The sequence below is a fragment of the Malaya genurostris genome, chromosome 2, assembly GCF_030247185.1.
Source record: "Malaya genurostris strain Urasoe2022 chromosome 2, Malgen_1.1, whole genome shotgun sequence".
NCBI lineage: Eukaryota > Metazoa > Arthropoda > Insecta > Diptera > Culicidae > Malaya > Malaya genurostris.
In genome coordinates, this window is record NC_080571.1 from 127,639,359 (window position 1) to 127,711,447 (window position 72,089).

General features: G+C 35.2%; 1 protein-coding gene and 1 long non-coding RNA gene across 6 annotated transcripts; one reads left to right on the forward strand and one right to left on the reverse strand.

Annotated features, from left to right (window-relative positions):
* The first annotated feature begins 26,011 nt into the window (after window positions 1–26,011).
* Window positions 26,012–53,569, forward strand: LOC131428484 (uncharacterized). Of its 5 annotated transcripts, XM_058592465.1 has the most exons (5): window positions 26,012–26,412; window positions 26,589–26,808; window positions 41,556–41,638; window positions 46,420–46,600; window positions 50,668–53,569. In XM_058592465.1, the coding sequence occupies exons 4-5, from the start codon at window positions 46,452–46,454 to the stop codon at window positions 51,335–51,337; spliced, it is 819 nt and encodes a 272-aa protein (XP_058448448.1). In that variant the 5' UTR covers window positions 26,012–26,412; window positions 26,589–26,808; window positions 41,556–41,638; window positions 46,420–46,451; the 3' UTR covers window positions 51,338–53,569. The 5 variants fall into 5 exon arrangements, with proteins under 5 accessions (XP_058448448.1, XP_058448447.1, XP_058448449.1 ...); XM_058592464.1 differs by lacking the exon at window positions 41,556–41,638 and having other exon boundaries at window positions 50,668–53,568; XM_058592466.1 differs by lacking the exon at window positions 41,556–41,638 and having other exon boundaries at window positions 26,020–26,078; window positions 50,668–53,568.
* Window positions 53,570–67,696: 14,127 nt separating this feature from the next.
* On the reverse strand, window positions 67,697–68,185 carry LOC131431717 (uncharacterized). The gene is made up of 3 exons (XR_009229718.1): window positions 68,049–68,185; window positions 67,847–67,990; window positions 67,697–67,785 (listed from the first exon to the last, which is right to left on the reverse strand). It is a non-coding gene; the product is annotated as an uncharacterized LOC131431717 (long non-coding RNA).
* Between the last annotated feature and the right edge of the window lie 3,904 nt (window positions 68,186–72,089).

Below are 72,089 nucleotides of genomic sequence, written 5' to 3' on the forward strand. Positions count from 1 at the left end.
GGTTTGCTTTGGTGGTCTAGCCTGATCCAAAAATCAATGTAAGCATCACACTGTTATTATTTATTTCACTAGGATAATAAAACAATAGCATTTATTTCCGTAAGCTTAATAAAAATAAAAATTATCCACAAAACTTAATTTACTGTGGTGTCATTAACGATATCAGTGTTAGTTTGAATTTTGTTTGGCCACCTTTGCTTCTATACGACGAGGCATATTGTCAATGCCATTCTAAAACTTTTTCTTTATCTATCGTTATTTTTCCAGTTTTATTGTATACACGAATCAGATCAGGAGTATGCTTAGAAGCTTCACAATTCATAAAGTCCCAAACATTTTCTATAAGAATAATGTCTGGTAAATCTCCCGAGCAGCCAAGAACGGTGTCTTCTTCATTTTTAAATACGTTAAGGGCATGTTCAGGAGTATTTTGGTTCTAGATGTTCTAGATAATTTATGTCAGTTTTAAAATTTAAATCTAAAAATTATAACAAAATAAACTGGCATCCCCAGTAGCGTTTCATCTGTGTTTCAAATATAGAAAAAATAGAACGACAGCGTATACCAGTTTTAAATTTGACAGTGGAACTGTTCGAATAAATAAAACTAAAACGGCTTGCTGGGGATACGTTTGTTTCAGTTTCAGTTATATTATAGACCACCCATATAAATCTTTCAACTGCTGAATTTGCTCTAATAACCGTTTTAAACGGTGGCATGGTGCATTTTTTCATCGTAGGAGGTAAGAATAATATTCCAGAGAAATATTATTTTTCCACATGGGTCTAATAATATGACCAAAGACTGTAAGAACCGTTCGCTTTTATTTCAAAATTGACAAATAGTAACACGGTCGCACAGCTGGTGCAGCTATTTCATGTGCTGTTTTGATTCAATAGCCATTTTTCTATCTGTGTGTACCAGGCGCGTATACAGGGGGGTGTTTTAGGGGTTCAAACCCCCTCCGAAACTCAAAAAAGTATGATATTATGTAAACTCTTTTTCTCAAATAAGTAAAAAATAAAATGAATAATTTTCAACAAACAACTCCAAAACAAAAAAATTTCAAATAATTATATAAAAAGATCCATTTATATGGAAATTGATCAACATGTTCTGAAACACCCCCCGAAATTTTTTTCTGGGTACGCGCCTGGTGTGTACAATAAACAATCCCACCATAATCAGCCTGCTAAGAAACTCGCGATATAATAATTTATGTGTTCAAAAGGATCTTCAGCTGCTTCAGCCAATTTATCGATAATTAAACCTAGTCAATATAAATGCTGATTGAAGTAAGCGGCAATTATGAGGCAAAGTGAGGGAGTAATATCACATTTTTTTTAATGGATATAATTTTTCATTAAACGGCTTTCACTTTTCTGAATATGTCTAGTACCTAATAAAAAAAATCACTACGGTAAACGAGAACTTCATTGCATGATAAATACACGAAAATGAAAGTTAACTATAGTTTAACCATTTTCCTGCAACACTATCACATTGTTTGATGTGATGCAAGAATTGTGTGGGGTAACTGGCGTCGGCTACTGTAGACTCGTGTAGTAACAGTGGAAGGTATGGGATATTCGCCAGTGGGTGGTGGGTGATCGTCCAGTTCAGCATTCGTGTCACTGGAATGAGCGTGTGTGAACTCGCTAGGCTGTAAAATATCCATAGAGAAGAGATAGCGCGGTTAAGGACACGCGGTAGAAAGACACGATTCAACGATTCAAACGACTTTTGTAGACCAAGACAAAACTAGAATGACATAAAATAGGCAAGTGAAATGTTAACAATCGGACGAAGGGTGGAACTTACATACGAGGCGAGGAAAGCATTTTTCCTTCAGCTCAACTTAGATGGTCTAACCTCACGCTGAAGAAAATCACAGATAAACCAGAATTATATTTATAATGTTAAACTAAGATCTTCTATGCGTGTGGGTGGTTACATTTCCTTCTATAAATCGAAAGTTAGTCTTTAGTTATATATGCATACTGTAGAAACGGCAATTCTAAAGTTCTTATAGCTGTATGTGTACGAATGACACTCGTTCCAGTCACACACTTGTATTAGATGGTGGTGGAGTTTTCGCAGAATAAGAGCCGGAAAATTGTCCTCCCAATTTCTGCTGTCGCTTTTTAGCTTGTAGTATAAACAAAGACATTTTAAATATTGAACCTATAGAATCGTTGTGAATAATTCACGTTTCAATTAGATAGTAATTTCAGCGTTAATTAAAAATTTAGACTCAAAAGACTGCAGTGCTTCCTTGTTTCTGACAGACTTGACAGGTTTGTATAGTTACTAATTAAGATTAACGAAACTTTGTATCCAATTAGAGCGCGTTTGATTAATTTTGAACCTATGATAGGGAGCACTGTTTGCTGTAAACGTCAATTATAATTACCAGGGAGTTAATGATTAACGATTATTCATGAATTAAAGTATAAAATAGTCATATTGACCTGTTTATTGGATATTGGTCATTGCAAGTTGAATCGTCTATCGGACTTGTCGAACGCAAACAATGAATAATATTGTACATCAATGAATACAAATGTTTCTGCCTATCTCGATAGAAATGCAATAGTATTGCTAGAATAAACGGCTTCCGATCGAAGCCTTGGAGACCCATAGTGTTATATACCATTCGACTCAGCTCGACGAGATCGGAAAATGTATGTGCTCTTTTCAAAGTATCTTTTAACCCTTATGCACTCGAATGGGTACCCGGGTACCTTTTCGAATTTCAAAATAAGAAATTTCTGAGTTAGGTTTAAACTAAGATTCTGCAATTCGGTCAATTCCAAGAACTAGTTGGACCATAACTTCTCATGCTTTGACTTTTCATTTTACAGTAAGGGGGGTCGAATGGGGGGGCTCAAATTTTTTTTATTACGTAAACACCCGAATGGGTACCCGGGTACCCACAAATAAAAATGCTTGTAACTAAGGCAAATTCCATCCGATTTGAATTTTTTCAGTACGGGTAAATTCAGAAATTTATCCACTTTTCGATGGCCGTGTATATTGCTGTAGTAGGTTCTTCTGGTTCCCGTTAATCCGGATTTCCGTAGAATGTTCCGACACTTGTGTTTTCCACCATAAATGTCATTTACTAATTTGAAACTTTTCCAAACCAGCTATTTGAGAAAGGCCGTACCAAAATGAACCTTTTGTAGAAAAATGACGTCATCTAAAGGGTAGTTGGCCTATTCTGGACTTACTCTCATAGAACGAAAAAAAGGAAATATAAATGAGAACGAAACTGTTTGGGAAGTAACTTCGTGATGTTTCGAAATGTTTGTTGCCAGAATTAAAAATTGTATTGCGTGCTCCTCGCAATAGGCCTGAAGTACATAATAATTTTCAAACTGAAGATAAGAAAGTGAAGTATATAAGGGAACATACATAAAGTACGTCACGCGTTTAGGGGGGAGAGGTTTCAAAAATACGTGACAATACATGGTGAAAAGATTGAGAAATGCTCGACAAAGGGGGAAAGGAGTGGTAGAAAAATTCAAAATTTTATGTTACGTACATAACGGATGCCCCCTGAAATATATAAACATAACAACTCAGCATAGCACTTGATTTCATATAGCAATTCTTAGATAAGATTACAAAAATACGTGAAATCCGTGTATAAATGCCTCGATGTCGGAACTCATTTAGGATATCCGGGTTCCTGGGAACCAGGAGCACCATGTCCATCTTTATGGGTACCAATCCCAAAGAGCTTAAGTTCCTGAATCCAACAGTGCTAAAATTACTTCAATCGGTTGAAAAATGCTCAACTTACAGCGATTTAAAAAAATGGGTACCCGGGTACCCATTCGGGTGGTTAAAGGTGTTTTTTTTTTCGAGTGCACAACGGTTAATGCTCAATTTTCTACTAGATGACTGAACCGATTTCAACATGCTCAAACTCGTTTAAAAGCTACTATCAAACCATTGATCAAGTTTGAAGATCAAATGGCTGTGATTTCTGGTTCCGATGATGTAATGGAATAAGCGACGTAACCGACAAAACGTGTTATTTTATTCACGCTTAACTTTCTCAGAGATGGATGAGCCGATTTTGACAAAAAAGACAATTTCGTTTGAAAGGTACTATTGAATTATGGATCAAGTTCGAAGATCACATGGTTGTCGTTTCTGGTTCCGGAGATATAATGGTATACAAAACGCGTTGTTTTTTAGGCTGCTATTGAACTTTGGAAAAAGTTCGAAAATGGAATGGTATAAATGACGTAAACGACAAACCGCAAAATTTGAATCGGTTGAATTTTCTCGTAGATGACTCAATGAATTTCGATAAACTTAAGCTTATTTAAAAGCTAACAATGTCAATAAAATTTGGAAGAGTTATGGCGAGCATTTCCGGTTCGAAATATGTAATGTTATATGTGATGTAACTGGCAAATCTCAGTATTTTTCAATTTAAAAAAATTTCTCGGAGATGAAAGAATCGAAGAAGACTTAGACTCATCTGAAGGTTACTATTAGGTTATTTGATAAGTTCACCATACTAATGTCGGAGGGTAGAATCTTACAAATGTTTTCATGAGACTATTCAAATGACACGAAAGGTATTTTCAAACCACTAGGTGGATTAAAAATGGTGTTTTTATTTGAATTACAGTTGCTAATCATAGTTGTATTAATTGAACAGAGTGGATCATTGAAGCGAAGGGGACGAAAGAGGTTTCATGTATGTCTACATAGCTTTATATTGATTGATTAAAACTGCTTAATCAATTAACAGAATCCAACATTTATTCGATTTAAAGATTCACGTAAATACATTTATTCACGCAGAAAATTGATTTAAAATTTTAATATATTACACTTTGAATTCAAAGATATTTTATTTTGAATCAGCGCTTATTTTTATTTTTCTTTGATTTAAATACATTTAATATTTACTTCAAAGCAAATAATTTTTATTTTTACGCGCACAGAAATTAATAAAATGAGCATTAATTCGAATATATTTTCTTTTCACCTGACTTTCATTTCACTTGGAATCAAATACAAAAAAATAGAGAAATCCACCGGAAAAGTGAGAAAGGAATACTAGATCGTTGAAAGAATCTTTTGGCGCGCAACGAGTTGTTTTGTGTGAAGTTTTCACATGCATACTTGATTCATGTGATTCGTCATTCCGAGCCACGTGCTTTACTGGGTATCAACATTATTGCTTGCCAAATGATTTAATGATGGAACGCATATGAGTAAGTAATGATGGAACGCATAGTACTCAGAGAAGAGTAAGGATTTGAAGACAACGTGCGGAAAAATTCGACGTAAAAATGTTCATTTAAGTAAGAAGCTTTTTCGCATCTAAACTTTTATCTTCTATTTATTTTTCTTAGCTATGCGAATCATACGAGTCTATGTCAGAAATTCACTAAATAACCAGAAGTCATAAATTAAAAGTAAAAAAAAAAGTTTTATCGCTAAATTGTTAATCGAAAATTGTTCCTGTGACGCTACGCTACGAACATTTATCAAACAAGACTAAATAATATCACCAGACTATCGAGAAGTGACGAACTACAAGTCGCGAGGACAGCTTTTGTAAATTAGCGGAATCAATTTAAAGTAGTCATCTTAGTTATTTTTGCTTCACTTTTTATCCCATATGTCGAAACCATTAGTTTGAGAGAGATCTACAATCGCTGCTCGATGCACTGACTCAAAAGATGATAATGCGATCGGTGCATTCGCTTAATTTGTCATAATAAAAGCTTTTAACATATTCACAATATTATTGGATGAATTCATAGCAGCCAAGTAATCAGTAAAATAATGGAAAGATACATTAACAGCATAAGACGTTTGACAATTCTACTGTCCGAAAACATAAATTCAAGCAAAAAAATTCGGGCCAGCTAGTAGCACATGTATTTTGAGTATAGATAATAGGTTTAACCAATTCTATGTTTTCACTTCAGTAATCTGGTGCCAATTTTTTGTTTATAAATGTTGAATGCCAAAAACATCAACAAACTTTAGCTTGACACAATCGTGCACTTTTCAGTTTGATTGTTATTTACTTTCAAAGTGTAATGCTAGTGGACGGGTATAGCATGGATGGGATAGTGGAAGCCTTCAACGCAGCCCATCTGGGATCGATTCCCAACCCCGCATATAGGGTCAGAAAGTTTTTCTGGCCCGTAAAGGCAAATGATCTTAAGGTTAAAACCTGTATTATTGATACAAAAACATATGTGATACAAACGAAAGTTTTCGGTACACTTGGCTAAACAGCGATAGTTTTTCTAGAGTTGCTAGAGATATCAAAATTAAAAACATCGACGCAGTATTTCTGACGAGAAAATACGTAGATCCAATTTTAATTTTATTTTTTGAACCGTTCAACTAATGTGTTCAATGTATGAAAAAAATGGTGGTGCTGAGTCTGAGGTTCCCCTTTTAATTAGAATTAACGTAATATCGACTCCATGGGGTAAAAACTTTTCGTTCCAAAAATCAAATCGATTGTTTTGAAGGAAGGGAGAATACTTTCCTAGTTTTTTTTTCTTGAGGATTTCGATAGAATAGAAGAATTTCTGTATTTAAATTTATATTGCCCAGAAATATTATAGATTTATACATCTTACATTTCAGTACAGGTGAGATTGTAGAGATTTGGCATTTTCCGTGATTTTTTCAATGTTTTTTAGAAATCCTTGGGAAAATATCCCTCCCTTCTGCATAGTATGAACCTTCGCACAAGAGCGAAATTAATGGACGATCTAACGCTGTGTTTCACAGCTAGAGGCGTACGTGTGCGAGGATGATGAATGCAAGTTTATCTGTCAAAATGTCAAAATGAAAGAGAAATCAAATTTCTACCTGTAAAATCATTTATAACTTCGTTACAACGTCATTTGTTCAAGCGGTAAATTAGTTTTAGTGTCAGAGAAATCATGTTCTACCTCTGTTTTTTTTGCAGCATCCAAGATTTTGTTTTAAAGAATGAATATTTTCAGTTAAAATTTTTTAAAAAATAAATTATATATATATATATATATATATATATATATATATATATATATATATATATATATATATATATATATATATATATATATATATATATATATATATATATATATATATATATATATATATATATATATATATATATATATATATATATATATATATATATATATATCATCAAAAATGATTACACGAATTATAAGAAAATTTATGAAAAATTTTACTAAATTATTGAGTTCCCCATAAGAGTCTGTGTAAAATTCAATCGTCATCCTAATCCAATTCTAATTTTACTTTTCTTTGCATTACGTCTTAGACACGTCAGTGCCGAACAGTTCAAACTGCATAGTGAAAACTCAAACAGTTCAACTTGAACTGCTAAGCAAACATAAAGTTAATGCTACTTGCAAAACACTTTTTTATTTGAACCGAAGTTCCACATCTTTGTTAACGGGCTCGTTTTGTTCAGCCCGTTACCAAAGATTCGGTCTAAAATGACCGATTCAGGTATGATCATCCAAGGGTTATCCTATGTTTGTGCTTAGAGCACATACGGCATTTATTTTTATTTAAAACATATTTTTTATTCAGGCCTATTTGCGTACTAGCTTTACGTGGCCGATTGAGCTGATTTTTCAAATAATTTTTTTTTGAGTCGGATCTCGTTGTCACCCTTTTTCTAGGGCGAGAGGAGCTTCCATTTCCCTCCTGCGTGGATTGAGAGGCACTTCGTTCGTGGTTCGTCTCGTCATCCATTGCCGCATCGATGGTATTGTTGTCGATTTCCGTGTTGTCGATTTGCTGTAGATGCACCTTGTTGTACATTGGTTGCAATTGCTGGTTGGTTGGAGGGTAAGTTGATAACTGCGGCTGGTGTACTTTGTTCTATATGGGATGATGATGGATTCGTTCAAGGTGATGCTTCATTGTTGTTGGTGGCTGTCACAGGTGTACTGGGGTTGCTTGGGGTTTGTGTGAAGGAAGCACCGTTGTCCTTTGTTGTAGTTATCTCCTTGTCCAGTTTATCACATGGCTTACCGTAGTGAACAAAGCTTTTGTTCGTTTGGTTCTCTCATTTCGAGGTCGTTCTATTGTTCACTACACTATACTGTACTTGGTTTCTTCTGTCCCGAACGTAAGCGGTTTTGTTTTATCGACTAACTTGGATGAGATGTGAAACTGAACTGACATACGGTATTTATTTTTCTTTACGTTTCGTCCTAGACCCTTCAGTGCAGTTAACGCTATGTTGTTCAATTTGAAATAATAGCCCACTATTTCAGGTACTTCCGGAACTAGAAACACGGGAGAGATAATAGCTGGTATAACTAAAGAGAGATTATTTGGATATTTGTCAATACGATCTACAAACTAGAGAAATTTTTGAGCAATTTTCAATGAAATCTCAACTCTTTACATGATCATTTATGAAAAAACATCCTTACACCCAATAATTCAGTAACTAATTCCGGGTTGACGGTACAATGCATAGGGTGCTGCTCTTTCCAAGTAGCAAATGTAACTTATCGAAATTTAAAGATGTTCGACAATTGTCTTAGATTGATTATTTATGTTAGATATGTTCAGAAAGATTTTTAAACATATCAGAATGGGTTGCGCAACTTATCACTGTTAAGTTTCACAATACTACCGAAAAAATTATCGTGTAACAACTTTGAGTACATCTAAAATATTTGTTCAGCAAATCATAAACTTGCTCAAGTTGCATTAGCAGTTCTAGAAGTTCGGCAAAGATGATCACATCGTCATGTGATAAGGAAGTAACTATAACAATTGTGCAACTGTCAAAAATGTTACTAATGAGCAGTGTTGGGAAAAAATCAAAATCTCGAAAATCGCGACTGAAATTTTTAACAAGGATATTTAGACTATAACAGATCGGCTGAAAAGTTCGTATCGTTTCTATGAGAGGGCGCCACTAGAAATAAATCCATACCATTTTCAGTTAGTACCAACCTTCAAAAGAAACGTGTATAAATTTGACAGCTGTCTGATTATTAGTTGGTGAGATATTGCATTTTGAGTGAAGCTACTTTTGTTATTGTGAAAAAAATGGAAAAAAAGGAATTTCGTGTGTTGATGAAACACTACTTTTTGATGAAAAAAGTGCCGCCGATACCAAAAAATGGCTTGATGAGTGTTATCCAGACTCTGCACCGGGCGAAGCAACAATTCGTAAGTGGTTTACAAAATTTCGTACTGGTCATATGAGCACCGAAGACGATGAACGCAGTGGACGTCCAAAAGAGGCTGTTACCGATGAAAACGTGAAAAAAATCCACAAAATGATTTTCAATGACCGTAAAGTGAAGTTGATCGAGATAGCAGACACCCTAAAGATATCAAAGGAACGTGTTGGACATATTATTCACGAATATTTGGATATGAGAAAGCTTTGTGCAAAATGGGTGCTGCGTGAGCTCACAATCGATCAAAAACAACAACGAATTGATGATTCTGAGCAGTGTTTGGAGCTGTTATATCGAAATAAAACCGATGTTTTCGTCGATATATAACAATGGACGAAACATGGCTCCATCACTTCACTCCGGAGTCCAATCGACAGTCAGCTGAGTGGACTGCATGCGATGAACCGAACCCAAAGCGTGGAAAGACTCAACAATCGGCCGGTAAGGTTATGGCGTCTGTATTTTGGGATTCGCATGGTATAATTTTCATCGACTACCTTGAAAAGGGAAAAAACCATCAACAGTGACTATTATATAGCGTTATTAGAGCGTTTGAAGGACGAAATTTCAAAAAAAAATGGCCTCATTTGAAGAAGAAAAAAGTTTTGTTTCGTCAAGACAATGCACCGTGTCACAAGTCGATGAAAACCATGCTGAAATTGAACGAATTGGGCTTCGAATTGCTCCCTCATTCACCGTATTCTTCAGATTTGGCCCCCAGTGACTTTTTCCTGTTGTCAGACCTCAAGAGAATGCTCGCTGGTAAAAAAATTAGAAGCAATGAAGAGGTAATTGCTGAAACTGAGGCCTATTTTGAGGCAAAGGACAAATCGTACTACAAAAATGGTATCGAAAAGTTGGAAGATCGCTATAATCGCTGTATCGCCTTTGATGGCAATTATGTTGAATAATAAAAACGAATTTTGGCAAAAAATGTGTGTTTCTATTAAACGATACGAACTTTTCAGCCGAACTGCAGAAAAATTCAGTTCTGATTTTTTGACAACGCGATTCTCACTGAAACTGATTTCGCATAGCAAAAAATCAGTTGTAAAAAGTACTATAGCGAACATTTTACTAGATGATATTCAAGAAAAAAGTTCGCTCATTGTATATATCTGATATGATCCTCAAAAAGATTTTTGAGCAATGAATTTTCATAGCCGTTGTATCTCAACCCTTTGCAGAATACCTTATGATCAAAAAAGAACCGGAATTTTCATTTTAAAATTCCCGCGCTTGTCCAATCGGTAAACTTATATTCTCTCAACGTTGGCAACACTTTTATACACATTCTGTCAAATTTTGACGCATATCGTACGATTAGTTTTTGTTTGGCGTCTATACAAAGAAGTTGAAAAATTTTCGTGTGGCGATTTTATAATGGATGAAAATTTAGAACAACGTGCGTGCATCAAATTTTGTGTTGCAAATGGATTTAAGTGTTCCGAAACATTGAAAATGTTAGAAAAGGGCTTTGGTGAATCGTGTCTAGGAAAAACACAGGCATACGAGTGGTATAAACGCTTCAAAGGTGGTCGTACAAGCTTGGATCATGATGAGATCCCTGGCCGCCCAACAACATCTGTTACTGAAGAAAACATTGAATCGGCGAAGCAAATCGTGTTGCAAAATCGTTCTGTACCGATTAGAGAGATTGCTGTGTTGTTGGGTATCTCTTATGGATCAGCCGAACACATTTTAACTGATGTTTTGGGTTTGCAACGCGTCGCTTCTCGGCTGGTGCCAAAAAAGCTGAATTTCATTCAAAAACAGCGTCGTGTTGATGTGGCCAAAGAGATGATTTCCAACGCAGATAGTGACCCCACATTCATCGAATGCATCATAACTGGTGATGAGGTGTGGATCTATGAATATGACGTCGAAACCGCACAACAATCGACCGAATGGCGCTTCGAAGGCGAGCCGTTGTTCTAAATTTTCATCCATTATAAAAATCGCCACACGAAAATTTTTCAACTTCTTTGTATAGACGCCAAACAAAAACTAATCGTACGATATGCGTCAAAATTTGACAGAATGTGTATAAAAGTGTTGCCAAGGTTGAGAGAAAAAAAGTTTACTAATTCGACAAGCGCGGGAATTTTAAAATGAAAATTCCGGTTCTTTTTTATCATAATTCGCCGATTAACAGAAACTGAACCTTTCTGAAAATGTTCAGTGTGCGAAGGGTGGTTGATAAGTGGATCAATAGGGGTGATGTATTTGAATTTTATTCGGTACTACAGCAAGTGATTTTAAATTATAATAGTTTTTTCTTGTTTCGATTATAGAGGTTTTAACCTTGAGGTCATTCGCCTCTTCGGATCAGAAAAACTTTCTGACCCTATGTGCGGGGTTGGGAATCGAACCCAGGCGGGCTGCGTGAAAGGCATGGACTTACCCATAACACTATACCCGTCCCCCCATAATAATAGTTTTAATGATAATAAAAACATTAATAAAAACAATCACAAAGCATGTTATGCAGCTGATTAAAAAATATTAACCATGTCATGCCATTTGGCTTGAATATCGTACGCTGAAGTAACAGGAGCGCAGACCACCGCTATGCCAATTCAAACGCGCCATTCAAACACTGCGTCTACTGTGTGTTCGAGACTTGCTGACAATGCTGCGCTCCTGTTACTTTCATGAATCAAATTTATGCTACATAGTGTTTTGTTGGGTTTAATCCAAATAGTACAGTGTAATAAACTTACTGGTACTGGATTATCTCTATAGCGATATTTCTTTGGGAGAAAATTCGTCATCCAGTTTCGCTGACACAAAAAATCACTTGTGATTCAGAGTTTTGTGGATGCTTGTTTCATGCATGAAAATATCTGAAGTGATTTTTCAGTCACTGATTTTTTAGAAAATTACTTGAAATATTTTTTTTACGAGTTTTCTGATCATAATTTTCCCAACACAGTAATGGCTATGTGCCGAAACGACTATAATCTCTTTTGAAAGTAAAATATGTGAGCAAAATAATACTCTAATGTTTAAATTCAAAACTTACAGACATGAGAACAGTATCATAAAAGTAGCAAAAATACAATATTACATACGCTATGAAAACAAACTGAATCAGAAAACTTGTATATGGTTTGCTCTTTGATGAAATTATGAGTAGATCTGACATCACTTTTGAAAGATAGTGAACGAAAAGTTAAGTTTATCAAAGCTTTTTTCACAGGTAGGTACACACTTAAAACCATTTCTTGAGCTCGGCATAACAAAATGCCGAAACTGATCAGCAACACCTAAATTTGCTGATTGCTCAGTAATCAATACGCATGTTTCTGAACTTCGTTAAATGCATTCACCGATATTTCGGTGAAATGCTTCACTTTGCCGAAATTTGACATGATTGCTTGCTGAATTTATCAGTAAACAACAGATATGCCGACATCAGCAGAGACGTTTGCCGAGATATGCGCTAGCTGTTGCCGAGATTCAGCACGACAGCTGTCATTTATTGCCGCGTTACATTTTCGCTTCGCATTGTGCGATTATTTTCTAATGAAATTCTCGAGTGAAAAAATGGATAATCTTCGTAGAAGCGTGGAACCACTTGCAAGGAAAAATATTGAATTAATATAGTGACATGTTTCGCTTTATAAAAAGCGACTTTATCAGAGCACTCCCGATTATAAGGGAAAAACACCCAACACGGGGCTCAAAGCGTCCTCGAGACAAAACTTTAGGGGATATGCGAAAAAATATTCCAATGCATGGAATAATTCAATAGATGAAAATAAGTTTATTTTTTGAACAATACCGTATAATCATCATTAAATATTGAACATTTTTGTAAGCCAAAAATCAATATATATTTTTATTTTCATATTTCCAGCTCGACTCAAGGTGGCCGCATCTGGAAACGCCGCTTTTTTATGCTACATGTTTTCAGGTAGAGGCTGGCAACAAATTTGTAAGCCTCCTTTAAGTTTTAATAAAATGAATTTTTGATCCTGAATGGCGTGTTTATAATGTTAAGAAATTACTAACAAAATTAATTCACTGGATTTTTAATTACTGATGATTCGGTAATTTATTTTTTTCATTTTTTCGTTTTATTGGATTGCCGAATATTCAATGAACGTTTCACTGAGCAAACAGTAAATCTTTTGCTGACGATTTCGGCAATGTTCGACGTTTGTCAAATTTGAGGGTGCCGAGACGCTCAGTAATTTTATTTTTGCCAAGATGATTGCTGATTACTCGGCTGTGCGAATCTCGGCATTTTTTTTGCCGAGACTCAGCTAAAATATTTAATTGTGCCGCTTTTTATTATGCTAAATGTTTTAAGGTAGAGGCTTTAAGCACTACTGGCAACAAATTTGTAAGCCTCCTTTAAGTGTTAATAAAATAAATTTTTGATCCTGAATGGTGTGTTTATAATGTTTAGAAATTACAAACAAAATTAATTGACTAGATTTTTAATTACTGATGATTCGGTAATTTGTTTTTTTTTTCGTTTTATTTTATTGCCGAATATTCAGCGAACGTTTCACTGAGCAAACAGTAAATCTTATGCTGGCGATTTGGGCAATATTTGACGTTTGTCAAATTTGAGGGTGCCGAGACGCTCAGTTATTTTATTTTTGCCGAGATGATTGCTGATTACTCGGTTGTGCGAATCTCGGCATTTTTTGCCGAGACTAAGCTAAAAAATGTAAGTGTGTAAATATTGCCGCTTAAACAACTTGTTTGTGCAACTCCAGCTGTGTTGGCTTACCAAAATATCTACAGTGCATATCACAAAAAATGAGTGGGAAAGATGAATCAATACCCAAGTATCGCACTTTTTCTGTGCAACATATCTTTAAGTTCTTCCGTTGTTCCGTTCCAAATATTTATTCACAATGACTGTGCAACTGGTACAAAATATCATGCATCGATGCTATTACAAATGCAGCAATTAAATCAGCGAAAAAACAATGGTGAAACTCGTGGACACTACTACGTAATGTAAAGAAGAATTGAATTGATGTTTACAAAAACATAGCAAACATAATTTCTAATGAATAAGTTTCACATTGGATTTTCAATACAACTGCTTGTAACACAAACATGGAACTTTAAAAATATTCTGCACATAAATAAACAATATTCTTTTCATTGACAATAACAATATTCTTTTCATTGAGTATGATCGGGATGGTGTTTAAATTATGTATAAGAAAGAATTATGTAAGACGAAAGCCAAACACAAGTTTTCTGATTGAAATTTTTTTCTATGGCGTATGTAATGTTATATTTCCGCAACTTTTATGATAATATTCTCATGTCTGCAAGTTTTGCGTTCATTTCAAGCAGATGAATATGGCACAACTTAAAGCATTTCATTCAATTGCGCTTTTTTAATAACACAACAGTTACCAGAATAGTAATAGAAATTAACTTGAGTTGCACAATCAGTATGGAAACACGGGACAGAACCTTAACGTGCTACTTGGGTTACAAGCCAGTTGTCGTATGTTCGTGCCCCGACTTGAAAGGAATCTTAGGTTGCTGTCAGATTGAAGGCGTACCGCGAAGCGTCTAGGTACGCGTGTGAGCTAGTTGCATTTGATCAAAGCAAACCTGTCAGAGTGAACGCGATGCGATAACAGTACATTGCATAAAACCGCTTCGCTTCGCATCGCGTTCCGCGCTCACTCTGATATCAACCTTAGTGTCAGTAGGATCGTAGCACCAGCTATGCGATGATTCTTTACACTATGAATCGGCTGCGAAGTCTGTTGAAACAGAAAGAATGTAATACCAAGGCTTTGCTTTTTATCCAGTAATTCCGGAATCGGAAATTGGATTCAAATAAAACGTTAAATTTGAATCTAGGTTTTTGAAAATATGCTAAGCCATCACTGATCAAAGTTAGTGTGCATATTTTATATTTTCATTTTTCTGTTCACATTATACTGTAATTCCGCAACCGGAAGTCGGATTTGAATGAAATTTAGGAGCTTTGTATGGGATAATGAGACCTTTTCTTTGAATCGAAGTTCGTGAAAATCGAATCAATCATCTCTGAGGAAAGGTGAGGGCTCAAAAGTGTTACACGCGTCTTTTTGCCTCTTTCTATAGAAATGTAATCGTACTGCATGAGAAACCGACTTTTTTTTCGAAACTTCGGAGAATCCTTGTGTTACACACCATTTGGCTCAGCTCGACGAGATTGGAAAATTTTAACAGCAGAGACACTGAAACTGGAACATCCATCATAGAGTAGGGGTGACCGGGGCTACTTAGTTGGTCGAAGGGGCAGGTTGGCCGAGTGGCTTTTATAAGATGGCTATTATGCGCAAAGGTTACATCTATTGTGATTTTGGTGGAGTAACTTTAAGTTTTTGTACAGTAATATGCGTCACGCAAACCAATTATCTTCCGAATTCCAAAAACATTCTACAGCTGGAAAGGGCATTCAAAACCCCTAAGAAATAGTATGATGGTATCCAGTGTTCTCTTATTTCTGTTAGTGTAAATCGTGATTGTTCTCGGCAACATCCATTGGGGTAGGTTGGCCGAGTTTTGTGCGGGGTTGGTTGACCGAGTTGTAAATTTAATGTATTCGTGAAATGCTAACTTTTTTCTGAGTGAACTTGTATGTACAATTAATTAATATGCATGCACATATTACACCCTTGATATTATTATTCCCTCATAAATATTACATACTATGAATTAATACGTTTTTCTTATGAGAAGTGATATCTAATCTCTCTTGCTTTTTTCTCTCCTCTCATGGTCCCAATTGAGCTCATCTTAGTAAGTCGGTCGCAAACGAAGACGACTCGACCTCTTCTTATTCTGGCTCTTCTCCGAAGGTCGGTCTGGCTACCGACGCTAGATAAAAAATTTAAAACTTCATAATAAGGACCCACGTTAAGTTGTTGTCCTGTATTTTTCCACTGATAGTGCAATTTATCAAATTAGTTTATATTACTATTCTAGTAACTGTTGTGTTATGGAAAAAGAGCAATTTTTCTTTGTTGTGCAACATATCTTTAAGTTCTTCCGCTGTTACGAACACAATTCACAATTATTGTGCAACTGATACAAAAACTCATGCATCAATCCCATTACAAATGCTGCAATTAAATCAGCGAAAAAACGATTGTGAAACTCATGGAAACTACTACGTAATGTAAAGAAGAATTGTATTGATGTTTACAAAAAATAGCAAACATAATCTCTAATTAATAAGTTTCACATTTGATTTTCAAAACAACTGCTCGTAACACAAACATGGAACTTTAAAAATATTCTGCACATAAATAGATGGTAATACTACATATTGTAGAATTGATCTTTCATGTTTTAGTGAAGAGAAAATCAACAACGAACTGCATTTTTATGGTGAAACATGTCTTCGTACGCCTGAAATTTTCAAGCGCCTTTGAATGTACGTGTTTCGATGATTGCACATCAATTTCTATGAAAATAACAATCTATTCTTTTCAATAAATATGATCGGAATAGTGTTCAAAATGTGTATAAGAAAGCTATTAAACATTCGTACACCTTTTCAGACGATTTTAATCATATTGATGTTTCAATTGATCTGAAAAATCTTTCTTCAATGTTTTTCAATATGGCTTCGAGGATAACAGTGTGTTGAAAAGAAAATGGTTCACCCAACGTAATGATTCATTTCACCTAAATAAAAGAAAACATAAACGTTTAAATATTGAAAAGAGAAATTTTTGTTTTTATTTTAATCAAAATAGATGTTTTTATATTTATCAAACTAGTTGATTTAAACAACAATATAATTTAGTCATTCATTTTAGTGAACCCGACTTTTGTGATACACACTGTAGGTGTGCTTTAGTTGCAAAAACAAGTTGCTCAAGTAGTAATATATAACTATGAGACTAACTATGATGACTTAACTTTTCTTTCAATATCTTTGAAAAGTGATGTAATCTCTGTTCATTTTTTTTGCGAGATAAAGTCCGGATACAAATTATCTCATTGTTTTTTGTTTACATTGCATATGTAATGCTGTATTTCTGGAACTTCTATGATAATATTCTCATGTCGGCAAGTTTTGCGTTTATTTCAAGCAGATAACTACAACTTATTTGCAAGTTTCGAACTTATTTGCAAGTTTCGAATTGTTTTTCTAAAAATGAAGAATACTGCACACACTGACCTAAAATTTCATGAGGCAATCAAGACAATGCGGACTCGGAAGCAAAATTGTTTTTACTGCGAGGTTTTCAATTCGGCTTACCATTTTTTACCTTGCGGGAAGCATAATTTCACTATTTTTTTTTTCACAAGAGACAGCCATTTCGGCATATATTGTGCCCGATACAATTATGACAGCCATTTGGAAAATTTTTGATAAGTTGAACAATTGTTTTAGTTACTTCGTTTTTACATGAAGATGTGAAAATTTTGGCAGAGCTTATATAACTGCTAGTGCGACGTGGGCAAGTTGGTCATTTGATGCACAATTGTTTCAGATGTACCGTAAATTGTTCTGTAGTGATTTTTTGGGTAGTATTGTGAAATTTAACAGTGATAAGTTGCACAACCGATTTTAATATATTTGTAAATCTTTCTTAACTTATCTAACATAAAAAAACAATTCTGAAACAATTGTAGAACCTCTTGAAATTTCAATAAGTTTCATTTGCTACTTGGGAATCTTTCTGAACTTATCTAACATAAAAAAAACAATTCTGAAACAATTGTAGAACCTCTTGAAATTTCAATAAGTTTCATTGCTACTTGGGGAATCTATATAAAAATATTTTGTAGTGAAAATTGTCAAATTAAGAAAACGTATAATACATTGTTCTTTGATACACTTTTAAACATATCGTTTTCAGATTGATTTGCGCAGAAAATGAGGACGTACCAACGAAAGTCCACGATAGACAAAACGTTGTTCGGAAAGATGATTGCAGCTGTTTTATTTGAAAAAATTAAAATTGGAACCATTGGAGCCAAACTGGTTTCAGAGTCTCTGGTGTGTGCCCCTTCAATCCTGAAATTTTTCCTCCTGAGAAGTTCCTGGCAGGATTTGTAATCGATCGACCCAACCCCTCATCAAGTTTTTTGCAAATGCAGTTCTCCCTGAAGACGTAAGACTTCTCCGCAAGGCGAGTGCACGATCTGATTCGAAGAAGCAATAAGATCGCAAACGTTGATCAACCCAAATTTTGACAGATTTCCCGATAAAAGCAGAATTAGAGAAGGGACAAAATGAAAGCAAACGTAGGCGAATGCTAGCGGAGAAAAAAAAGACGCGAGAGCTTTAAACAGGTTATCCAAACCAACCAAATCTAAAATAATTTTTAAAAAATAACAAACAAAGAGGAGCTCATACTCGTCCAACCTACCCTCGCGCTGGGGTTAGTTGGCCGATTTTTTTCTCCGCATTTGATTGTTAATAACATTTTCCCTGATTTTTCTACAGTAACGAAAAAAATCACAAATGTGCTCAAAAGATGTATCTACAAGACAGCGTAAACAGTTTCTGAAAAAGTCTAACCAGAATGAGTACAGAATTTCCGAAATCAAAACTCGGCCAACCAGCCTCGGTCTCCCCTATTCAAATGCGATCGAGGACAGTGATTGTACTGCACTTTTGCCTTTCTCTATAGAAAAGTATAAGAATTGCTGTAAAACCGACTTTAGAACGGAGCTTCGGAGATCCATAGTATTATATACCAATCGACTCAGCTCGACGAGATCGTAAAATGTCGGTGTGTGTATGAGCGTGCACCTTTTTACGAATTTTTTTACCGCGCAATTTTCTCGGCTGAACCGATTTTAATAAGCTTAGAATCGTTTGAAAGCTACTGTTGGGCCATTGATCAAGTTCAAAGATGAAATGGCTGGGACTGCGGAGATATGATATGGTATAAGCGACGAAACACGTTGTTTTTACCGCTCCAATATTATATATATATATATATATATATATATATATATATATATATATATATATATATATATATATATATATATATATATATATATATATATATATATATATATATATATATGATTTTCGGAAACATCGACTTTCCTAAATATATATACATAGCTTTTTCGAAGTCTATTTGTAAATCACAGCAATCCATAAGGCTAGTATTGATGCGGTAAAATTTGAGATCGACTGCGTACATCACCGTAGACTACGATAATTTTCTGTATAGGCCATTCACGAGAAGCACAAAAAATTGTGGTCATAGACAGAGATGTCTATCTCCTCTGTGTAACGAAGAGCAAGCAAAATTTCTCCCCTCGCACTGACAACTTCAACGAGAGCTCTTCTCTTTCACATTTATACACCACTGTTGTGTAAGTGTGCACGCATCATGAGTGCGTTTGTTTATTTCCTTTTACCTCTTCCACTGAATCGCACCAAAGTGCTAGAGCATTAGCTAATAAATTCTCTGAGGTGGATGCAGATACTTTCACAGAGGTGTACAGCACTCTGCTGTATGGTTTTCGTAGATGAAGCATGGACACGCAAAATCAGCAAAATAAAACAATTTATCGTAAAATTTTCGGTTTTCCTTACAAATTTTTCATAGCAAGGCCAGATCTACTTTCTATTAATTGAAGTTCACAGAAGTGTTCGCTCACCATCACGCGCCAGTGGTCACTTGGGTGTATTTAGACGAGAGCGCGTGTGAGCGATTCATGCGAAGAGAATGTGTTTCACTCGCGCCAGCTGCTTTAACCACAAGCACACACTCAAATGCTGTCTATTCGACACTGAGAAGAAGTGCGCTTTCCTCTTTGTGCGGTGCTTCGTTTTTTTCATCCTCGGTGTGGCAAAAATCTGACTCTAGCGTGTATAACTCTGGAGAAATGCCATCTCTGGTCATAGATGGCTTTAAAAAATCGAATTTAAAAAAAAAACCGGGGAACACCCGATATTTTTTTTAAATTCGAGATTGTCAATTAGTGTGGAAACGTAGCTCATTAAAACTGTCGTAAATATTAGGCTGTTTTCTGACAAACTAGGGATGATAATATGTTTCACTGGGGGATAGAGATACTCCAACAGTATGCTTTCGAACATTTTTGGAAGACAACTCAAAATAGAAACGCCTTTGTAGTTATTGACGTCATGAATGTTAGCGCATGTGAATTATAACGATTGAAGGACACTGGCAACCCATCAGATCCTAGTCCTTTTGATCCGTTGACTCGTTGTAGATTAGTGTACAATTCGCGTTCCGTAAATACAGTTACAAGTGAATTCTGATTATAACCCGGCAGATTATTCAGGTACGATTCTGACAAAGGCGATAAGTTATTATTTACCTCATTAAGTGATTCAAACTGATGTTCCAAATCACGCACGAGTATTTTTTCATTTTCATATTTTGTCTTGAAAACCCATTTCTAAGTTTTCCTTAGACGATTACGAAGGCTGCGCAACTCAACTTTCCACCAAGGTCGTTTGTTGTTTGGCTAACGTTTATGTCTTCTTCTAGGAATGATTTAATTAAAAATCGAATTCAGCATAAAGTAAAATTTTACTACTGCTTCATCAATGAGAAATGCAAAAATGAGAACACTGTATTTAATTAGGTGAAATTTTATCAAAAATTCCCAAAACTCGTTTAAAATACAGCCAAGGGTTGCGAGTAAAATCATGCTTAGATAGTATCAGCTTTCAGACATTTGAAAATCTAACCAAATTGTTGAGCCTCGATATGTATAATATTGTAGTTGGATTGAATAAAATAAATTCTCAAATGTGTAATAAAGTTATTTGATGGAAAAGGTACAAGTCACAGATGATGAGAGATTTGATGTTTTTTTTTGTGTTTCTCAAGAAAAATGGTCGTCGTGCAGCAAGTGCTGCTGACGACTATAAAAAATCCCATTCGGCATTGCATCCGGTCAAACCTATATTGCTTCTCCTGCGCTTAAACCCCTTGATCGGAACCACATAAACTTTGTCCTTACTCTCAATCATAAGTGTTTGTGTAATAAACTTTTATGTCGCTTAATTCGCGTACTTTACTCCGATTGAAAAGAAGAAGCACTTTGGTACGTAGGCTTCCTGTCGTTCGTAGTCTTGATTGTGACACCTTTAACCCCATGAATATTGCGAAACATGGAATATTAAAAGTATCAATAAAAAATTCAATCTGCAAGAAAAATATATGATTTCCCTACGAAACCTTCATTTAGAATCAATATTGTTCAACCCGGCGATATTGTGAAACACAAGACTGGAAGGATTTGTTTTTTAAAACACCTCGAGATTCTCGTATGACGTTCGAATCGTGCAATAAACTGGTAATCACTCGTTACATCCAATAATAGCAATCATTACAATATTCGTTTAGAGCGGGGTTTCAAGTAATTGTGCGATTGTAAACATAAGAAATGGTGAGAACATCAGATTGCCTCTTTCCAGTTTAGCATGAGGCATTTATTGCAGTTTAATGTGGTGTTTTAACTTCACCGTACGCACCTACCAAAGCATGAGTAACCAATAAAAAACAGTCACGCGAAGTGTGGAAATAGCAGGTAAACACGCGATTTGAAAGGATATTCCATTTTAGCTGATTCTCCAGGGAATTTCACGTCACCACACACGGCAAAGGAATTGGATGGAGATGTACAAAATATACTACTTCGGAACATTTTTGTTGACTTGTAAAATAAATGTCATAATCAATTCATTTTTTGTTTTCAACTAGTTCTCAATTTTAGACTATAAACTGCTTCCGTGTGGAAATTCTTAGTTCCGGAAAATAAGCTTGCAAATAAATAGAGAATATATGGCAAACTAGTTGATAAATCAGTTAAAGATGTAAATGTTTAACAGCTTTGTATGCTCACTGATACATTTTTTCGTATATACAGCAATGTCGCCCCCTCAAGTTAACGCTTTTACAGCGTATGGATAACATTCCGTTTAGTTTCATGAAACCTGTAAAATACACGGAGAGGATTACAATTCTATCAACCCTATAATACATAAGCATTTGATTTATATTGTTCATCCAGAAGTGATACTGCTAGCTGTAATAGCGATTACTAGAAAAACAAACTGTGAAGTTTTATCGTTCAACATAAATCAACTTGCTGCGATTTTGTGCTTTATAATGTAGTAAATAACACTATGCAATTATACCATTTAGCAAATAATGTGAATAAACGTGATATGCACTTGAGGTATGAATATGCCATAAGTTACACTTTAAGCACTGTGGACAGGATTGCCACCAAATGAGACTGTTAATGGTTTACAGTCACATTGAATTATTCAATCACGGTTGTAGAATGCTCCTTCGAGAAAATCAGTGATGTTAAAAAATCAACAACATATGCTGCACACTTGTTCTTCCTCTACGCTTGAACGAAGCACACTTGTTACTCATGTTTATATAATAGGCTCCGATTTTCAAGTCAACGTTTTTTTTCTTCCCAGTATTTCTTTCCCTACCGTTTAAATATTGAAATGAATGGATCTCCATAATAGAATATTGCAAATTTTACACCATACACCTTATTTCTATACAGACCGCTTTCCACGTTCTACCCCTTTTCAAGTTTCTTTTAGCGTTGGCGACGAAGGCAACAATTCGTGGGTAAAATCATTCAGATTCATCCCTAATATACTTTCCTGTGTTTTGGTGGCTGTCTGGAACAAATAAACGGATGAATAATTTAATGCAGTCATGCTGGGATTTGCTAGATTGTACCGTTGCTCGTACACATATATCGTTAGCTCCATTGTTACATGCCTTGTGGGGAGAATAGGCAAATTCCATTCAATCACTTCTGGAGCTCTATCCTAAAGTTTTTTTTTGCACAAGACAAGTGTATCGAACGTTCGCCAGAGTTCCAATCTAATATATTTATCGAAAATTGAGATGTCGGGACATAACAACACAGTTAAATTGTTTTGTTTAGTGCAATACTCATATCGTTTAACATCTTGTTACGTATTATTAAACCGTTTAAACTTGAACAAAATCTGATTCTATGTGTCTTTGTTATATTAATTTCATGTTTTTTGGTGAATTTTACAATTTTCTAAGAAATCGGCTATTATTTTCCGTTGTTGATTGTAAATTGTTAAGTGTTTTGTCGTGAATACGACTTACTTTACTATGGGGTGCCTTTTCAAAATTTACCCTCTGAGAGAGTGATAAGTTTCTGTTCGTGAATATCTCTTGTTGTATCTAACGAATGAACATAATTTTTGCTACATGCCATCGGAAATATGATCACAATTTTATGATAAAATATTCAGTTGAGTGACATAATCTCAAATAATTCAAAATTAAACTTTTCTGAAATGGTTGGTATAAACGAGTATTAAAGAGGATAATTCATAAGTCGCGTTTGCCTTTCTCGTATTTTAAAGCTCATAGCTGAGTGATCTGTAAAAGGATTTATATAATCTACTACCAATAGAATCGAAATTTTTCAACTTAAGCGTGTATAGAAAAAGCATTGAAGTATTTCAATAGTACACTATTGAAAAACCTGTCTCATTTGACCCATGTCAGCACCAGCCAATCAGAACGCGTTCTGAGGAAGTGAACAAAATATCTGCTGCTGTACAACAAATCGTTCGAGAAAATGTTCCGAACAGTGTTTAAAACCGTAGTGAGTTCCACAATTTGGTCTGAAAGGCAGGAATGAATTCCGTACAGCATCCGGATAGTTTCTTTCGATAAATTATACAAATCCGAAATGAAAAAATCAACATTAAAATTCTGTATGCGGCTATTTTTATAGCCGTTAGGACCGCCCATTAGTGAAAAAGCTACAAACGAAATCAGGTAAAAACAAACCTCTCAACAAAAATTGTATCAGTTTGGATTCTATCGCCACTGCGAGCAGATGTATTTTGTGTCGTTTGCAAAGCTAGTTTCGCTTTCGACAAGAGCGATTACGTCACAGCTGCCATTCATTTGCATTGGTTGGTGAAAAAGCAACGGTCGAGAGCATTGCACAAAATCAGCCGTTCTAATGGCTCTAAAAGTTTTCTAAAGAACTATTAGGATTTCTTGCTCGCAAATTGAAGGTAAATATCCTCAGTTTAGTGCAAATCTAGAACTGTTTGATTAGATTTTCGCACTTTTCGCTGTGTGAAATTCACAGATGTATTTTGTGTTGTTTGCTAGATCAAGTGAAGCCTTCTCTGTTTTTGCGAAAAATGTGGAAAAGGGGAATGCTTGCATAATTCATACAATTGATCAACTAATTGATATTCGGAAGTGTTAAGGAACATGTCAGTTGTTTTTGTATTCACGACGTCCAGTTATGTCTCTGGCATTACCTGGAAAATGGTCCTGGAAAAAAAGGCGGGTGTTTTTTTTCCAGGACCCAATTGATTTGCTTTTGGTTACTTTGAGACAGAATACTTATAAACTGAACCACAGAAAAATTGTGAAATTGCCGAATCAATCATATTTCAACAACAACAACAGTTCAACCATAACTGGTAAATCGAGTTTCATTTCGGAGTCTGTTGACCACCCGGAACCGTAGTGCAATGATTTTCAGTCCTTGATAGTTGACGGATATGTATTTGCCTCCGGATTCGATTTTTTTAATAAACTACATTACATTTTTTTGGGGGTCGAAACAGATTTTGATGTGCGATTGAAAGGGAAATTTTGTAACCAAACGCAATAAACAATCCATAATTTCGACTTGTTAGATCGGATTCGAAAGAAATTCAGTAAGAGTGTAAGAGGCAGGATGATCTTTCATTTGAATATAAATGTGTGGGAACCGGTTCAGCTATCACTGAGAAAATTATGCACAATTTTTTAATTATGCACAATTTTACACACTGGGTTTTTTTCGATTTTGACAAACCGAATCGATTGGTATGTGATACTTGATGCTCCTCGGCCTCGGCTAAAAAGTACGTTTCGTAGATTGAATTGAAGATCATTGCTAATATTTCTAAATATACATTTTCTAGGTTGCCGAAAAATATCGGTTGCCGACAATGAAAGCTAACTAACAACGGTGAAACCGTCCGCCCGATCGACAATAAAAGTTAGCTATTCTGTTTTCAGCTCTAATTTTTTTAACTAACTTCTGCTGAGTGACGGTTTACCTATTTTTCAACATATCGATTATTTTCAACCGCCCTCGTAACAAGTCGGAATTCCTAGGCCGAGAATTACAGAAAGGTGATGATAGTGTACGCTTAGCACTTAAATACCTTGGCGTGCTCCTGCACTTTTGTTAGCTATGCTTCTGTGAAGCATAATCGTAGTGCTATATCGAATATTGTCTACACGTGTACAGGAGCACGATAGCTGTTCGTTTCGCAGTATTCGTGCTCGTAACATAGCGGAAGCAGCGAAGCGAGCAAATGTTATGTTATTTTTGTTCGTCCTTATTTCTAGTGCGAATCTAAATGCACACCATAATCAGCATGTACGATATAACCATTTTCAGGCAACTGAAATGTTTGTAGTCTTCGCCCTATCTTTTCATTCTATTATAATATCAGAGTTGTCCTACTTACTGAAAAAAACTTGTCTGTAACTTTTTGTATGAAAAAAATATTTTAAATCAAAAAAAACTTTTCCTAATATATAGAACGCTCAATACTCTAGTTCACACGACATTCATATTGACGTTAACATATCAACGAAATGAGCCGATGCAAAAGCACACTATTTACTATCGCAGACAGCTCGGGACACCATTAAAAGCACAATTGATTGTGCATGAAAGGATAATTTTCTAGTAGAAAAAGGTGAAAACTGGGTGGGAAAATCAGCGTAAAATAACTCTATTGCATTCCGTTGCTGAAGCGCGAGGTCGAACGGTGTTTGGACGCGGTCGTTCTCAATTTAAGTGCTAGTAAGAATCGTGAAATGAACGAGTGGCTTAGTTGGTCCCTTCCGTATATTCAACTCCGGAAAGAAATTCCATAACTAAATTAAATTACTTAATTCCGACTAAATCAAACAAATTTTTCGATGGTCACGGCCATTGTACTCATAGAATGTAATCAATATTTAATCATGACATCGATAGATTTTTCTTTCGAACTCCCCTAAATATAAGGGAAATAATCAGCGAAATTGAAACTTGAAAGCTTTGGTGTAATTATCATGAAATATTAATGTGAGATGAAATTTTCAACAGCGGTGGATAAATGATTCAAACGATTCAAAATAAAGCCAGGAAAAATGTAAGCTTCTATACAGCCCTTTCACCGCATTTCTATGGATTGCTGTTTCCGTAAAAACCAGGATCTAAAAGTGCGAAGAAAAGTCTTGAAAGAACTGTTTATTTTAAAGAATAATGTTGCCACTTGAGTTTTTGCCTCGATGTAATTCTTATAACGATTTCCACACTTTGCCGCAGGATAAGACGCAAGTGGTGTTGCTGCGTGGTGTACCTTCTGGGGCAAAGTAAAACAACAAGTAAATCCGGTGAAGCGAGAGAAATGTGTTTATAAAAGTCAGATAACGTACCCTGGTCCACCCACAACGTGGAGAGATTCGGTTACTGCTTAGCTGGGAAGTGTACGAGTTCAACGCGAAGGAAAGAAAGGAGCGTTGCGATACGGTTACTTGCTTTGATTGTAAGTACAACATCCCGGCACAACAGAGCACCGAAATTCACACAGCGATCATTAGAGCAAATTATTTTCCCGAGATTTTTGCTGCGAGACGTAATTGGGTGTGAATGAATATTTAATGCATTGTTATCGGGCCAATTTTGATACTTTTGGATAAAAGGGTTTGTCCACAAGATCCAATGCAGCTAATAGTCAAATTGTGTAAGCTTATTCCGCTAATCTTTGATAATTTTTAGTTTCACATTTACTTTAGAAAACAAGAATGCTAGCAAAACAATAGTTTAAAATAGCAAACCATGATTGAGGGTATACTTCAACGATATTATTGTTATTGTAAATGCAAGTTGATTCATCGAGAATAGTATGTAACAATGTTTGTATCATGCGAAAATCTTAAGCATTTATCAGTTTTCCTCCTGCAAACAATTCAAAATATCGTCAATTACATAATTAAAGCCAAGATTTCGTGTTCTCTAAATGTTCGAGAGTTAATAACAGTTCCCTATTATTATTTTATTGTAGCGGGTCTTTACTGATATCAAATATAGCTTATGGACTCATTGGATCTTGCCAGTGAATGCGAGCAGACTTACAGTAGCCCCGATATGATTCATCCGTTACCTAAGAACAAACCAAAGGGGATGGGCGAGCCTTGAAGTAGAGGCACTTATACATATCGCACTGACAAAATATCTCTTCCAACCATATTACCCGAATCAAACAACAATGTTTGACAACAATTTATTAATTAAGGTGTTTTGGTACCTCTTGTGCACCGGTTTGTGCAAAAGTACACATGACTAAATTTATTTTCATTTTTACGTTTCGCTTTCAGCTGATCAGTGCATTAGCAGATTATGTTGATCTGCTAATGCCACGTCGCAAATCAATATAATCCGCTAGTCACTTGCTTAAGTCCTTCCTGACGTCCCGAAAATGCCACGTCGCACAAACAGAGTTATGCGGTTTTTTATGCGTTTTTTTTATGCGGTACGTAAATTCGCATAAAAAAGACTTCAGTGTAGTTCCTTAGGCGACTGTCAAATCCCATCCGAATCCGACTTCTATTTCTGGTATGTTAAATATAAATGTTAGAAGTTCCAAAACGTTTTTATTTAATTTAAGGGATGATGGCGTAAAAAAAGGTTTTTGTATAATGATGGAAATTTCAATTTATGTATGTATGTATGTATGTATGTATGTATGTATGTATGTATGTGTGGAGCCACTATCAGTTCAAGGCATTACCAGTGTATGCGGGGAGATTTTAAGTAGGATCTACTTTGATTATCAGATAGCTTTCATAATACTGCTGTTAAGAAGGCCAAAATAGATTTTGAGGGCCCGGAGACTTCCAGCAAGAAAATCCAGCCATATAATGCACAATTTCACTATATCAGCTTAAAACCGCCTGATGGTTTGTTTGTTAGAAGGGTGCGTCTTATTCATTTCAAACCTTCAGGGAGAAACACAACAGCTTTCCCCGCATGACTCAGGTTGGCAATCAGTTTCATCATCCAGTCATTCACTTGTAAGATACCTTGATGCACTCCCTGTCCCTCCTCGTTGTCGATATAATTGAGCATAATGCAATATAATAAAATATAATATAAATTAATATAAAAAACCTGAACAATCCATCTAGCAGTGAGATGATACCTTTTTTATAAATCCGCATGTATTTTTTGCATGGATATTTTTCGGTGTTTTAGTTCTCATGACATTATCGTCGTTTTAAACGGTAAATTGAGATTGTAATCACTCATTACCCTGTAATGTCGAAACTGCAAATCGTATCGAATTTCAATCTTAACGTGTGACAATCGATTGAACATTCCATGACATGTCGAAGTAAGTTCCACTTTAGAGTTTTTCGTCATTATTTATGGTGCTTCCAGAGCCGGTATTCAGGAACTAGCATAACCCAAACCGATTGGTATGGCCATAAATTAATTCGCCAAACAATCTTCTATATCGGTATGAATTTTACAAACTCATCATCCTGTAATTCTAGAATCGGATGAAATTCACCAATTTTGTATGGGACCAGAAGTCCTTTAATTTGAATTTTTGTTTTTGAAGTTCGATTTGACCCTGTTTGAGAAAATGATTGAGCTTTGAGAAGCGATTCGATACTGGAACCGGAATTCTAAAATCGATGTGGCCGAAATCAGTTAAATTCAGCTGAGTAGTTGTATAGTTTAAATTTGTATCAAAATGTTTGAAAATCAGTGTAAACATCTTTGAAAACTGAATTCCTCTAAAACTGAAATAAGTTTATTTGGTTATCGACTATACAAATCAGCAAACCCGATTAACCTGATTAATTTATGTGAAATGGACATTTTTATACTAATCACCCTGTATCTCCTAAGCCGGAAATCGGATCTGACTAAAAAGTAAGATGTTTTATAGGATTTAAGACCTCTCATTTGAATCGTAGATGGTTCTTAGGTTTCATTTGAATCTTAGATCGGATCAGCCATCTGCGAGAAAAATGAGTTGCATTATTTTAATTTCGTTTCACATATCCGCAATCAGAAGTCGGATCCAAACGAAATTCAGGAACCTTGTTTGTGAATATATTACTTTTCATATGAATTTGAGTTTGTAGAAAACGGTTTGGTTATCTCCAAGAAAATTAAGTGAAATTATTTGCCACACACGCATTTGCTGATCTCGACGAACTGAGTCGAATGGTATATGGAAGTTATGTTCTTCCAGCGTGTATTACTGTAAGTAGTCTAAATCAAAATAATTAGGGAATTACTTTCAACTTAAAAATGTTGCCATCATCTAGTTTACATGTCATACTCGAACGATTATGTTGCCAAAAACGAACCGTGCTAAAATCGGTTCGAGGTAAAATGCCATGAAAAAAGATGCTGTACACAGTATTTTTGGAACTTAGAAACAATTGTATGCGACAGTATAAAAAATCGTGTTTCATTTGGATCCGAAACAGCTTTATCATCAAACGCGTAAATCTCATACATCAAAGTCGTTCACACAAAAATATCGATATCTCCGTTTAAATGATGGTTTGTTGGATAGCTATTACCGTGTGGAATCTAAGTATAAAAACATTTTCTGTTTTCAAGGTCAGTTGTGACAGATATTGTCAAAAAACTGAAAATTTTAACATAAAACTTTGTATAACTCAACATCCGATCACAAACCCATTTAATAGCCTTCAGGGTGTCGGAAAGATTTTTCATTTGCGACTAATTTGATCAAAACCGGGTTGACGGTTCAATGCATAAGGCGCTGGTCTTACAAACCAGTTGTCGTATGTTCGAGCCCCGACCTGGAAGGATTCGTAGTGTCAGTAGAATCGTAGCACCAGCCACGCACTGGTTCTGTATACTCTGAATCGGCTGCGAAGTCTGTTGAAACAGAAGGTCAACTTCCACTACAGGAATGTAATACCAAGGCTTTGGCTTGATCAAAATCGGTCCAGCCATCTCTGAGATCTCGACGTCTTTGTTGACAACACACATACAGACACACACACGTATACACACGGACATTTGCTCAGTTCGTCGAGCTGAATCGATTGGTATATGACACTCGGCCTTCTGGGCTTCGGAAAATTTTTCTAAAGTTTGAGCGAATTCTATACCTATTTTTTAATATATAAAAAAATAATAAAAATATAAATAATGCAATACAATATAATAGAATATAATATAATATCATACAATACAATGTAACGTAATTTAATATAATACAATACAATGTATCATAATTTAATATAATATAACATAATATAATTCAATATAACATGATATAATATAATATAACTACAGAGAACAGACATCCAAGCTAGTACAACCTTTCTAAAAAGCTGTGTAAAGCATGCATGTGAAAATTCGTTAAAAATTACCGTTGCACACGACTTTGCATGCATGAATGTCTGTTAAATATCTGGTGTCTGTGATATAACCTTATATAAAATAATATAATATAATATAATATAATATAATATAATATAATATAATATAATATAATATAATATAATATAATATAATATAATATAATATAATATAATATAATATAATATAATATAATATAATATAATATAATATAATATAATATAATATAATATAATATAATATAATATAATATAATATAATATAATATAATATAATATAATATAGGATGATATAATGCAATGCAGCATAATACCATACAACATAATATAACATAACGAAATATAATATAAGACGATCATATATCAGTTCGGCTGAAAAGTTCGTATCGTTTAATAGAAACACACATTTTTTTGTCAAAATTTGTTTTTATCATTCAACATAATTGCCATCAGAGGCGATACAGCGATTATAGCGATCTTCCAACTTTTCGATACCAATTTTGTAGTACGATTTGTCGTTTGCCTCAAAATAGGCCTCAGTTTCAGCGATTACCTCTTCATTGCTTCTAAATTTTTTACCAGCGAGCATTCTCTTGAGGTTTGAGAACAGGAAAAAGTCACTGGGGGCCAAATCTGGAGAATACGGTGGATGAGGGAGCAATTCGAAGACCAATTCGTTCAATTTCAGCATGGTTTTCATCGACTTGTGACACGGTGCATTGTCTTGATGAAACAAAACTTTTTTCTTCTTGAAATGAGGCCGTTTTTTTGAAATTTCGTCCTTCAAATGCTCTCATAACGCTATATAATAGTCACTGTTGATGGTTTTTTCCCTTTTCAAGGTAGTCGATGAAAATTATACCATGCGAATCCCAAAATACACCGGCCGATTGTTGAGTCTTTCCACGCTTTGGGTTCGGATCATCGCGTGCAGTCCACTCAGCTGAAGTGATGGAGCCATGTTTCGTCCATTGTTATATATCGACGAAAAAAATCGGTTTTATTTCGATATAACAGCTCCAAACACTGATCAGAATCATCAATTCGTTGTTGTTTTTGATCGATTGTGAGCTCACGCGGCACCCATTTTGCACAAAGCTTTCTCATATCCAAATATTCATGAATAATATGTCCAACACGTTCCTTTGATATCTTTAGGGTGTCAGCTATCTCGATCAACTTCACTTTACGGTCATTGAAAATCATTTTGTGGATTTTTTTTTCACGTTTTCATCGGTAACAGCCTCTTTTGGACGTCCACTGCGTTCATCGTCTTCGGTGCTCATATGACCAGTACGAAATTTTGCAAACCACTTACGAATTGTTCCTTCGCTCGGTGCAGAGTTTGGATAACACTCATCAAGCCATTTTTTGGTATCGGCGGCACTTTTGTTCATCAAAAAGTAGTGTTTCATCAACACACGAAATTCCTTTTTTCCATTTTTTTTCACAATAACAAAAGTAGCTTCACTCAAAATGCAATATCTCACAAACTAATAATCAGACAGCTGTCAAATTTATACACGTATCTTTTGAAGGTTGGTACTAACTGAAAATGGTATGGATTTAATTCCAGTGGCGCCCTCTCATAGAAACTATACATGCTATTATACAATATATAACAGTTGATGTCGCAGTGTAAGTTATGCTCTTCTTTCGTCGTAGTACTGCAGGGAACATAATATGTCTTTTTTAATAATAATAATAATAATAATAATAATAATAATAATAATAATAATAATAATAATAATAATAATAATAATAATAATAATAATAAAAATAATAATAATAATAATAATAATAATAATAATAATAATAATAATAATAATAACAATAATAATAATAATAATAGTAATAATAATAATAATAATAATAATAATAACAATATATAATACAATGTAATATAATTCAATTCAATATATAACAAATAATGCAACAAACAACAGAACCACATGATAAATATTGCACTTTAGGATGGGCTTCACCCTACAAGCCATTTCGCACCCTCTCATTCGGCTACTAACGCAGAAGGCGATAGCACCCAGTCGACGCCGTTCTATTGACCAATTGTCACCATAGACGCTCGGGGAGGCATGAGATAGGAACTATTAAGAACAAAATTATTGCTCTATTAAGAACAAAATTATGTAAGCAAACACAAAACAACAAATGAATTTTTTTTGTTTCGATTTTCTGATCCAATATGTTGGGTTGTGAGCCAGAGTGAGCTGCGTGAAAAGTATCGACTTGCCTATCACGCAATATCTGTGAAAATGTCATAAGAGAAAATTTTAATTGTTTGGCTGGATAAACTGCGAATAGTTATTTAATAAATCATAAATAATGTTTATGGTTTTAGAAACATTAGGCATTTACAGCAGGATATACGAATTGATCATGTCATACAGTTTTTGGAAGACGAGTATACGATACATTTATATATGCAGAATCTTAAGACCTGTTTTCACTGAAGCTCTTGTATGACTAGGAATGTTCCGAGAAAAGATCAAAATATATACAAGTAAGCAGTATGTATGAGCAGCGTTGAATAACTATTCATCGACTACTGAAAGATCTTAAGATCTGTTTTCACTGAAGTTCTTGGATGACTGAGAATCTACCTGGAAGAGCAATGAATAAACAAATAAGCAATGTGTAGCTCTAAAAGTATAAACCACAAACAAAAAAGTTGTAGTTCTTGCTGTGACACAGTGTAGTCCCTAAGGACAACACTCCAAGTAGTTCTTGAATCTTGAAACATCTTTTAAGCATTTCCATAGTCTCAGAACTTGCTAAGAAGGTCCTCAGGTGCTAAAGCATCGGACGTAGTAGGATTGTTCATGTTATCTACACTAAAATCAAATAAAATTTGAAAAACCTTTTTTTTTCGCGAAAAAATTGAAATAACGCGATGTTTTATTTAATTTACGCGGAATTTAATTTACGCGTATATTGAGGCTCCAGTGTACAATCATTTTTCGATTGCGTTATTTTCAAAACACAATCTGCATACATAGTGAATATGAGAATAAGCTTTACATTCAAAATAAATTTTGTTCAATTGATGCAGACTTCAACAATAGAGTACCAACAGCCTCTCATAAGTAGAATCACCATGTTATTTTACCGATTACTCGACTTTCAATCAATGAATTGTGATAATATCGAATACAATATGTTTGCTTCGGTTCTAAGAAGCAATACCGCAGAAATAGTAGTTCGAATATTGATGTTAAAACGACGTGAAAACTCGAAGCGAATGCTCCTAATTGCATCTTTCTCTTGAAGTCAATATATCGAACAGAGACACCAGATTTCACTCTAATCAATGGTTTTCGTATATGAGACTAATGGAGCTAAGATGAAAGAGTTACCTTACTTTTCCTAAAAAAACTTCAATTGAATTGCGATGACTTGCTATTTGCTCGAAACAAATTTTGTTTCCGATGTACGTATTAGTAAATTAATAAATCAAAGTAAAACACCACGGCCCGATGAACTCCAAACTTCCAATAGAATGTGATTAGCAGACTGAACTAGAGAAAAAAATAACAGGACAAGGACGAAGGGGTAGCGAGCACTTTAATTTCTAAAACTTTTTCCATTGAACATTAAAAAAATAATCCGTAGAATTCGGAACGAAATTTCATATCGAATATTTCCAAGTATTCGTTCTAATGAGTAACTCAATGGTTCAATAGATTGAACCACGATGTAATAAAACAACACAAAATATGCTCTTGAGAAAGGATTTCACCTGCGAGAAATTCTCTCGGTGTTTCAGCGGAAAACATCGTGGGAAAATGAACTAGTAAATAGTGGGAGAGAAACACGACACCTACTCAAAAGCAGGAAGCTCTTGTGTATTCAGGCAATCGTAAAGTGCATGATCGAAATCAGCAATCAATTTTGTTCGGTTGGTTTTTGTCTCTTGTGCGTGTGTGAATATTCACTTTGTTCGTGCCGTTTCCTTTGCAAACTCCGTCAGTCGACTGTATGTCATACCCACTCGCACTCCATCATCGTCATCGGATCCTGGTGAACATTTTGCTGACACAATGGTTCACCGAACATAATCTATTTTGAAAATTAAACGAACGAGAAAAAAAAGCTGTAATCTCTACTGCTTTCTCACAACTGCATTCTGAAACAGCTCTCCGTGCTTTGTCTTCCTCAAAAATATGTTCCTTTTCTAGGAATTCAGCGCCCAGCTGCTAACGTATTATTTTCAATGTGATCAGGGTCGCACTTTAGAAATGCCAACCATTTATATATATATATATATATATATATATATATATATATATATATATATATATATATATATATATATATATATATATATATATATATATATATATATATATATATATATATATATATATATATATATATATATATATATATATATATATATATATATATATATATATATATATATATATATATATATATATATATATATATATATATTGAAAATTCAATTCCATAAATGTGTCTGTGCAATTCTATTTTTGTTGATAACGTAGCATGCAATTTATTTCCATATTTGTTTTTCGTGTTACAAGTGTACAATTTAATAATTCTTAAGGTTACAAGTTGTGAATTCTTTAGTATAAGTTTCCCAGCGCTACATTCTTCGGTGTTCAAATACAAAAAAAAATGTCGGGCACCATTCAACGAACGTTTCGGTACTTTACAACAGTTCAAAGCAATCAAGATAACATTTGAAGAGCTATATGACCTCAGATTAGTTTCTCGCCTGGCAGCATTCCTATGCTGGGAGAAAAAATATCTGCAGTTGAAGAGAGTTACTTATCACTCAGAAAATGTACCTAATTACTGAGTCTTTGTACATTTTTTAGGCTGTACATAAAGTACTAAATATCTAATTACCGGTATATGATGCTTGGGAGATGCAATTTTCCAGACGAAAGAAAATTTGATAGTTCGCTTGAGACTCTCAAATTGTTTTAGATAATTTTCCATGCACAGAAAGAAAAGATGAAACTTACACGACTTGTAAACCGATAGTATTATGAAATAGACATCAATGGAAACGAAAATTTGATTTGAAACCATGATTGATGTAAAATTACATTAAAATTCATTTAGTTTTTCATTGAACAAGACTGTATATTTACAAACCGTTTCGTTTTGTTTTGTAAATTTCCATTCAATTGCCTGCTCCAAATATGTGCATGAAAATAAATGTAAAATCACAAAATCTTTTTATCTGTGTGTGTATGATTCTACTTGTTGAATTTTAACATTTACCGACACATTTGAGAAGGAAGGAAAAGCTGACCTGTGAGCAAAACATGATGTAATTAACCCTTGTCTAACTTTTGAGAATGGAATAAGTAACAATCCCTAGAAATATATTTCAGAAACGGTTAGTCTGATCGATTTGGTATCTTCTGCAATGTTCTAGGTTATAATGAGGACTATGTAAAAAAATTTAGAGCTGTTGAAAAAATTATTCGTTCATTTTTTATTTTAAAATTGGCACTTAAAATTCAAACGTCTCAGAAAACGTATTGTTGATTTTTTATTTCTGGAAGGATTCGTAGTGTCAGTAGAATCGTAGCACTCTGAATCGGCTGCGAAGTCTGTTGAAGCAGAAGGTCAAATTCCACTACAGGAATGTAATACCAAGGCTTTGATTTTTTATCGATATAATGTAGGTCCGAGGTCCGGAAGAAAATACTGTCAAATTTTTAGAATGGAAAAATTATATTTGAAAATATTACATATTTTAATAATAATGTAAATTCTTAAAATTTAATGATATTTCCATCATGTTTTTTTATATATATTTTTCCACTAAATTTTATAAAAAACGCTGAATTTTTAATAAAAAACCATTTTTAATACACCTAGTGGTGTAATGATGCCTTTCTTATATTACTTATAATTTTAAAAACATCAAAAGATTCAGTTAAGAGTTTTTATTGAACTTGAATAAAATCAAAAACTTTTTCTTAGGTATAAACTACCAAAACTTTTCTAATTTGTAAACAGTTATGCCAACTCTCGTAATTTAATCATTGATCTATAATTTCGGAACTGGAAGTCGGATCTGGATGAAATTGCACAAACACAATGACAATGAGAGGTTTTATCTGAATCATGATTTGTGAAAATCTGTTTAATCGTTGCTGAGAAGTCGAAGTGAGTTCCGTTTTTGGAGCTTTTCTTCACTATTACCAGTGCTTTCGGAAACTGAAACTGGAGGCTAGTAGTCCCAAAGTAGATTTATATATCCACTATTTAACAAGGTCAGCCAACTAGATGAATTTACCAGTAAGTTTTATAAAAATTTGCTTGTGAAAAATCGCACTGTAATATCGGAACCGAAAATAAGATGTTGAATTCCGGGACTTTTTAAAAAATTTCAAGACCTTTTATTTGCATCTTAGTTTGTAAAAATCGGTTAAAAAAATTTCCGAGAAAATTGAGTGCGCATTTTCTCATAGATTTGCACATATTTCCATGTAATTCCGGAACCGGAAGTCGGGTCCAAATGAAATTTAAGAAAATTGTATGGGGCTATAAGATCTTGCATTTGAATCTAAGTAAAAAAAATAGGTTTGTGGAAATTGGTTCAGCCATCTCTGAGAAACGTGATTGACTATTTTTTTTGCTCTTTTGGTGCATGTCACCCTGTAATTCCGGAGCCAGAAGTCGAATAAAGATAAAATTTAAAAGTAAGCTATGGGACCAAAAAACTTTTCGTTTGAATCTAAGTTTGTGAAAATCGAGTGACATTATTTGTCACTCAGACACACACAGACATTTTGTGATCTCGACGAATTGAGTTGAATGGTATATCCGTTTAAAAGTCGGATTTCACAGTGATTGCATAGCCATTTTATATAAGAAAGGCAAAAAATGGGACCCGTTACCCTGCAATTTACTTTGGAAAGCCCGCGTTGGCATTCTCGAGTGGTTAGAATACATTTGGTTCGGATTACAACAACAAGAAAAAGACGTGAATAAGTCATACTTTACCATGGGGCACCGTTTCAAAATTTACCTTTTGGTTGATTAATGCGTTTTGGATATCAAGTATCTCGAGATACAAGATCATAATTGTCTATCCAAGCCATCAGAAATATGATGAGCATTGTATGATTCACTATTCAATATTGTAAGATAACTCGAAAATTAGCTTTTTTCATATTTTAAAAATGAATGCAGTCAAATATATTTCAGTCTCGTAGTTAAAAGAATAGCAATGTTCGAAATTCAGTCTGCTTGTGCTATTTCACACAATTTGTCTTGTGCGGATTTATACAAAATTTTTCGCTAGAAAAACATTTTTATCAATCCGACGTCAAAGGTAGAACATCGAATTTGGAGTGAAACAATATTTTATTATAAGCACAGATACTTTTTGTTTCTCAAATGTGGTTGTAGTATTTGGGTAGATGTCAGAGGATGAAGTTCTTGTCTGTAACTAATTTGAAACTCTTAAGTACATTACACATAAGAAAATGTATTCTTGACATCTATAAACATCTATGACCATAAAAAAACGCAATTATTGGTGCTATCGCAAGGAAAATCTGTGACCAGTGGCTATAATAATAAATAATAAGAAACAAAACATTATTCGATCAATTTCTATTAGTGTTAGACGCGTTTCATATTAAACAGAAGGCACCTCTCCCATAGTTTTGTGCTGCGTATCTACCGATTCATAGGTATAGATGCCACTTAATTCCAAATGGCATTGAAAACAAACAAAAAACTTTGCCTGTGACTGAAAAAATATCTTCGATAACGTTCTATCTGTCACGAAAATAGGTTATGTCATTATTTTAAGATGAATTTCGAATGAAATACACTGAAGTCTTTTTTTATGCGAATTTACGTACCGCATAAAAAAAACCGCATAACTCTGAAAATTCGCATAAAAAAAACCGCATAGCTCTGAAACTTCGCATAAAAAAACCGCATAACTCTGAAACTTCGCATAAAAAAAGACCGCAGAAGGGTAAACCGCATAACTCTGAAAATTCGCATAAAAAAACCGCATAACTCTGAAACTTCGCATAAAAAAAACCGCATAGCTCTGAAAATTCGCATAAAAAAGTCGCGTAAAAAACCGCATAAAAAAGACCTCAGTGTATCGTCTTTTACGCGGCGCAAAATAAATATTACGATCACTGCAACGAAACTAACAATATACTATCGGTTATAAATATTTACAGATAAAATTTACAGATAAAATTTTATAAATTGATTTATTTACCTTTTCGTTGTCGTCTCACGAGGCGAATTCACAATGGTGCTCACAGCAATCGTCGATTGAAAATTAAACTTTTATATGTTGAGTAAATCTTAAGCATACATGCATGCGATACAAAACACGACCTTATGTACGGATTGGCACGAAAATATAGAACTTATTTTTTAATATCGAAGAGCGAAAAACATTTATTAATGCTGACTTCCCGGACTGACAACTTTCTCTACCTGAATCCATCCCTGCTATTATTTCTGTCGTGAACATAATAGATAAGTATAAAATCACATTATATGAAGCATACGGCGAAACTAACGCCATTAGGAAAAAGAAGTAAAATCGGCGCATTTATTTATTTATTTTTTCGCTACACCTTTCCTGCTTCATCCTGCACTGAGCAGTGAAGCATAAACAACTCCTACAAGTTTTACTGTGCATGATTTTCACTCAATTCTATCCTTTTGTGTTTTATGCATTAGTCTTCGCCATACGAACGTCAGTGTCGGAAGGCGACGGAGAACATGCGAATAACAATAAAAAGGAAAAAAATACATTAACAGGACTGGAACGGCACTAAAATTGTGAAACTTGCGTATGAAGAGGAAAAAAAGAAAAATAGACTGACGAAGAAGCCTACCATGAAGTGCGCTTTCCATTGTTAGACAGATCGAACCCACGCACGCCCTACAGCTATCGAAAAATCTCATTTACAGAATCTTTCTGCAGACGCTTGTCCTGAGAGGAAAACCACGAGAATCGAAAAGTAATAGAATTGGGAAGGCGAGGATAGTTTTAATTGCTACTTCGGGTAGAAATTATTGCTTTGATTAGACATGCCACAGTTGGAACTCGGGCAAAGTTTATAGTCGGGACTTGTTGGTTTACAACATGTCTTTTGCGTCTGCTGCATGACATTCACTTCTATTATAGATGTGACCAACAAGCTTTGAATGAAACGTACTAGTGAACTGTTATTGATACAATTCTGCAGACATTTCGATCGTCCAAAAATGTACTGACTCTTTGAATGCGAGACATGCTCTTGCACAAACAAAATCCGACATAGTTTTTAAAATTTTCTCTTCGTTACATTTTTTCAGAATAGATAAATATTGTATATCATGGAATCAAGGCATAAGCAGAGATGAAATAACTAAAATCTTTGATCAAGAAATTGAAGGCACAGAGAACAGACTTCCTACTTCATGTGTGTAAGAAATTAACGGTTTGTTGGCAATTCGCCTATAGAGGCGTTCTGAGCAGCCCAACAATCGCTTATGGGCTCTTGCACTCGAGATTGCATACGATGGTCATTCATGCGTGCCAAATCGTACGCATGGGAGGTTTTTAATGAATTTTCACTTGTATCACAGATAACAGATATACAGGCTCGAACAAAAATTTTCAAAATCCTGTGTAAATTTCAAATTTGCTATACGTTGGAAACACTACTGCCACCTACCCGACTATTCGCCGCGATCTTTCAAAACGTTCCGCTACGTTCCGGAACGATAACAAAATCCTCCTGCCTATTATATAAATATTCCAACTACAACAATTTTAACACTTATTGCACGATTTCCCTAAGTGTTAAGGACAACTATATTTCCATGTCGCATAAATCACATTAGAATTCGATCGGAATAAAATAATAATAAATTTGCCATTTTAACCAACAGCAAAACAAAAATCTAGAGTTAAGTGAATGTTGCGCCCAAAATTGTGGCTCTTGTGAAAGCGGCACCCAAATCGTTGTGGCACCTCGTGTCGATCTTGGTGACATCTGTAAGTGTTCGCCACGCTGATTGAGCAAATTTTACACACAGTTCATATGTGAGCCTGTATATCTGTTATCTGTGCTTGTATGCTTTACACAGGTTTAAAAAAAAATTTGATCTTTAAAGTCTGTTCTCTGTGACAAAGGCCAAAGGGATGATAATATTTTAGCCGTACACGCTAATTCAATGTTACTCTCAACTGAGTAATTTGTACTCATTTTTGCTTAATTAATTCAGATGTCAAAAAGTGAGTTGATTTAGAAGACTGAGTAACTTCTACTCAGTTTTGAAATTGACAACAAGTTTTACTCACAGTGCTTTGAAAATGTTGTTTGAAAATTTACGTTCACTGAACTTTTCCTCCCAGCAACAAATGCAGTTTATGGTTCATTCACCTTCTCCACGTGAGATTCTTCCGTACTTCGACAGTGCACAATAAATTATGTGATTCTTGAAATCAAGTTTACTGTGTAAAATAATTCCTAAGTCTTTCACAAACCATACACGTTTGAGAGTGTTTTGCGTGAGGTTGTAGTCATACAAAATTGTTGAGCGCTTTCGGGAGAAGGATATAACGGAACATTTAGAGGCATTCAGTACCATCTTGTTGACATGACACCATTTTGCGAAAGCATGAGTTGTGCTTGTAGAAAGCATGCGTCATCCTGACCATTTATCAGATGATATAGTTTGAAATCATCAGCGAATAATAGTTTGAAACATTTTACAGTGAAGTAGAGATCGTTGAGATAGAGTAAAAATATGAACGGTCCTAAATGACTTCCTTGAGAAACTCCACAGCTAACAGCAAATGGTGTTGTTATTCTATTTTCTATTTTTACAGACATCTCACGACCAGTTAGATATGACTGCATCTATTCCAGTAGAGCACCCTAAAGGGATGAAACATTGAAAGCTCCGGAAGAGGTATCCAAAATACTACGAAATTTAACTTATTTTGTTTATTTTTGTATTTTTCTACACAAAGCGGAATAGCAGAAATTCATCTTAGTTGCCGAAAAGGCCTCTTAAGAGCATACAAATTTAGCCGTTCGTGTAAAGCAGGGCAGTCAACACTGGCTAAAAACAGTTTCGCAGCAAATGATTCTTTAACATATGATCTCCTCAATATTAATGGGTCGAGTTGTAATACACGGAAACGGTCTTCGTACGACGGTAACTGCCATGGAGCAGACCAAGGTATTTCATGATTTTTTGTTGAATTGCCTCGATCGAGGAAGAGTTCGCAGATTTTGTAAAGATTTTGTAAAGATAAGGAAATATTACTGCATTTTTGAACGCTCAAGTCCAAAATGTTTGGAATGTATCCAGCATATTTTGTAATTCCATGCAAACCGAAAGGCACTTGCTAATTTAAAAAAATGTCATCTGCGTAAAATAAGCTCCGGTAAATCCTGTGGCAAAAACAGACACACATCGTTTATGTAGATCGAGAACAGGAGCGGGCTGAGGATGCAACCTTGTGGAACTCCCAAAAGCTTCGAAAACTCATCCGACATAACTGAACCAACTAACCACACACTCGTTTCGTTGAATAGGACTTAAACCAATCAACTGCACGAGTAGAAACTCTATTTTTTTTAGAAGGATGCCACCTTGAAATTGAAGTCAACCGTTACAATCTATCACCCATATTCCGTATACAGTTTTAAGTTGAGAATCTATATAATTTTTGGAACAGGAAAACAAAGTGTCGTTCACGATAATTTCAAACAGCTTGGAGTAAGCTCCCAAGGATATTATTCCTCGAAAGTTAGCGACAAGACGCTTGTCGTCTTTTTTTTGTGGACCGGAAACATATGAGAAGACTTCCAGCGCAAGGGAAACTTACTTCGCTGAACCAAGAGATTAAACATTATTGCTAGCGGACGGATTAGGGTAACAGAAACACGTTTAACACAGAAGAGCGGATTCTATCATGACCAACAGCAAACGATAACTTTAGTTGATATAAGGCAGCTGTGACCATGCCATCTGTGATGTAAGGTATGCCGAAGTTAAACACGTCACGTGGTATACCTACTGTGGATTCTTCTATCTGTCTCGATGTGGCGCAACGACCGTGGAATACATGTTCGAAGTGTTGCGCAATTGAATTGCATTTCTCATTATCATTGCTGGTTGTTTCTTATTCTAAGAACATAGAAAGCATCGTTTCGATTTAACAAACGACCAAAACCAATTAGGATTTCAGCGAATGCTCTCTTCGACTCGTCTTACATATCGAGTATAGAGATAAAGTTCGTTGTGGCGGTAACTATTACTGTATATATTCAGTAGGCGTTTAAAATAAATAGAACGGGAGTTGCAGTATTTGCTAAGGAAAGCTGATCGAGCAAGCTACAATGCACGTAATCGACTATTGGACCAATGTGGCTACCGTAGAGGTCGTTTAGGAGGAATAGCACAGGAAAAATCGTACTCAACTGCTCCACTGAAGTACTCTACTACACCATTAACATCGGAAATTGAATCGAGAACGTGCCAATTTGTATGAAAGAGTGAATCTTTCAAAACGTTATAGTCTGTTCGACGAAAATTTTGGTAATGCAATACAACAGACTTTTCATAGAAAACTGGAATGGGTTTTCTGAGTGAAAATTCGATCAGTGTCAAGATCCGTAAGAGGTTCAATCGGCCAGAAAACGGTGTTGCGGTATCGTAAGCGAGAACAAGATCCAACTAGCGAGTTGGATTCGATTCAACATAACTTTGATTTGGCCCAAAAGAGCGCTGCAGGCAGTTGACATATGCGAATGCAGTGAATCGAGATCTCTCTGAGAAATGGCACTGAAGATCAAATTTGTTGTAGTCACCAAATAGAAGTGCAGGAGTGTGGGGATCGAATCGTTATGAAATCGAACCCAGTAATATCATACAGCTACTGAAAGGTACTAAAATAAGAAAAGTTTGAAGAGATATCTGGAAGGGTGTTATTTTTTTAACTCATTTAAGTATTGCTCAAATTGTGTTTGAATGATAGCTTCTATTGAAAAGCTTCGTTGAGCAAAATTGTGCTCAATAATAAGCTCGACAAATCTTTGGAAGGTAATTTTCTCGTAAAACAAACAAGTTTTACGGAGATTTTTTGAGAGCCACCTTACTTTTACTCCAAAAAATTGATGAGACTCGATCAAATGACGAGGCAGGAAGATGGCAAAGTTGCTCTGAATAAAATTCCTTACAACTTTGCTGTGAAAAGCTATAATTTTTGAATTCTATTAAGAAAATTAAAATTCTGTTTTAAATCCAAACATCGACCACCCTAATGATCTTTTACATCAAAAGATGCGCCAGTTAAATACAAACAACTTTTGTGAAGACACCAACTACAAGAAAATTTAAGAGCAAAAATATTTTTGTCTCTCTAATTTCCAGTTTCAGACCACTGTGCAATAGTAAAGTTCAAATGTGTTATTGCTGACACATTTGGTTTGAGGAATGTTTCCGAATATGTGACGTAAGCGCTGAGGTATGCTTTTGTTAACCTCCCGACAGGCCCAGGATTTCGTTTTGGGAATTTAACAGACACTTTTTCACTGGAACTGTTATTGTATTACATTTCTTTACGTTTACTGTCTTGTTGTTACATGTGTTACATTTAGTCCATCTAAATAATTATATATCTGTTTTTTGATTTCGGGAGGGGTCAGGGCCCCTCGGGCTCCCCTCTGGGTACGTGACTGCCTCCCGAATTAATCTGGACGATTTTTTTTTCAAAAATGAGCTCAAATTCGTATCATAATTTATCCTAATAAAACAAAGTGAAAAAATGTTTTAAAAAGACCGCGTCAATGACAAGAGAAATGCATTATCACACCAATCAGTTCAAATTAAATTGTGTCACGATCACGTGCAGTTAGTGGCTCATGTGTGAGATTTTAAAATTCAACTCAGAATATTGTATTTTCTGTAGTTAATTTGTCTACTCTAACTATATCAATACTAACGTGATAAGATATCGTTTTATACGATCCATAACCTTGGGTTGGTTTAGCGCAAATTCGAACAGTTCAATTTGAGCCGCTAAGCAGACGTAAAGTTTATGATATATACAAAACATTTTTTAATTGGCACCGAAGTGCCATGGCTTTGCTTACCCGCCGAACGAAACCCTTAGCCCCTAAATGAGAATGGCACAATTCCATGGAATGATAATACCAAGTCACTTTGTTTTACTTTGTATATGGATCATGAACAAAAACTGCTATGCCACCTACAATGCTTTCTCTTCAATACAGCATCATGTTGTCTGGTGGCAATTGTCAATTTCAATATAATCAAATTAGCTCCAAGATGATTTCCATTGAATTTGGCCTTTTGATATTTACCTGACATTAACGCTTACTGATGGGCCTTGCTGCTCGACATATGGACAATTTGAAGATGATGAAAAGAAAAAGAACTAATGTCCAATGGTCGACTGCTAAAATCTTCAAGCTATATTCAAGGAGCCCTAGGCAGCATTTATTAAATTTTACACACGATCTGTTAAAAACTGGCTCCGTCATATATTGAAGCAAAGTGTGCTCTCTGAATAAGAGCATTCAGCGCAGAATAAAAAAATCGGTAACATGATATCGTTGATAATTTAATTTTCAAGCCGACTAAGCGACAGCCATAAAATGGTTTTCAACCACCGTGCTAGTTCACCGTTTCATCCCGACGTACTACAGATACCTAGGGATGCTGTATAGGAAGAACGGGACTTTTCTAATGGTCAGATAGAAAAATGGGTTTTTGGAAAATTATTCAAAAATTTAAGCATTAATGTCAAGTATCACTATACACTTTTCTGTTAATATATTCATATGTAGAACAAAAGCTAATTAGAAGCGATTAAGTTGAATACCAAAAAGTGCATCGGTTATGCAACTCGAGCAAGAAGGAAATTCATTGCCGAATAAAACAAAACCGTTCTTACCATTGTTGAGACTGTAAAACAGAAAAATTTCATGCATTGGAACAGTCTAGAACACGGACCTGTGGACTGCTGGAAACTATAAATAGTTTACTGTTTCCAATCATATGTTCACGGTTCGAAGGTATATCGACTTCTATCACGCGTTAGGAGACAATAAAACAAGATCACCCCTACTCAAATGAAATCTTTTCAATTTTGTCCTGTATCGAACGGTCAGAGCAAAGTACGCATATGATAAACTATTCACTATGTCTCTACCGTCCACTAGAAATTTGAAGACACAAGATACGCAATCTGTTCAACTAAAGTTAGTTTATTATTATCCTCAATGTTTATGTGCTATGATTTCAAATCTTTTCTCCCGAGAAAATAAACTTAACTCCGCGCTGCATCATGCTGCCGCAGTCGCCGAACCTTTAATTCTTCATCAAAGCGCGCGGTGGTGGTGCCACATGTAGGCTCGATGTCCAACAACGTGGACCCCCATCTTGACGAGAGAGGTCATAGCAATAGAAGATGTTTGGAAACTGATTGATTGACATAGTGGAAAATGTAATGTAACATATTGTTAGGTGATAAACTGATTTCCTTCTACTTCCTGGTTCATCTATCACCACACATAACTTTAACAATTGTTTGAAAATTATTATTCCAACAACATTTACATCCAAATCATCACATAGAATATGTAACAATAATATCATATTCTTTAGAACTACCGCAAGTGCTTTTAATCGTATTTGCGTGGAATGTTTACTTGCAGGTCAGCTTATGTCGCAGCAGTTCACGTAGGACATGTTGTGTCGAAGAATGCGTTTAACCGAACGCCATATCCAGCCACCACGTGAGCCCAATGAAGGACCAATCATTCGACCTTGCACTGCGCGGAAATTAGACGGAATCGACCGAGATTCAACGCTTTACCCGGTCGGACATCATGGGAGGTAAGAATATTAAATTGCTCGTCATCACCGTGCAACCAGAGAACTAGAGTGTGGTCGTTGCTGCTGGTCTTGTTGATAGATGTTTAATTTATGTATGGAGGAGATGCCGACACCCAGGATTTTTCTACAAGCTACTCGTTGTCAGTTTGATAGCAAAAATGTTTTATGATTATGACAGCAAATAAAATATTTTGATTAACATTTTAATAGCTTTCGTTTGCCGCTAGCAACATTAACTGCAAAGAGTTGCATTTGTAAGAGTCGATATTTTCGTTAAACATTATGATGATAACCAAATTGAAAGTTTCAAACCCGGAAACCATGCTTGCGTAGTGTAGTACCGCATTATGCGGTTGACATAATTGATTGTTTGAACAGATAGGCACTGTCCATATTTGCAGAGTCGTCATATTATTTTACCGATTACTCGATCTTCAATCGACGAATGGTGATAAAATCGGATACAATATCTTTGTTCCGGCTCTTAGAAGCGAATGCACCTATTTTCAGGTCAATCTATCGAACAGAGACAGCAGATATCACTCTAGCTAATAGTTTTTGTGTATGAGATAACAATTAGCGTTACCCTATATGATCAAAATTTGGTAACCAAGGTATTAATCAAACTGTTTCTAGTTTTTGTTAATTTATATCAATCAATTTATAATTAAATTTGAAAGTCATTAATATGGATAATATATTTGTTCAAAGATTCCTGGTGCATTAATTTCACATTTATGGATTGCAATACAATACGTGATTTTCTACCTTATTATTTACATTTGGTTTTACTATTTAGATATCACGCCACTATGCTGTGATATGTGTGGTAGGAAAAATCGTTGACTTACTTGTTACGTGGTCAGGAAAGGAAGTATTTATAGTCTAACTTACTAATTATAAGAACAGCTGAGCAATGGCATCTGTATTTTTAGAGATTAAAGGAGCATTTGATTCAGTTTCTATTGATGTTCTTTCAGACAAACTCCATCAACATGGACTTCCAGCGATTACAAAGAATTATTTGCACAACCTTTTGTCAGAGAAAAGCATGTATTTTTCACATGGCGATTTGGCAACATTCAGAATTAGCTACATGTGTCTCCTGCAAGGCTCATGCCACAGTCCGCTCCTTTATAATTTTTACGTGAATGACATTGACAGCTGTCTAGTAACCCCATGTACACCAAGACAATTGGCAGATGATGGCGTGGTTTCAGTTACTAGACCCAAAGCTATTGATCTGCAAAACCATTGCAAGATACTTATATCTAGTCCGTTTAGGCTGTTCATCTGGGCATCGAATTCTCTGCGGAGAAAACAGAGCTTCTTTTCAAGAAAGCATGATCCCGCGCAGCCTCAGCTTCATATGATGGGAAGAATGATCCAACAGGTTTTGACTTTCAAATACCTCGGGGTGTGGTTTGATTCCAAATGCACGTGGGGAGGGCACATTAGGTATCTGATAACAAAATGCCAACAAAGAGTAAATTTTCTTCGAACAATAACAGGATCTTGGTGGGGTGCTCATCCGGAAGATCTAATAAAATTGTATCAGACAACGATACTTTCAGTGATGGAATATGGATGCGTTTGCTTTCGTTCCGCTGCAAACTCTCATATTATCAAACTTGAGCGAATTCAGTATCCTTGTTTGCGAATTGCTTCAGACTGCATGCATTTGACACATACAATGAGTCTTGAAGTTCTGGCGGAAGTTCTTCCGTTGAAAGAACGTTTTTGGGAGCTTTCATCGCGACTGCTAATAAGATGTGAGGTACTGAATCCCCTGGTTATTAATAACTTCGAAAGGCTAGTTAAGCTTCAATCTCAAACAATATTCATGACAGTATATTTTAACCATATGTCACAGGAAATCGACCCTTCAAGATATATTCGTATCCGTGACAGCGTCCTAAATGTCCCTTACTCAACCTTTTTTTTCGACACATCCATGCAGCGCGAAGTGCGTGGAATCCCGGAACACCTACGCTCGATGGAAATCCCAAAAATATTTACTAGTAAGCTCAGGCATATTGACTCTGAGAAAATATTTTACACGGACGGATCACGAATTGAAGAGGCTACTGGGTTTAGTATATTCAACAATAATGTTTCGGCTTCATTTAGGCTTCAAGAACCTGCATCTGATTATATAGCAGCCGCAGTTCATTATAGTTTGAGTGTAATCGTCACATTATCTCCAAACCATTATTTTCTTTTCACAGATAGTCTGAGTGCAATTGAAGCCATTCGCTCAAACGCTGCTGGCAAAAATGAACCGTTTTTCTTAGACAAAATAAAACAGTGCCTGAACGTCATGTTGAATAATAATTATCAAATCACAATAGCTTGGATCCCGGCTCATTGTTCCACTGCAGGTAATGAAAAAGCCGATAGTTTAGCCAAACGTGCTGCTATTGAGGGTGAAATTTATGAGAGACCGATTGCTTTCAACGAATTCTATAGCGCGACTCGCCAAAGAACACTTGCCAGCTGGCAAGCTTCTTGGGATAAAGATGATCTGGGTCGGTGGATGCACTCAATTATTCCTAAAATATCGACAAAGGCATGGTTCAGGGGACTGGATGTGGACAGGGATTTCATTCGTGTGATGTCCAGACTCATGTCCAATAACTACATGTTAGATGCACATCTCCTTCGAATTGGGCATTTTGGAGACTAATCATTGTGCTTATGGCAAATGTTATCTCGATATTGATCATGTCGTTTGGACATACGTGCAGTATCGTGATGTCAGATCTCAACTAATAGATTCCTTGCGTACCCAAATAAGACAATCCAATGTCCCAGCTCGCGACATTCTTGCTTGTCGTGACCTTCCTTACATGAAACTTCTATATAAGTTCATTAAGTCCATTGGAGTTCCAATTTAAATTTTATTTTATGTTAGACTGTTTTCTTTTCTATGATTTCAGCCAATAGCGAACTATATGATATTGAATAAAAATGATGTACAAAATAAACGTATTTTATTTAATGTAATTTATAATAGCAAATCGCTTACTAAAAACATAATTCAAAAATATGTGGGATTCTCCATTATTTTAAAGTTTTCGGAGATGTTTGACCTCCTTTATGTCTTCAACATTTTATAAATTTTGTGAAATTCTAAATGTACTTCGAATGCTTCAAAATTGTTTAGCTTCATATAAAAGTTGTGAGCAAATTACAAATTGAATCAATAACACCCGTACAGCTAATGCATGATTTTGCCTAGACTGGTAGAAAAAATTCTGTACAATAGGCAGTATTAAAACAAATATTTAGTTGTTATCGATTCCAGTCTATTAATAAAAGTGAGAAGCTTGTATACTAAACGCGTCACATGCTTAAAGAAGATATCTTTCTTCTTTTCAAATATAGTTTATATCTATCTGGATCTAGTTTCATTTATCCGCATATATATCATTTCTATGTCCGAAACAGAATCACAGCACGGCATAGCTACGGGCAATATCTGAGCTAAGAGCGGCTTCGTTTGATTGCTAATATTTGATAGCCAATATAGCGCATTCACATAATTAAAAAAATATATGTAAATAAGTTTTGACGCGGTTGTAGCCGCATCAACGCCGCTCTTTTTCTGAGAACCCTGAAGCAACCGCTGGGGTCGACTAATGAGAAAACATTAAATGAAGTGTGCTGCTTATTGGCGGTGATCTCGAAATCGAGCATCGGAGAGCGAGAATCCTTTGCTTCCAGATATTAGAAAGAGAACAAAAAACAATTCGGCTTCAAAGCACAACGCACTGCATTTTGTTGTGGGTCAGAAAGAAAACATGCAGACATCATGAGTCACTTCCAGATTGGCATTCACTAGAATCGTATAATATCAAAACAGGCACAAAAGAAACAGGCAAACGATACAACCAAATTATTTTTAATCTACGAGGCGCTAGCAGTTTGTGTTGATTCACAAAACAGCGTGAAACAACTTTCACACGCTATATATGAGACCTCGAATGGCAGTCACTGATATATATTAGCTCAACCGCGCTCTTGTGTTATAATTTATGTTTTATTTTTTCTTTTTCTCTTTTCAGAAAGTCGGCCGAAACTAACAAGATTCCGCTGATGATTGTCAATTTAAATATTCCTCCAGGGACGAAAACTTTAGCTCCAAAGAATCTCAAAAGCCCCCGTAAATTACCTCCTTTTTGCGTGCAACATCAACATTTGGCCAAAGCCTTTGGTTTCCATCAATCCAACGCAGTCGCTGATGAATCGTCGGCTAATCAGAGCACAATACCACGAATATTCATTCAAGGATTTGAAATTCAGGATAAAAAAATGACCCCTCTTAAGTCTCGACAAACCCTTGAATGTAATATTCGACCTATAACAGAAAACGACGAAGATAGTTTTACCAATATTTTGTTGGATAATATCTCCAACATATCCCTAGATATGATCAATAGGCATCAGAAAAAACTATTTGGAACATCAAAATATCCTCAAATAGCTGACAAAACATGTAAACCGTTGGAGCGCTCACCGTTTCTCAATCTAGATTCATACGAAATAGACGAATATGAACAATACCCAGATAAATCCGATGAAGTCAGAGAAGACTCACCACCATTGTCTATACCGCTTGGATACAGATCGCTTTGTTATCGTACATCCAGTCCCAATACGAGACAAGTGATACGAGTTAACGTTACCATGAGTAAAGAAAGAAGCTTGAGCGAAAATTTGCCCGTTAATCGTTGATTAAAAAGAAGATAGCATTTAATAAGTTTTAACTTTTCCTTAATTGTGGTTAAGACAAAACCATAAAACAATCAAAAGTTGCGTAAGGAATATATAGATGTTATGAGCAAATATGTTTTGGTTAAATGCATAATTTAATTAGTCAGAGTTTATTTATTCTATATTAAAATGTACGTCACTACTTCATATCTACAAGCAGAAAACAATATTGCTTAGGCTAACATGAAAGGTCACAAATTGAAAAGGTTATGTTAGTTTATACCCAACAAAACTTTAAAGTTTTATACAAATTTTTAAATAAAATTTTAGCGACAGAATCCTCTAGTGATAAATTTGAAAATATTGGTAATATGAGAAAGGCTCGATTACTCCACTAAACAGCTACAATTTTTCTGTGTGTACAAGACACCTTTATTCTCAATGCACCTATCACATATGAAATTCGTATGAACGCTGTAAGATATGTTTGAAATAATATTGAAACACGCAAACAAATTTCAGTTGTTTCAAACCGAGATTTCACAGATTGAAACAAAACATGCTTTCTCTAATGTAGAATATTGTTTCACACAAATGTTGGTTGTCTCAAAAAAGCATTGGTTGAACCAAAGCAGAATTGTTCAATAAAAGGAATTTGCTAGAATTCCTCTTAATTCATTTATGTTTACAATATTTTTTCTGTGTATGCAATGAAATATGTGATAAGTGTATAGCGGTCAGTAACGTTTCATAAGTTAAATAATGTCAAAAATTCAAAAGCTAGCTAATCGGAAGATAGGAAAGAAACGTACGTATTGAACAGCAAAATGAATATTTTTCGTTTTTTAATACCTATTGCAGTTAGAGTATCTGTTATTACGTGAAAATATTGTGTATGTCACTTTAGTATGGTTGGATACTGTATGGGATTCTCTGCTTGCAATAATATTGATGTATATTTTATGATTATAGGTTCAGTAGTAGGAGTTGTCATATAATAAGTTGATTCGATTTTCAATCAAAATCGCGTACTCAACTGCTTACGTAAAAATAAAACATTCTAACAGCTTCAGACTAGAGACTTTTTTTAGATTGAAGGCAATAGAATAACGCATTACATACCATTATTTAATTACATTTAACAGTTCTCGATTCCAGTTCCGTATTACTTCTTTCTAATAATAGTATCAAATATAGTTAGACTGGTAACACTTATCCATGATATCTATCAGCTTCTAAGACTTATTAACACAAAAACTATAAACAACGACATATCATGTCAATCAAAATTTCAGAATTTGTGTAAAAAATCAAAATTCAAAATGAACATATTTTATCTCTACCTACCATTTGATTGCAAAAGTGTCAGCGACACATGTGTTTTGGATAAAACTAAACGATTTTTTTAAATTCAATATTTCTTATAAAATTTTAGCTGTCCGTACGATATGTGGCTCTCCAAGTAGCTGTTACAATTAGTAGTGCATACGCCGGCTCCATGTAATGTATTCCATCTGCATATGCCATAGATAGTCTCCAGCACCTAAGGGCGCGTTGATCCTCCTCCAACATTGTCCAAGTCTCGTGGCAGCATTGAGAACAACCCCTCTAATGAGCGTTTTGTAGACGGCAATTTCGCACACTGGCGTGCTTCACTCGAACGAAGGGTTTTTCTGTGTCCAAAATACGAACGATATCCTGTCAAAATACATGAAATTTTTGTGGTGGGAGACGTAGTGTTTCTTTTTTAGAATCTCTTCGTCTCATGTATTTTGTTTTCGACGCATTTATAGCTGGTCCGATACGCCTAGCTTCGGATTTCCATCATCTTCAATAGAACTTCCGTGTATTATTTACACGGTACAGCCACTCATTACCCGCTATCCACGCCTTCTGTCCCGTCCAACAAAGTTTCTGTAGTGCTACGACTTCGATCTTTGAGAGTTTATTCAACTCTGCCTGCCGTCGACCCAGTCAACGCCGGTCATCATAAGACACACGTGTGGGTACCAGATAGGGACTTGTGAGAGGCGACTCACCACAACTGAAATATTTCTTAAACAGATTGTAACAAAACGACAGTAACACGATTGCAGCCTTTATCTAAAAAGTCCATAACTAATAATAATCAACTAATAATCGAAAGAAATGTTTACAAAATAGGATAGTTTATTTTGAGGATATGATGTGTATGTTTTTATTCAATCATTGAAGGTCTTTTAAACTGTATGATACCTGTTTATCGTTATACAATTAGAATAAATAAAATAGATCTTTTTTTAAACTTTACCCTTTTTACTTAGTTGTATTGAATTTTTTTCTTTCATTCGTTCTCTCCATTGTTGTCAATACACCATGAGCAAAACCACCAACAGCGAGAGTTTCGTTCAATAATCTAAAATTATTTGAACCGCGTTCAACCTGAAATTGAGTTAATAGAACTCAATCGCTGAGTAAAAATAACTTACAAGTGAGAAGATATAATTCACCTCCCAGTATAATTTTGCAAGCGCCATATTTTGCATTCTCACTTTGGAGACGGTTTGAAATTTTGAACATTCATCGCGCTACAATCCCGCAAATGAAACTCGGACCCGGATAAAATTCAATAGCAACCTATGGGACTAGAAGAACTTTCATTGAGATTTACGTTTATTGTGGATGGGTGAAATATTTTTTTTAATATTATTGCTATTTCTATTGACTGTATAATATTTCTTTGTCAGTGTATGACCTAAAATAGGTTAAAACCTAAATAAACTAATAATAATATTTCAAGAATATCGTGTCCAAAACTTAAGTCGATAAGACAAAAATTGAACGAAGTTATGAGTATTTTCATTAGGAAATTGTCCCAATAATTATCTCATTGGTCGAGTCAGCATATTGTTTTGCTTATTATACGGTCTACAATCAACGGATTGCGTTGTAATCGATCGATGTATATTTGTTTGGGTCCTAAAAAGCAATATTACTTGAAAAATGAAATAAATATGTGCAATACTTTTGTTAAAGTGGCACGAAAGTTCGAGATGATTGCATTTATAATTATTGAACCGAGATGGCATATCTCATTCTAATGAATGGTTTTCCTATATCAAATAAATGGTTAAGCTGAGATGATAATGGGAGTAGTTGCCTTACCTGTCGGATTTTAATATCTACCCAACTTGAGTCTTTTATTGTTACCTGGCAGATGTTTCACTCTCTTTATATTGCTTAACCCCTTTCTTACTCCCTTGTTATATTTATAGAAATTTCAACGCAAGTACAAAAGTCCTTATACCGAAACTGTATAATTTGTCAGTATAGAGTATAAAATTTAGTGTGGCAATGCAGTGGCGTACCGATGAAACTTGGCGTCCGGGGCAAAATAAGAGTTTTGCCACCCCCATCGTTGGATTAGTGAGCAGAAAACAAAAATCCGGAAATCCGCGAAGATCTTCGACGTTCAAAAAAAAGGTCCAAAATATGACTTTGCCGCCCCCTTAAAATTTTAAATTTTGCGCCCGAGGCGAATGCCCCCTTCAAGTGTTTCAATACACTATTGATTGAAAATCCACTAAACAGACAGTTTGCTATCTCGACGAACTGATTCGAATTGTATATGAAATTCGTTCTTTGCACTGTGATCCGAAACGGGAAATTGGAGAGACAAAAATATTTTTTCTATCGTGATTGACAAAAATATTATTCTCTAATTTTTTTGTGATTGGTGTCTTCATGGCGAATCTTTTGACGTAAATGTTAATTTGGGTGGTGCATTAAATTGAAAAATCATTGGAAAGTTTCAGAATATTCTATTTTGAGTAACTTTGCTGAAAAAGCTACTTTCTCACCTCTTCATTTGATCCAATTACATCATTTTTTAAAGTAAAAATAGGATGTAGAGATGGTAGGATAGGCTTGGGAGAAATCTGAAAAGAGTGTTATTTTTGTAACTCATTTGAATCAGTATAAAAAATGCCTTTAAAAATTCGAAAAAATTAAAAAACTCTTATGCGCTACAACATACCAACGTTGCAACTTTAGCAACATGATGGTTTCAAATAAGCCCTACAAGTGACTTACACCTTAATTTTTCGATAAATGATACACATAGAAATTGAACCGAAAATAGATTTTATAAAGACCAATATGAGTGAGTTCATTAGATTGATTCAATTGAGTTTGATCAATTATGAGTTAAATTCTTATCAACAAAAATTTTCATAATCTTTACTACCATTCAAACAACCAAGTGCAAATTAGTAGTGAATATTTTTCCCAAGTCGTACCGAATCGCCTGAGACATTGTGCCTTCTTTCTCAACTTGTGTACCGAGCTGTCTTTAACAACCGCAAAGCGGCACACAATGAGTGCTGATCACTGCTGATCATAAGATCGCTGGTCGCGTAAAAAAAAACTACTGATTTTATCAAAAGTGATCTTAGCCAAACTGATCTGATCTCTAAGTGATTTTGAATTTTGTATGATCAATATCATGGTCAGTCCAGATCAGTAAATCTAAAAAAATCACTACTGCCTCGATAGGAAATTATTGATGTAGAAAATCGTTTCTAATGATGATCAGACTAAAGTGCACAGAGGGGCGAGTAAATTAGCGAAATTGATAAATTTGACATGATATGAGTATCGAAAGATGATGAATTAAAACGTTAAAACTAAAGTTGTGCATTCACAATTTCGGTCAATTCATATGAACTTGGGTGCACAAATCGCTAGGAATTCTAAAATTTCTAGCTCTCGAAAATCGGGAATGATAGGTGGTAAGCAAAAGTGGGTTGTGAACTACACTGGTACGTACATGTGCTGGCAAGGGTTAAGAAAGCACAACACTACGATTTCGTACACGCATTAAAGAAAACGATACCCGATAACGAAGCGTGGGATTAAAAGCATCATCGAGTCCATCTGCTCCGAGTTCCAGAAATATGCAAAAGCTTTCAACCGAGTTGAAAAAAAAACAGAATCACGGTGCCGATACGAGAGTCTGTTTTCAGTGATTGGTTTTGATTGAACACGGTGCAGTGATTGAGAAAAATCATAGCCACTTTACGAAAATGAAAAAAAAAATCAATGTTATATCGCTTGAATATCATATACAGAAGTAACAGGAGTGCACGATTTTGTTACGCCAATTCAAACGCTGCATTTGCTATGTATTCGAGACATTCCAAATTCTGCGTTCCTGTTACTTCTATGAATCAAACTCGTGCTAAATAGCATTTTATTGAGCATAATCTAAATAGTGTATGAGCATCATCATCAGCATCAACCAGCTGGAAGTAAAACAAAGTTTTTTTTGTCACTATAATATCACTATTTGGTATGAAATATTTTCTACTAATTTAGCATTTTTTTACGTCGTTTATTTTACGCCGGCTTTATATTTAGAATTGCTTATTGCTATTCCTTAGCTGTAAAATTAACATTACTGATCCCTTTATCAACCGTCACAATGACTCTTTATCACCCATCACTAGTTTCCACAAAAATACAAAATTGGTAATTTTTCATGATTTTAAAAGTTTAATGACACTCGTTATCCTTAGTTATAAATTTCTGTTTTCATAATTTTCACACCCATCACCAGTTTAAAAACAAGATCAACGATTTTTAAACGTAAATCAAACGGTAATCATGTCTGATCTTGGATTTTATCTTTCAGGAATTAGAAATAATAGTAGCTCAAAATCACCACCAATTTTTTATGATGGAAGATCAGCATTGATTTTGATCTATGTGATACAAAGATCTTTTATCCACTGATCTTAAAAATATCAGATCAGTGGTGATCTTCATTGTGAGAGATCACAAGCGATCATCTTCGATAGTGATTAAGATTTGATGATTTTTTTTCTTGATTTTCCCAAATACTGAGAAATGCTGAAAACGAGCATTGATAATCATTACTACACGGTTCCACAATAGTTAGGCACACTGTTCTACCTTTTCACGTTATGCTCACTGACCCGAAATAATAGTGTCGGTAACTTCAGAAAGCATAATGCTAGAAAATTAGGCCAGAGAGCAGGAGGGAGTCAAAACCCCCGCCTCCCCCCCCATATGTAAAATTAAATTTCATGAACTATAGAGTACTTTTTAAATAAAAGTGCGAATAACTTGAGAGTTCATACTTCGTTCTCAGAATTTGTTTTACAGTGTCAATATTGTGGATTACAAAACTTTCTTTCAATTTTTTTTATCTTCCCCACACTTTGAAGAATCCCCTCCCTCTTCCTTGAATCCTCCCCTTGAATGACTCCTACGCACGGGCCTGTAGAAAATTCAACAGGATTGAAAATATAGAAACTGCTTTTACGAGGTTAGCTTTTAACTTCACATCCTATTTTGACAATGTTACTCAAAAAAATTTCAGAAGTTAAGAAATTTGCCATAACTGGATATCTGAATGGCGACAGCGTAACTTCACGCCAGTGCCGGGCATATTGTAGAGCTCCATCTTCGTCGGTCTTGGGCGATGTTTCTCCAGTTCTTCCGAACATCTTGGGATCTTCCACTGCATACAGACAGCGCATTCGTGGCCTTCCACGAAATCGCCGACCTCTACCTGTTTCTCAACTGAATATTATTTTCGCAATTCTTTCTTCCGGGATTCATACTAAATGACCAACCCACTGAAGTCTGCCGTATTTTATATGCTTAATAATATTCGCTTCTCTATACATTTGATACAACTCGTGATTCATGCGTCTGCGCCACACACCATTTTCTCGTTTTCCACCGAGTATTGTCCGCAGCACTTTGCGCTCGAAAACTCCGAAAGCGCTCCGGTCTATCTCTCGTAACGTCCACGCTTCGTGTCCGTACAGAACCACCGGAAGGATCAGTGTCTTATAAAGAACGAATTTCGTATCTGTTTGCAGGTTGCGGGACCTCAGCTGGTTACGTAATCCGTAGAAGGGCTTATTCGCAGCTGCAATACGTCTTTTCACTTTACGGGAAACATCACTGTCACATGTCACAAGTGTTTCAAGGTAAACGAATCCTTCGACAACTTAAAACACATCCCCATCAATCACTACCTCAGCACCAACCCCATTAGACCTACCTCTGTCTCTACCCGCAATCATGTACTTCGTCTTGGTAGAGTTAATGGTCAAGCCTATCCTCGCCGTCTCCTTCTTCAGAAAAACAAAAGCCTCCTCCACTGTCCTACGATCGATGTCGATTATATCAATATCGTCCGCAAAGCCAAGAAGCATATGCGACCGTGTGATGTAGTGCCATTCCTCTGCACGCCAGATCTCCTAATCGCACCATCAGGTGCAATGTTGAACAGTAAATTTGACAGCGCCTCACCCTGCTTTAATCCATCTAAGGTCATAAACGAGATTGGCACTTCGTCTGAAATCCGTACACTTGATTTCGAGCCGTCCAGCGTTGCACGTATCAGCCTAATTAGTTTCGCCGGAAAACCATGTTCGAGCATTATCCGCCACATTTCATTTCTTTTTACTGAGTCGTACGCTGCCTAGAAATCAATAAACAGATGATGAGTCTGCAAGTTTTACTCCCGGAATTTATCTAAAATCGTCCGCAGGCTAAACATCTTATCCGTCGTTGATCGGCCCTCGCGAAAACCAGCCTGTTATTCGCCGACGAAGGACTCCTCAAGCAGTCTCAGTCTGTTAAACTGGATGCGCGACAGTAATTTATACGCCGAATTCAGAAAGTTCTACCTATGTAATTGCCGCATTCTAATCTGTGCCCTTTCTTGTATATTGGGCGTATGTGGCCATCTAACCAGCCGGTAGGCAAGGCTGCTTCCTCCCATATTCTTAGGAGAATATGGTGAATCGATTGGTGCAACTGCTCACTTCCGTGTTTGAGAAGTTCGACCGGGGTCTCAACCTTCCCAGCAGCCTCGCTGTTTTTTAGCTTGGTCAAAGCCTTCTTAACCTCAGCCAGTGTTGGTGGTTCCACTGCTTGACCGTCCTCTTCTACATCTATCCTGTTTCTTGATACGCCTTCAACTTCACCGTTCAACAAATCTTGGAAGTGCTCCTTCCGCCTGGCTGGAAAATATATAGTTTTTGATAATAATAATAAAATGTATACTTAAAATATGATAAACTGCCGTCAACTGTTGTCTTATGTTTTATTTTGAATATTTACGTTATGATCCTTGTAGTTATGGACTCAAAATCAATTGAAACAAACTGTTTGCTAATATATTACTTCAAATTGTTATTTGATTTTTTTTATTTATTTAATTACAAAAATAACACCTTTTCAGATTTCTTCTCAAACTATTTGTATGACCTTTCAGAAACCGTATAAGATCTATTGTCATCGTTATATATGGTGGCATCTATTGATTATAGTTGACTAATTTTAGATGAAGAAACATTCATAACTTGTTCATGGTAGCTTATATTAAAAAACTTAGTTCGATAAAATTATGCTTAAAAATTAGCTTAACAACTCTTCCGAATACGACTTTCTCGTAGAACAAGTCACAAAAAAAGTTTGCACTAGAAAAAAATTATGTAATAAAGATTTGATTCTATGAGCTTCCATTTCAAATCAACACACAAACGGTCTAGTCACTGTTTTGTTTGTGCTGATTCAAATAGATTGTATAAAATTGTCCTTATAAAATGTGGTTGTGTTTTATAGTTTAGTTGTTGTTTTTTGTAATGACAATGGTCGTAGATCTGGTTTTGTGATAATGTAAATTGTGTGCTCGTGATTCTTAACACTTCTTGTCATGGTCTGTATGGAATGTAATGGTAATAATTGAAATAGTAATGTAATAATGGTAATAGTAATAACAATATTAATAATAATCTTTTAATTGGGTTTACCTGTTGGGTACTTGATGTTTTTTTTACATACTTATCTTGTTTGCTATTCTCCTGCGTTATTTATTCGTTTATTTTTTCAAATATTTCTGGTATTCCGCATCATTCTTCCTTTTCAAGTTTAAGAGCTTCTCTTAGTTCGATTTTCCAGTTTTCTCGATGTGAATTAATTTTATATGGAATAGAAATGTTGAGTTAGTACATATACACAAGGATGGCTTTTATCGTATCAAAGAACGCTCACTGGCATCTCTTCAACGATTGAATCAGTGCCATCAAAGAGAGACGGATATCATCACAACGAAAACCCGGCATGGCTCATTTAACATAGAATTGACACCAGTGTGAGAGCGAATTTCTCTCGATGACATTTCTGAGAATCAAAGGTTAGCACGCTGCTGTGGGGATCCTCTCTGAAGCAACAAACGGTCGCTTATTCTCGTTTCTCGATCCGATTCTATACAGGCAGTTGATAACTGCGATAGAATCATTTTACTATTGCCGCTTATTCTAACTATGTGCATATAAACTTTGTATGAGTTGTGGCTATGAACATGTCTGTGAATGCTCCACACAAGAGTTTTGAAATATTGCAACTTAGTACGATAATCATCAAGTTGAATCATCGATTCGATTTTCTGCGATAATTGTCAACTTGCGACTCTCTCTTAGGAAATTCCACACAGCAACGATCATTATCAGACTGTAAATTTTATTTTAAGGGAGTGAAATACTCAGAGTATGAAGTGGAGCGAAAAAATGTAGCAACATTCTCTCACGGTTCATGCATTAAGAGACTTGAGTTCTTGTAGCATCTTCTACCGGATTGAAAATGTTGTAAACAATATAGATAGCAATATAGCAGCTTCTGTCAAATTTTCGGCAATCACCAACACTGCATATACATATATGCACGCAAACATACTCACACACATACATACATACATACATACATACATACATACCTACATATGTACATGTACTCCACATGCAAACATCGTAACATTGAGCTACTGTTTCTGTTCTAATAGATTCTGACTAGAGTTAATGCACCAATAAAACATAAAAAAGAGCTCAGTTAAGCCCAACCGGCCTCTCCAACCCCGGATGTTGGAGCGTAATGCAATCAACGTCTTATTCAAGTCGTTCTATATCTTATTAATTTGATTCAATAATGAAGCTGAAAGCTGTAACACATATCTTTATCAAATTGTAACGCTAATTGATTGTATCTGATGATGTTTGCAATACCGTCAAGCCCACCAACCATGGGAGGGAATATTTCAGTAAAATGCAATTATTTTTAAATTCAATTAAAAAAGTAAAATTAAAAAATTGCTATCCAAACATGAATTTGATTGCAAAAAACTTTTGTGAAGACACCAACCATCAAAAAGTAATATGTTACTTAATGGAGAAACTATTTTGGTCTCGCTAATTTCCCGTTTCGAGCAATTGTGCATTGTGAGAATACAATGAGTTGTTTTGAATCCCATTGACCTGACTGAATATTAGTTATCAATAATTTTACAAGTTTGAGTGTAAAAAAATTATATTCGTATTGTTTCTAATAAGTAGTCTTTTTGATTTGCTTCCAAAAAGAAATATTTTTAAAATCCGAAAGAGAATTTGACCTTTGTTTTGTTTTGTTTTCTAGACTAATAATGGCTTCACTGTAAATAGTTTAATGAAAAATCTAAATCAAAATCATTCAAGTTTTTAAATATGACAAACTTAGGTAAGTGTGTGAAGCGTTGTGGTATAATTTAAATATTCGTTAGCATGGTTTTATAAGGGGTAAAATTATTTAATAACACACCCGATATATGATGTATGGGTCAATGATACCAATCAGCTTAGAGAGCTGGGCGTATTTATAACCCTTAATTACAAAGGAAATGCAGCCACAAACATGTTTATAAAAGAACATCTCAAAAGTGAAAAATGATTAGTCGAGCACACGCGGATTTCGTGGTCTCCCTTTTTTGTCTTCAATACCTTAAATGGTAGGAATGACCGATGTTCCTGATGAATAAAATCAGCTAACTAAAACTCTTAATTACAATTACCAATTCATGAATGAATCTGCGATTTCCCTCGAACCTTTTAGATTATGCAATCTATATTATTTAATGTAGGCAGCGACCAAAAAAAATCTAACTGTCTTCAACAAGACCCCTGTAGCTTTCAGGACAACTGGCGCCAAAAAAACCGAGATCAGTTTTAAATCTGCCGCCCGACCGTTTTGAATCCGGTATCAATGACATGGAAGAAGCAAAGGAGAGGAAGACTAATCTACACACAAAATCCTGACCGTTCGACGGATGCATTTTACTTGGAAGATCTATTAGTTTCATTTTTATATTACATACAGCATTAACTGAGGTGCGCTTCGCCCGTTTGCTGTTCATCACCAAAGATTGTGTTTTGTTTTTTCATCTAAAAAAATGTATAGAAGGGCTTCGCATGGTTAATTATGTAGATATGTGATTATGCAAATGAAACTTTTCGTTAGTGCGTCTTTGATATTATTTTACAATGAAAAATAGTGTCATTGCAAGTGACAGTAATTACAATAGATTTTTTGTGCTATTCAGATGTTAATACAATTAACACGTCCGAATATATATACACAATGGTTCTATGTCGAACTCGTCGAGAACATATGGAATTGTTTTTAGTGTTTAGTGTTTAGTATATTTGTTGCCAATTCTTTGTTATAATAAATAAAAATATATGGATTAGGAAAAGTTCTGCCATAAATCAATCCAGTTTAATTGAAGTACCTGCTATGGAATGTAACGGGAGCCCCGGTATCTTGTTTTATAATTGAAATTTGTATCTCCTAATGAGTCCGTTTTTGATTATGCTAATTAAATAGCAATAACAAAACCTATAGAATTTCCAAAAAAATCGACAACACGATTAATGCATTTAATCAAACGAGCTCCCCAGCAGAATAAAAGTAACATCATCGCAGAGATCTGGAATTGCATCGCATAAACCTCGATACAAACACTCTAACAGATCAAACGTGATCCGCATCGAGTCGAAATCTCTGTCTGCACTTTTTGCACCTGTCTCATTAATCGTGAACCGCGGAACACGTCGATTATTGAAAATTTGAGCCATTAGCTGCCGCACCGTCTGCACATTAGACAAATTCAGAACCCCTCACAGTGTTTCAAAATAAAACAATAGGCGGTCAAATGTATTTAATAATTTTTATTGATTTTTTTAAGTTCATAATTTGCAAACATTATTATCCAAATTTCCTTGTGTGTTTTTAGAGAATGATAATGTAACTATTTCTTTGAAAGTGCAACGTTTATTGTATTTTTTTTTAAGTATTGTTTAAAATACTTTGAACATCTATATTGTACAACGATTGTATATGAGGGTTGTTACTTATGTATTGAGCAAAAACATGGAAACAGTTTTTGTATTTGATCAGAAATAGTTGTGTTTTTTTTTTCAAAATATTCCCAAGATGATTAATACAGTTTTGCATACGCTTGAACCAATTTTCATAACATTTTTTCCACTCTTCTTGGGGTCCTCTCAAAACATGGTTTTTTACGTTTCAGCAGCTTCTTCAGGAGTATTGAGTCGCTTTTCACGCAGTTTTCTCTTCACGGAAGGGAACAAATAGAAGTCGTTTGGTGCCAGGTCAAGACTATATGGCAGGTGACCCATAAATATGACGTTTTGAGTGCTCAAATATTCGGTTGTTTGAGCCGATGTGTGAGAGCTTGCATTATCGTGAAGAAAAATGATTTGCGTCTTTCGTTTGTTTTCTTTACTGCACGTAAAACTTCTTGCAAACAAATGGTGGTATACCAATCAGAATTGACGTTTTTACATTCCTCTAAAGTAGCGGTAAGGATATGTCCGTTTATACCGAAAAAACAAGCTACTATTTTCTTTAAAGTTTTTTTGGGTTTAGTTTTTTTTGGAGCACCCATACAGTAGACTGCTGTTTAGTTTTGGGCTCATATGAGTAAATCAACGTTTCGTCACCTGTTTAGATGATTGTCACATTATGTGGGATCCAACGTGAACAAATTTATTTCACGACAAAATGTTCGTGCAAAATAACATATAAGCTTTTTACAATAATGCTCAAAGCTGCCTCCATTTCACGGTATGTCACGCATGGCGATCTTCCATTATCAGATTTTTATAGCATCGATGTTTTCTAGCAAAACAACTGATTTTGGACGACCTGATGTACAATTTCAAATCACTGTAAATAAAACAAATAGTGCTCGAATGACAGAATGTTCTCATGGTCCCTTACGGAATTCCTGAATTTCATTCGGATCCGACTTCCGGTTCCGGAGTTATAGTGTAAAGTATTTTAAATATTGTACACAGTCACTTGATCCGGCGAAACAAAATACGCAATATTTTTTCTAAACTGGATTCAAAACTACACAAAACGATAGCCAGTATCAGTAGGTAACTAAATAAACCAATTCTGACTATCCTGGTTCCCGGTTTTCGATTAACGACAGAAGATAATAACTGATATGCTCAAAATTGGATCTTACTAACTTTTCTCAGATATTACAGAGCAGATATTCCCGATCTTAGGGTCAAATAAAAGGTCTTACAGTCCTACAAAAAATTGCTGCATATTTTCGGATTTAACAAGAAATTAAACCGTCGTTTAGAGTACGACGGCAAAATCATAAAAAAAACTTAAAAATTTGAATAAAAACTAGTAGAGTTGCACGTCATGTTAGTTGGTGACCGTGCGAACCGACTTCGATTATACCGGTTCTCGGGTTCCGGTGCAGGAAGTACATATAACAGTGAAGCCACTTCGTTTCCTTAAGTATGAACTACGCGAGAAAAGCACTGTTTCATTATGTATATTATACTAGTTAATGTACTAACAATCCCTTGAGATGTGTCAAAAATCGATGAGAAACATTTAGAATAGAATACTACAGTATTATATTTGAGAAAGGCATCAGGTGGATTTTTTTAACTTTAACCTGGTTTAAAAACAATAAATTTTTGTATTTTTCATACAGATTTTAGATGTGAGTGATACAGAAAAATTTATTCTTTCAGGTAAATTTTTAATCAACTAGTTTTCGAGATATCCTGGTAGCAGTTTGAAAATATCATGTTTTGATAATAACGCGTTCTGCTCGTGTAACTTTTCAATTTTTTTTAATAGCAATAAATCTTTGCATTCACGTCTTGTATATATGCCTTGAAAAATTCGAGTCTAAATAGGCTGTTGCACCTGAATCAAAAGCCAGTAAAAAATCGTAGTGAGTTTGTTGTCAAATTTCGGATGATTTAAATTGTGTATTGCCTACGTACATTTCACATACTAATGTAAGTTTGCACCGAGAAAGCGGTTGAATCTTGTTGGACGTAGAGCGGTTTTCAGACGACATACTAAACTAAATTTATTAACTCATTCAGTTTGTTTATTATTGTTTTCAGACCCGTGCGCTGGGGAAGGGGGTGGGGGTTTAACCCCCTCCCATGAAAGACTTTTTAAAATGAAGTTCCATGGACAATAGAACAATTATTATATAAAAGTGAAAATAACTTGACAATTCATACTCGTTTTCAGAATATGTCTTAAGTGTCAATATTGTGGATGATGAATTTTTCTTTCAAATTTATGCGCCTATCCCTCACCCTACAGCCTTGAACCCCCACCCCCTTGAGACACTTGACTTGACCAGACACCCTTCTCGAACTTCCCCTTGAATGACTCCGGCGCACAGTTCTGTTTGTTTTCTCTAAAAAAAAAAAGTTTTTGTTGTTTTTCCAACAATAGTAGAAATGAGTAGAAATGAAGTGTTTTCTTCATGTAAAAAGAAAATATGTTGTTATTCCACATGAAATTTAAAAATTAGGTAGGTCCAACGGAACTCCAACTCGTCATAATGATAATGGCGCAACATTGGACCTCTGTCTGTCGAGTTTATTGGACGAAAAAACTGGCACACGGTTTAATGGTATGTTTCAAAATCGAGAAACGGAAGTCCCGTATCAGCCTCCCGTTGAACGAATTATTGGGCATTCATCGGACAAACGGTCCAATGTACTGAACCAACGAAAGACTTCCGTTGGACATTTTTCTCTTAGAGGGTTCTCAGCTCGACTGAGCTTCTTACTCTGACAGCGCCCATAGGAGATCAAATTCCTAAAGTATTTAAAAATGTTTACCGAACAATTGAAATACACAAAACTAATTCTAGATTTATGTTTCTATTTGTCAGTTACTGTGAATTGTGAGTAAAACGGAATGCACAAAAAAAATAAATCCTAATAAAAAATTACTTTGAAGCTTTTACTTCGTTTCAAGGAAATGGGGAAGATATTATTGTTTGAAAAATGAATTACCTGCTCATGAAACTGAACCTTATTTCTTATTTTAATTTTGCTTATACGTTTCTATACTGCAATATTCATAGTTTTGAAAGCATATTATTAATTTCAATAGAAAACGCGAACGAAACCGCAGTAAAATTCAAAAAGTGCTTTATTTGTAGCTTATATCAAAATTTCCTATTTATTAGAACTCTTTTTACTTCTTCTTATGCGTCCAGCATACAATATTGCATCATAAATTTTACTCTATCTATCTCCGTCTCATTACCTTAAGTTTCGAACACTTTACATATTCAAAATGAAGTCGGAGAGTCCAGGATGAATCGAATTTGAAAACATTAAAGTGTTAAAACCTTAGTCTAGTGACACACAATATACATGGATACGATCATTGTGCGATCGAAGCGACGATTTAATGAGAAATAATTTTACGAGTATAAACGTCTTAACATGGTCGTCGTTTTATATCTTCATTTCAAATCATTTTATATTCTAGAATCGTATACAAACAAAAAATATACTTGAAGAAATAGTATGAATGTGAATAACATTAACGTATTGGATGCCGTAAGAGGAATGTGTCCATTTGAATATTGGTAATCTGTGAAAAAGTAAACTGTAGTAAACGGAAAGTCTAAACAATGAGGTATTAAGATATTGTATGGAGCATTTTTTTTTATTTGTTAAAACAACTAAAATAAAACTAAACAAAACACATACCTAGACCACATAGACCGCGAAATACGTGTGAGCAAGAAGCTCTTTCGTGCGGACATCGACTGCAAGGAGGACCTCGAAGGTAAACTGGTTGACCAATAATATTCCCTCTAGGGTAATAATTACAAGCGATCATTGATCCTCCGAACATATTTGCTGCACCACAACCGATGAATTGAGTATTCGCCCATATCATTTGTGTGTAGTTTGAAACACTCATGGATGATTTAATTACAATATGTTCTCTCAACATCTGAACACATTTATACTTACTCTTTAGGCTGCAAACTATCTATAGATAAGCTTTTCAGTTTCCGAGACTCATGAAACCATTTTCGAATGACTACTGCTTCCCAATTTTTTGAGATAGGCTGCGTTAGAAAATATATATTTTGCCCAATAGAATATGACGAGTTATCTGAAATCCATACTGTTATGAAAATTACGGGGAAAATGGCTTTTTAATGATTTACAAATGTAGTCACATTCATCGAACGCAATGATACACTGTTGAAGCCACTTTTCGGACATTTTCTGAAGATCTTTATCCCAATACTGAAAGCAATATTACAAAAATACAAGGATTTTCATAGCTGTATGCTAAACTCGACCTAACCAAATATTGCATGTTAGCTCCTGGAAGTTTCGAATGAGTTGCTATCTTATTCCTTATGCCATTATGTCCCATCAAAATGCTTCTAATATTCCTTTCACTCATCTTGATCGATTCAAAGCGACGACAATTTGCAACAGAGCTGCTCTGTGATAAAGTGGATGAGTATAAGAGTAGTATATAACACTGTTTTCAATTGACATACCTTCAAACACATTGTATGATCTCTTTCTCCACACTTATTATCGGAACATAGATCTATATATTCAAGCATAAAAATTCCCCACTGAAAGTTTGTCGCATTAGTAATATTCAATGTCAAACGCAGGAATGCAATCCAAAGGAACGTATTCATCTTTAGAGTTATCTATTTTTGTCGAAAGAAGCGTACGGGCTTGCTTCGATGCAAGTATTTTAACTCATGCTGGAAATACTCAGTACAATACTGCTATGAGATATTTTTAATTTGACTTTATTGTTATGGAAATAGAATGCGAACCAATTCGTTATCACTAGTTAATTGATTTGATTGGATATATGGAGCCAATTTAAGCCGAAATAAGTGTACCAATTTCTCATTTTTGGTACAAGTATCCTTTTTGCTTCACAGATAAAAATATTTTGTGAATTTACATTTTTTTCATGCACATATTTGGAGCAGGTAATTGAATGGAATGTTACATTACAAAACTAAGCGATTTGTAAATATACAGCCTTGTTCGATGAAAAAGTAAATGCATTTCAAAGTAATTTTACATCAATTATGGCTTTAAATCAGATTTTCGTTTCAACTGATGTCTCTTTAATAGTACGATTGGTTTACATGTCGTGTATGTTTCATCTTTTCTTTCTGTGTTTATATATATATATATATATATATATATATATATATATATATATATATATATATATATATATATATATATATATATATATATATATATATATATATATATATATATATATATATATATATATATATATATATATATATGGGGGTGTGTGTATTTTCATTACATTTGCCATTTTCATTCAAAGATATTGATGTGCGATGTTGTAGAGTTACCGCTCCTGTTTTCGACTATTTGCAATATTTCATACAGAACTCTACATCGAATTCCAAATAAAAAATTTTTACCCACTAGGATTTGATTCAGAATTCAATTCAATCTGCACATGCGGGAGACAGCACGACTAGAAAAAGGAATAATATGGGCCTATATGTAAAGCGGCTTTTCCATGTTTAATCTAACGGTTGAAAATATAGCACTGTCCAATTATTAATAAAGTGCGTACGTAAGTGCTATGAACGTGAACAATACGTCTCTAAATTAGACGATATATCTTCCATATTTCAGTTCATGCGTGGAAATTCTTTCTGACTAAGAATAAATTACCTGTTGCCAAAACTTTACAAAACAACGATCTGTCACATTTATAACGTTAGTTCGTCCTTAGGTGAACCACCCATCTTTTTGTTTCAAAACATTCAACTGATTAGTCGGCGAATAGAGGCGTGTACATACATAAAGAAAATGTATGAGCATTCCGACAATTTCAACAATTAAATCATTAAACTAGTCCAACTAGCATTCGTTACTCGGGAGGTAGTAAACGAGTCCTGTTGATTGCTTTGCTGCACAGCTCAGTAGTAAAGTATGAAACTCCCATTATTTCCTGGTTTGTTTCGGCTTATGCTTCGCCAGTATTAGGTAAATGAGCGTCTGGAGGTGCAATAAGCAAACAATGCCGTAGCGGTAATTATATTTTGGCTCTATAAACACAGAGGATAGAGAAACGGAAAGAGACGACGGTCAAATAATAGTTTTCTTCATGAAGTGCAATAAATAATCCCTCTAAACTTAAATCGCCAAATAATCTGCAAGGCTCGTTTACTTTTTGTTGCTATTTTTCTCCTTTGCTGGTAATCATCATTAGAGCTCGTGCGGTAGTCCTAATATGTCTGCGAAACGTTTGAGATTATGGTTCCGGAATTAGAAACTTGTTTAATACTGACTTCTATTTAAAAATCTCCTTCAGTCAATTTAAAAGCATTTTTAGGGCATTTACAAATAGTTAGTCTTAGATGAACAATTTGTTCGTGTCATTGTGAAAACTGAAAATCTAAGAATTCAGAATTGATTACATGCGTCGATCTGTTTTATTGTGTAGAGGAATTTGACGACATTCTCAAGGGATGGGTCGCTTAGAGCAGTGTGCCAATCACACATTAACACAATGCATTGGTGCATTTCTCAATATTGACACTTTCGTTTCAATTCAGTTGTACAGGTTGCGGCACACACAGGCTCACTTTTGACAAGTAGCTGAGCTGAGGCAGAGAGTGGCATACTTATGGCGTTTTTCATTGAGAAACACTGGTGGCGTGGATTGCTCTGGTTTTGCACTTTCGAGCAGAAATGGCAATAAAACACCGTCAAAATATTGCATTTCTGCTCGAAAGTGCAAAATCAGAGCAATCCACGCCACCAGTGTTTTTCAATGAAAAACGGCATTAGGCTCACAGTATATCAGGTTTTTTTTCAGAGGCACAACATAGATTGTGTTAAGTGAACCTATATGGGGTAGTTTTATAACAGTTTTTGTATTTCATTAAAATCCTACTACGGATGCTGGAGGTTTGGTTCGGCTCAGCTTGATACTCACCACAACAACAAGAGAAATTTAAAAAACATATGCGCCAAATTGTTTCGAAGATAGGTGATTACCGGTTTCAAAAGTTCCAGAAGTAACAACCCAAAGAGTTGGAAGTGAAATCGATCGGTTTCTCAAATATATCTAATGAACTGCTAATGAATCGATCTCTCCGATATGCAGCATTACAACATTACCAATGTTACCAAAACAGTTAATCGTTGCATTAATGTACAAAGCCTCAACATTACATATGCTGATATTTTACATTCTGTCAAATTCGTCAAATACAATAAAAAAAGATATGATAACTTTTTAAGCAATACTAATACTACTTAACACATCTCTTTGTTGAGTTTAACGAAAACGTAGCTTAAGCGTATCTTATAATAATTATGGAAACTACAATTACAATAGTCGTTAAATTTGGTAACCGTGACACTGAAAGTAATTCATTCAAACAAATTATTTTTAATGCCATCAACAGTAAGAGTTTTCAAAAAGGGGGGTGATGGGGGTTTTCAGAGGCTCCGGAAATGAAGAAATGTTTGAAAACTAAAAACATTTAATTATCCGAACAAATTTGTGTATCGTAGCGCTTATCTGTCATAACACTACGTGCACAAACAGCACGCTCAGTCAAAGCCAAAGAGAAAAAATGTGCCTGAAGGGCATCACCGAGCAAGAGTCACGTTTTGGTGTGGGAAATACACGGAGGGATTATTCTCATGTAAGCCATGTGGGGCCCGTAATATTGCAAAGTTGGAATGTTAAGAAGATTCGTATTATAAATGAAATTGCATATTGAACCAAATGCATGATACTTGGGGAGTCGTAGATTATGCTCAACGTGCAATCTAAACTGACTTAGAACATGGACTAATCAATAACGTAGATGGTCACGCCCATGCAGGTCAATATGGGAAGGGAAGAAATGTTAGTTCAACACTTGTTGTTATTAGTGACCGAGGATTTCTCTGCATCACCACAAGTGTCACAAAAGTGTTAGCGGGGCGAGGAAATGATGAGGATTTATCTTGGTAGATAATGTGATCTACTTATTCCGGAGAAATATAGGAAAGAGTTCTAGCATTAGCATTAGTATTAGAAACCGCCTGTGTGTTGTCAGGGCTGTTACATGCATACACACACAGACATCGTCGAGCTGAGTCAAATGGTATATGACATTCGGTCCTTCCGGCCGGTTAAAAAGTCGGTTTTCACAGTGATTGCATAGCTTTTCTATATGAGAAAGGCAAAAACGATCACTGAAAACCATTGATCATTGATATAAGAGAAAGGCAAAAACGATCACTTGAAACCATTTTTTTTTTTCAATGAAAATTTGAAACATTTCACAGTTTGGTTCAGGTACGTTGAAAGATATGATTCATGTTCAAAGTTATGAGATGAAGAGATGAGTTGGAAATAGGAGCTCAGATGAAATAGGAAGCCGTTACCCTATATTTGTTTTTCCACTTTGGAAGGTTGGTATGAGGAGAGAGTTTTTTCACTCTTGCAAAGGAACTTAATAACCTTTCTTATCGATACTTATATCTATGTTTGTGATTTAACGCATAGACACTGGTGC

Coding starts and splice junctions, on each gene's coding strand:
- LOC131428484 (XM_058592465.1), top strand. CDS start 46,452: ATGTTGTGTCGAAGAATGCGTTTAACCGAACGCCATATCCAGCCACCA. Junction 46,601..50,667: donor CCGGTCGGACATCATGGGAG/GTAAGAATATTA, acceptor TTCTCTTTTCAG/AAAGTCGGCCGAAACTAACA.